The sequence below is a fragment of the Solea senegalensis genome, linkage group LG14, assembly GCF_019176455.1.
Source record: "Solea senegalensis isolate Sse05_10M linkage group LG14, IFAPA_SoseM_1, whole genome shotgun sequence".
In the NCBI taxonomy this organism is placed as follows: domain Eukaryota; kingdom Metazoa; phylum Chordata; class Actinopteri; order Pleuronectiformes; family Soleidae; genus Solea; species Solea senegalensis.
Window position 1 is genome coordinate 25031189 of NC_058034.1, and position 72089 is coordinate 25103277.

The 72089-nt window shown below is 41.7% G+C and overlaps 2 protein-coding genes across 2 annotated transcripts; one reads left to right on the top strand and one right to left on the bottom strand.

Moving 5' to 3' along the window:
- Nucleotides 1–17553: 17553 nt before the first annotated feature.
- Nucleotides 17554–37201, bottom strand: LOC122780502 (sialoadhesin-like). The gene is made up of 11 exons (XM_044043491.1): nt 37033–37201; nt 31429–31785; nt 31086–31316; nt 27888–28244; nt 27590–27808; nt 20905–21162; nt 20593–20814; nt 20401–20491; nt 20249–20309; nt 18616–18776; nt 17554–17979 (listed from the first exon to the last, which is right to left on the bottom strand). Exons 1-11 carry the CDS (start codon nt 37085–37087, stop codon nt 17910–17912), a joined length of 2082 nt encoding a protein of 693 aa, XP_043899426.1. The 5' UTR covers nt 37088–37201; the 3' UTR covers nt 17554–17909.
- Nucleotides 37202–59780: 22579 nt separating this feature from the next.
- On the top strand, nt 59781–61492 carry LOC122781148 (microfibril-associated glycoprotein 4-like). The gene is made up of 5 exons (XM_044044680.1): nt 59781–59879; nt 60015–60197; nt 60470–60566; nt 60668–60847; nt 61106–61492. The coding sequence occupies exons 1-5, from the start codon at nt 59874–59876 to the stop codon at nt 61357–61359; spliced, it is 720 nt and encodes a 239-aa protein (XP_043900615.1). The 5' UTR covers nt 59781–59873; the 3' UTR covers nt 61360–61492.
- The last annotated feature ends 10597 nt before the right edge of the window (nt 61493–72089 follow it).

Consider the following 72089-nt stretch of genomic DNA (forward strand, 5'->3'; position numbering starts at 1 on the left):
ACACCTGACTGCACCACTGTTTAATGGGATTGTGATGATGATGATGTTCTCAGATGTACAGCAGCATGACTCAGGTCCAGCACTGACACTGCTGCTGCTGCTGCTGCTGCTGCTGCTGCTGGGTGATAAAACCAATAACCCAGTCTCTCCCAAAGGTGCTGCATGTAGGTGACATCACTGGCCTGTGCAGAGTAAATGGTTTGTATTTATATAGCGCTGTTCTAGTCTTGATGCCCACTCAAAGCTGTTGTATGCTACAGTTTTGCCATTCACCCATTCACACCAATTCACTCACATGTTCATACAGCTCGTCTATGTGTCGGAGCCAGGAATCAAGCAGTAGAAAGACAACTCGCTCTACTTCCTCTGCTAATATATTTCCTCACTTGTATCATGGAGATTGACTCTTATTGACAGTCTGTCTTAACTGAACATATGACAATAAATATCTTAAATATCTTGAATAAATCTATGAGTAGACATTTGATATAGGAACAAATCCAAATACAGTGTCAAGTAAATGCTCCATGTGACATTAGTTATGATTTCTGCCCTCTCTGTTTATGCATCTATCCAAAACTATTGAGAGCAAAATAAATGATTGGATGACTACAAGGTCATGAAGGAGAGGAGCTCTTTTGATCCCCATTCTAATTCTGACTGAACGTCATTCATCCATCTATAAAGTGCAGGAACGTCTGTCTGTCTGTCTGTGTGTGTGTCTTGCTACATGCACGAGTAAGTGCAGTTTGACGTTGTTTGGATAACTAATGCAAAAGATATCGTTAAATAGATCGGTAAAAGAAGCACACATTTGCTGTCACCACTCTACTGTAGCCCCTCCCCCTCTCACTCACACAGCACTGTGGGCTACCTGAGAGGATAATAATTTAAAAAGGTAAAAAGTTAAGTGAGTGCAAGATGTGTGGGTGATTATTATGTCTGACTTCAACAATAAAGAGTCCCTGAACGCGATGTGTTTGCATTAAAATGAGTCCACGGATTTTGCAACAACACGCCAACAAACGCAGGTGTGCAACAAACTGACACTTAAAATAGCCCAGCCTACTTTGAATAAACAAACGACAATTCCGACTGCAAGGTCCCACATTTACTGTAAACAAGCGATGAAGGCGGCAGACACAACAGCATCATGCCACTCTAGAACGTAACAATGAGCACTCAAACACACCAAACCAACAATTACTACAAACACACACAAATGCTTTTTGCACAGGCACTGGATGGACGGACAGACAGACAGACAGACAGATAGATAGATAGATAATCACAGGGACTCTTCCTAAGCTGGGTCACAACATTGTCTCCAAAGACACTGTTACTATGTTCCACATGTGCTGAAGCAAATTTAAATATATGTCCTTTAAATGGAGGATGTAAAGCGAACAAAAGATTTAAATCAAACCAATTTGATTCTGAATTCTTTGCACAGCAGATTGTAAGAGCAATTTGTCCCCATTATTTCTGAAAAGCAGCATCTTTCATAAAGATCTGTGTGGCTCTTAATTTGATCAAACACTGCCCTCCTATGGCTTAATTGGGTAATCTGCATTTTAATGCCCCGAATGCCAACAAACCCTGCTGGTAATTGAATATGTACTTGTTCTCCGTCTCACCGAGTGACATTGATGAAGCACAGAGGGTGAGAGTTCGTCGCCACGACACGAGGAATCAGCGAGGTAACGATCGGACTGCCAGCTCAGCTGCAGAGACAAAAACAAAGACGCTGAGCTGCTGCTGCTGCTGCTGCTGCTGATGCTGCTGCTGCTGCTGCTGCTGCTGCTGCTGCTGCTGTGTTTCTCATGAGACTGATCACGATGAGAGGGAAAGAAGAGGCTGAATAAAGAAATGGAGAGGGAAACAAAAACACAGAGAGACACAAGTGTTCAGCTGGAGGGAGAAGCTGGGATTGAAACACAAAAAGCAGAATTCCTTATTTTTATCGATAGATGAAACATAAGACTGAATACTGCTTCTTTCTTCAAACTTTTCAACCAAAGTAAAACTGAAAACATCTAAACAAAGACAACAATTCCACTTACATCAAGAAAGAAATGCCTCATTTAACCCGCAGTACTTCTTATCAGATAGAGAACACAAGATAATGGGACCATGTGTGCGCAGTCAAAGACGACCTGTTGTTATACCACGTGTCATTCTTTTCTTCTTTTTCAAAAAACCCACAGATGTATGCTGTATATTGAGAGAAGAGTTCAAATCAATAAAGGGTGGAGGTGGTGTAGGGTCCAGGTCTGAGTCTGGGTCTGCAGGTCCAACAAGCAAGGCAGTCTAAACTCTCCCACACACACACACACACACACACACACACACACACACACACACAGGTAGAAGATAAACAGAATGATAAAGTGGTCTCTAGAATCTGTGGCCTTGCCTGAAAAGTCAGAGATGAAACAAAGAGAGAAACTCCAGCAGCAGCAGCAGCAGCAGCGGCAGCAGCAGACCCTGTAGGGCAAACACAGAAGTGTGTGTGTGTGTGTGTGTGTGTTCCAGGTATTACTCATGTTGTGGGGACCTAAATCTGTAAACATGGTCACATTATGGGGACAAGATGCAAGTCTTATGAACTGGTAAGGTTAAAAAATAAATATAAAATCTGAAAATGGGGATTGAAGCTTTAAAACTCTCTAAGAAGTGTAAAACCTAAACTGTGATTGATCAAAAACCTTAATATGTATCACAAATGTCAGTTAGGTGAAAAAAGACCCAAGTCTTGTGATCCGTTTAAAGTTTGAAAGTATGACGAGACTGTGACTGTTTCTCATTCATGTGTATGTGGAAATTATTCACAGTTTTGTGCAAGTTTTGTTGCCATGGTTGCTGGAAATGCTTAGAAAAGGAATAGCACACCATTCCCATCAAACTGCACATTCTGATATAGGATGTGTGGGGGGTTCTCAAAACTGTGGGAGGAGTTATGCACCAAATTTGGGGTGGAAGAATAACAATTCAATACAGAGAGACTCACAAGCCCCTCCCTACGAACTCCCAATATACACAACTATGACATTTTTGTCAAATTTGTGTTTATGTTCTTTAGTATGTTCTCCAAAATTTGACAAAAAATGTAATGTATATATTTTCATATTTCATTTTCTAACAAATGTTTGGCTTGTGGAGAAGCAATAATTCAATGACATCATCATCATCATCATCATCATCATCATCAATTAACACTTTTTACCATTTTCTGACATTTTATGGATCAAACCAATAATTATGAGAACATAATTGGCAGATTAGTCATTATTGGAAATAAATAAGAGTTGCAGCCTTACATGCATGTTCACAGCATCAAGGTTTCACAAGAGTTTAATCACAACCAAGGCAGCAGCAGACACATCTGTATTCAGTTCAGGTATCCAAGTGTGTGTGTGTGTGTGTGTGTTAGCATGTGTCTCTCTCTCTCTCTCTGTCTCTCTCTCTGTGTCTGTCTCTCTCTCTCCTTGGGGTGTTGCACGACCATGCTGTGGGGACGGAATCTTTTATCTTGGTTGACGACCCAATCAATCAGCCAGACGCTGATGGAGACGCTGGTGCCTCCACACACACACACACATTTGCACAGCTATTCATCTTAGGACTCTGCACTGTTTCAGTTCATTAGCACAGCCACATCAAAGTCTTATACTTAACCTTAACCATAACCAGTGAAAACTTGACCTCACCACAATTACAATGTAAACACTACATTTAACCAGTGCCGGCCTCATTAGGACTGCTGGTCCTGACAAGGTCAGTGTCACACACACACACACACACACGGACATTACACTGACTTACATTCATTTCCTGGAGATTTCCTCTAACCTTAACCATAACTATTACTGTTATGGGCTAACTCCAAGCTTAACCTCATCCTAACCACACAACAAGTCCCCACAACATGAATAATCCCGGAACACACACACACACACTGAAGCTTTTATTCCAGTGTCATGCTGAACAGCAGCCTCTTTGTTCCTGTGCTGAGGATGAAGGTCTTTGTCAGGACTTGATTGTGTGTGGACAGTGTTACTCTGAGTCAAACTATTATTGCATGTTTACCATTAATAGCACTTCTGCTGCATTTGTTTGACAGTAAATGAGTGGTACACATACTACTGTTAATATTTAACTGTAGACATGTTGCTGCACTGTTTGTGTGCGCAAAATAACACGTCGAGCGTTGTGACATCACCACCAGAGTTGTGAGTCCAGATGTAATCTCAGAGAACACACTTGTGTGGTCCAGTAGAAAAGGCAAAGCATCAGTATACAGAAACAAACACACTGTGTGATGATATCACAATCATTGGTGGTTCTCTTTGTGAACTCTTCTGTGTGAAAAGAGAAAAAAATATCAGCCCAACATGATAACACCACATGGACAATAAACACCAGATTAAATGACAATGATCATCTGTCTCAATCTGCAGGACCAGAAACCAAAAATACTCACAGAAAAGCCTCATATTACCATTGATGGCCACTAAATGGGGGTGTATTATTAATCACTAATTTTACGTGTAGTTATAGGAATCACTTAACTCACATTATATCTAAACCTGCTGCTTTATCCTGCCATTAGACGGCTTATTTCTTTTTCCGTTTTTAAGATATTTATGAGGCATTATTTGGCTTTTATTCCTTGATGCATGAAAAAGGTAGACACACAGAAAAGGTGTAACGAGATGTAAAACTGGAGTTTAAAAAAACAGCAAACAGTAATAAATTAAACATACAAAAAGGCAAAAAGGTACAACTCAAACCCAAGAAAAACAACATGGAGAAAATGTGGCATGAAACTAACACTCAAACAAAAATGAACCAACACAGACACTGGGACGCACAGAGACCAAATACACTCGGGAGACAGTGACGGTCAAACACTGGTGAGACAGACACACAAGGAAACACTTCAAAATAAAACAGGAAGCAAAGAAGACAAAAAATCCAAACTGAACAACTGTTCAATGGAAAGTACCTGGATAATCCAGGGGTCGTTGCACCACTTTTACAAGCAATCTAAGTTGTTAGTTGTCTGACTATTTACAGTCTAGCATAACCTAGCATAACCTAGCTAGTCCAGCCCTTAGATGAATAAGATGACATGTATGTATTCCCCGGGTCTAAATGATCAACATCATGGATTTTCTAATTCCAGCAACTGAGCTCCACTAAAAGCTGACCGGGGCTCCGCCTCCATCTCTTCCAGTTTGTGTTTCATTGAGTTTCTCCAGTTCTCCATTTAAGACTGTGCTTATGAAGGTAATGTTTTTTTCAAGGGCGACTGGGTTGGGATACGTACAATATGTTCTTACTGGTAGAGTGTCTTGTGGTTGGTGTTGTGCCATAGTCAATGTGAACAATTCAATTCAATTTAATTCAATTCAATTTTATTTGTATAGCGCCAAATCATAACATACATTATCTCAAGGCACTGTACATAGACAACATCAAGGAGAGCAGAGAACCCCAACAGTTCACACAATGGGCAAGCACTGAACAAGACTGCATTGGAAATGTTCTGTAACCTATGAAGGATTTTCCTTTATTAAGAATCAAATTTTGATATAAAAGAGCAAAGAGAGATCATTTGAGCAGACTTTGCCTTGATTTTTACAAAAACTGTGCTGTAAAAATGGCTAAAACTCAGCATGATATGAGCCATAGTCAATAGCTGTGTCCCAATTATGGGTCTGGATCCTCTGATGTGTGCATTCACTGTCCGGATGTTGTCAAAATGCATCAAAGCACTGCACAGGCCGACAAATACTGCCAATGTTTTCTTTGTTTTTGAAAGATACATTTGTGTATCCTTCACAGCCGAGGAAGTTCTCAGAAGAAGCCATCCAGGTGGCTGTAATGAACGTCAAAGAAGAAGAGCATCATCTTCATCTTCATGCCTGACACCTGTGTTTGTCCCATGTCACAGCATAACCACATTTCTTTTACCTGGTCATGGTTTTCTCTCAGCCCCAGATAGATCACATGCTGGCACCTCTCAGTGTGCAGCCTGCCGGAATTTATTAAGAGAGGAAGAATGGAAACCCGGAGCTGTGTGGGCTGGACCGTCTCATTTCACACAGCGCATCCGTCGGCTGTGCACCAGGGATACAGCTAAAGTGAACAAGACTGGATTGAAAATGTTATGTTCTCAGAAGGAGAAAGTAGATCTCGGCTCCTCAAACATCAACACTAAAGGAATCTTAACCAGATGATAAAGGCAACAACTCCCTTGATCCCACACATTCTCATGCAAACAGTTTCTGCTGCTTTGTGTTAATAAAAGATTGTGCACTTCTGTATTTCTACGTGGACCAGTGGCACTCCAGTGTAAACACATGGTTTATGTCATCATATAATGTATGAATATGCATATATGCAGTAATAAAGAAGACAAAAGTAAAACCCTGATGAAGGCCATCTGCTGAGTTGTTCATTCTTTTATTATTTGATCTTCAACACTCACTGTGAATACGTGAGTAATGTCTTAGATCCGGTACTTTTGATAACATTTGAATAATACCGTTACAATATTAAAACATGTTTGACTTTAAATGAACTTTAAATTGACAGTGACAGTGGTCAACTGTTCAGTTTAAGTTTCAAATAATATCATGATTCATTACATCATGATAAAGCAATACATCATTTACAACATATCAAAATTAAAGTGTTTGCTTTGAAACATAATGATAAAAACATATTTATGACACAATATAAATATGTAAATATAATACAAACAAACATTTAATTGGCGGGTGGCATGAAATTGATCTGCTGTAAATATTTTAGCCCAGATAAGGAACAGAGGATCTTTGTCATCACTTCATTTACATTATGCTGAGAGGTTACATTATAAATATTCATCAATGAGGTCAAAAAACAGAGGGTTACAGGGCGGAGCAGGCAGAGGTCAGGGTGCAGGGGCGGGGGTTGAGTCCAGGCCCTGGTATACGTCCAAGCAGATTTTGGAACCGCACACAAACAGTGTGTTGGTTGCATGTGGACAGTGCATGCACAAAATGAAATACTGCCCCACCGGTAGGTGGAGTATAAGCCCCACTCAACAAGAGATGTAGAGATAAAGTACTAGAGACCAAGACTTGAGTAAAAGTACCAAAAAGTGACTTCAGTAGAAGTTGATGTGTTCTTTAAGCACCACACTGGAAGTGGAAGTACTAAAGTATTCAACATTTTTTGTACTTTTATTTTATTGCAAGTAGTTTACATTAAAATGTACTACTCCAGTACTGAAAGTAAAAGTATTGTGTTATGTAGTTATTAAATCATATGATATGATGATTTATATTTCACTAATGTCATCAAATAAAAGATAGTTGACATTAGTGATGGGTCAAAACACCATCCATGTGATAAATTGGGTTTGGAGTGATTTGAAATGATTTTGTGATTGTAACGAGTAACGATGCAGCGCATGAACAATGTATCGCAGTAAAAGTGTCAACTCATTGAGTATATGTAGTGAAGTACAAGTGAAAGCAGGAGAAAAATAAATACTCCAGTAAAGTACAGATACAGCATTTTAGTACTTAAGTAGTGAAGTAGTTCTACTTCATAACTCTACATTTCTGCTCACCAAACAGAAAAAACATTTTGACAAGAGAAGAAGTCACCCGAGCCTCGACCTGGTGACCCTTGAACCGACTGACTCCCTGACTCCCCTGCCCAGCAGACTTTTCAGCTGATGAGCCACTCGAACCAGACGGCGTCCTGGTGTCCAGACTTGTACCGCCACCCAATGGTGAAGTCAGATACTACAGGACTCTGAAACGCAAGTGTAGGAGCGGCATGTGCGTGTAAGTATACCAGAGGGTCAAGGCTGAACAATGCTGTGGTTTAGTCTTGAGAAGCAGCAGCAGCAGCAGCAGCAGCAGCTCTGTCTCTCTGCGTCTCCACCACTCTCTACCATTTCACTAAAGATCTGAACACTAAAACATCTCTTTGTCTCCCACTCTATGAACACAGGCAGCAGTTTGTTCATGTCCACAGCTTATCTGCCTTTCTGCTCCTCACCGTGGCAGCTATTTCATGCACTATTACTCTCAGAGGCGTCATCTTCTCAGTGGTGCCTGCGTGGGCGCTACAGTGCCATACATCAGCCACAACAGGCCTCATTAAGTGCCTGGCACCTGCTTCCTACAGAGACCAGTTAAAATGCAGGGGCTAATGGGAGGTCCTCTCTCTCTGCCAGGCCTCAGCCAATCACCAGCCAGGTTTAATCAAACCAGCCTGCTCATTAATGATGAGGAGGAAATTGGACACCGAGTTGTTTAATTTTAAATGTAGCTGACTGAAGCATGGATGCAGCTTCCAAAACTGAAAAACAACATTGTCCTCAAATGTCTACATATTAAAACTAAACGATTGATAATCAAAATTGGGGATTTAGTCATCATAAATTTAAATAGAAATATCACTTATTATAATGTATTGACAAACTAAAGTTTTGACCATGGGACTGCCATGTCCCAACCCAACATTACTTGAGGAGAAACACTGTTTTCCTCGTGTCCTCTGCTGCTGACAGCCATGTTTCAACTGAGAGCCAGTGTCTGTCGTAGGGTGGTTCCTGGTGCAGGAGGTGAGCTGAGTGCAATAGTTTCAAATCTCTAAATGATCACTTAAAGATTAAAGCTTTGAAACAGTGGAACAATCTAATCAGCAAAAAGCAAAGACAAAAGAACCCTACTCTTCTCTAAGGTTTTCAAGTGAACCTGCACGCTATAGTGAGCCTCTTCAGTCCAGTGAGTCTGATGGCTTCAGTTTTCTTGTTTGACTGACAGTACCTGGTGAAGTCCCACTCCTGTCCTCTCCTCTCCTCTGTTTCCGGTGACTGTGAGCGTGAGTGGTGGTGGTAGAAGTGCGAGTAGCGCAAGTTTTTGAAGGGTTTTCTGTCCCTAGTTTTGGAATCACTGGTGTATTTTTTCATCTATTTAACTGTGCATGATCAGGTAAGTCCACTTATTTATTCACGAGGAATTGGGTGTTAATCAGGGGACCGGGGTTTGTCCCCGTGTCGGTTCTTTGGAGGAATGGTGTCCGCCGAGATACCGCCTCCGTCGATCCGGCAGGGAGTGAAGATCGTCCCGCCGGATAACGACAGTACAGTGGAGACGGTTCTGTTGGCTGTCGGAGAACAGGTAGGACACGACCAGTTATGTTTTGTGTCACGTATGAATAAAGCAGTCGTGGTGTTTTTAAAGAGCGAACAGAACATCTATGAGCTGATTGAACGCGGTGTGACCATTAAAGAAACGTTTGTGCAAGTTTCCCCGCTGTCAGTTCCCTCGACACGGATAACTGTGTCCGGTGTTCCGCCGTTTATACGACCTATTGGAAAACAAGCTCTGAAGGTTCGGGAAATTCGTCATTGGGTTTAAAATCTTGAGCTTAGGCTGCAAAGACCCGAAGCTGAAGCATGTCCAGTCTCTGCGCCGACAGGATTCTATGTTCCTAACTTCACCGACACAAAATCTGGAAGTGACGGTGGCGGGCATTATATGGTTTACGGGAGTTCAGGGAGCACGTGTTTCGAGTGTGGAGATGTGGGGCACAAGCGGTGACTCCGCTGGTCCAGAGACTACAGCGGACACCGTGCATTCAGAGGGGGCAGTTGGTTCTGCTGATGCGGAGACTGTGGCAAGTGGCTCGGCTAGCGGCGGAGCGACTAAGCACTCCGCAAGCACTGACGCGATGAATCGCTCTGCAGATACTGGGAGTGTAATGGTCAGTACTGAAGACTCAGTCAGTAAAAAGTAATTTAGAGGGAGAGAGTCAGGCCAAGAATCCACATGTATCTGAGACTGGAAATAACGTAACCATCTCTCAGCCTGTAAATAATGAACAGAATAATCAGACCACTGTAAATGAGGAAGTCGTTTCCTGTGATGCAGACCCTGAAACCTCCAGTGAGGGACTGGGTCTGGAGTGTGACTCAGAGTTAGACAGTGTGTCCACTGCTGGATCAGTATCCAGAGACAACACTTACTACTCTCTGGAGGAAATAAATAACTTCTTAGATGAGACATTTGGAAAATCAGTCGGTAAGCAACTATTTTGACAGCGTCAGTAAATTCATTAGATCTGTGGCCGTTTTGCCTGTTGAAGATGAGTACAGGTCGACCTATACAGGTAAAGCGAGGTCTAAGGCAGGGATGTCCTCTCTCAGCTGTACAGCCTCGAGAGAGCGTCTCAGTGGGCTCTCGGTACCTGGGGCTTTTGGACTTGACCAGGGTTTTCCTGCCATCACTGCCATATAAACATTCTTGGGGCCAACCAGAAAGACGTTCAGAATGTACAAGATCTCCTCACTGTCTATGAGCAAGCAAAGTGCAGAAGGCTTTTGTTGCGTCACCACTGACGGGCTTACTCCACGTCTTTTTAACTTACTATAATTTGTTGTAGCTGCACAGTCTCTTCTTTTTTGCAGGTTTATCCTTTGTAGTTTAATTTAGGTGAAGTTTACTTACTGTATACTGATCATGTGCGACTGATGCGGGAATCATAGTCCCACCTCGTCTCCCGACACGAGGTGGGACGGCACCTGTCATCATCACACTGTGATTGGACGATGAGAGGTGTCGTCGATGATTCTCAAGTGTCGTGATCAGCACTGCTGTTGTCGTTGTATCATTCAGTGGTTAGTTCAGCGTAGCAGTTACTAAACGGAACAAGAGAGGACACTTACGGGACAAATACATTAGGTCCAATATACGGGACGTCCCGGCTAATACGGGACAGTTGGCAAACCTACCTCTCAGCACCACACAGACACAGACTGAGAAGCCAACTCTGATAATTGGTGACTCTATCCTGAGGAACGTGAAAATAGCGACGCCAGCGACCACAGTCAGGTGTTTTCCCGGGGCCAGAGCAGGTGACAGAGAGTCTTTTCTGAAACTGCTGGCTACAGATAGTACATTTAGTAAAGGTATTGACTTTGATAACTTAAACATATTTTCCCCAAAACCCTCTCCTAATTGATCATTATTTACTCACATTTAATTGTACAATAATGAATTACAATAACATAAATAAAAAATACTGTCTGATAATAATATTAATACATTCAAAGACATGTGCAACCTTTCATTTGACACCGTTGATCATGATATTCTACTGCACTTACCTAAACAACCTTAAACAAACCAAATAACAGGAACTTACCTCCCTAACTAAATAAACAGGAGAAAACGCTGTAACAAAAATGGCAGTCCACCCCTACTATTTACACAACAACTAAACTATACAAAAACACTAAACTACTGTCAAAGTGTGGCCAGTTGGGAGAAGAAGAGGAGGAAGTGAGTGTCGCCATCTGCCATGCTCTCTTTTAAGAGGGAGTTTTTTCTCTCCACTGATGCCTAGTGTTTGCTCATTGTGTGAACTATTGTGTTTCTCTGCTCTCCTTGATGTTGTCTATGTACAGACCTGAGATCATGTATGTTAGGATTTGGCGCTATACTAATAAAATTGAATTGAATTGAATAGTAGTAGCAGTAGTAGTTATTGTTGTAGTCAAGACCACCTAAACCGAGACCAAGTTGAGACCAAGACCACAGTGTATCGAGACCAAGACAAGACCAAGACTTTGAGGGGTCGAGACCGAGACAAGTCCAAGACTCTTTTGTGAGGGGCGTGTGAAAGGGGACGGGAGGGGTGACAGCCGTTAACGGTGACAAAAATTTCAAATGATAAAGTAATTGGTTGTACCCGAAGCAATATGATTTACGCAAAATCACAGTAATGATATTAACAAGTTAATCCAAAAATGCACAGGCAATTTATTGATATCCCCACAGTTGTGGTCTTGACCGGTCTTGAAATAAAATCCAGAGTCCGCTTTGTCCGAGACCGAGACCTTCAAAAAGTGGTCTCCAGACCAAGACCGCTCTCGAGTACTACAACACTAGTAGTAGTAGTAGTAATAGTAGTAGAATTAATGTAACTGTATACATATAATAATACAATAATATCCATGGTATAAATGTTATGACAATAATTTATAGTTATTAAATGCTCACATCACCACATGTGGGACCATAGGCGTCAAATACAATAGGCGTTACAATTTATGATCAACAACTTTGTCCCCACCATTTCTAAAAAAAATTTATCAATTTATCACTCGAACTAGCGGCAATAATACCATAGTGGTCATTTTGACCGTTCATAATTCATTTGCATTTAATTTCAATAATCAAAGTACAACGTGAAAATAAATAGATGTGTAATGTGAATACAGGTGAAATTGAATCCGCTCTTGAAATTACAGATAAAAGCCCCTTTTATTTGTTTTTCAATTATAACGCAATAGAAATTAATTGTTTCTTAAAACTTAAAACTGTGTAATTCATTAACACATTAACATATGTATATCAAATTATTTCACTTCTCTCTTGCCAAGTTTCTTCGTAACATCGACACATTTTTTTTCATAAAGAACTGAGGCATTGATAGCATCCAGGTCGAGGATATTACAAAACACTGCCACTGGTCATCTGCATGTGCTTTTTTAAGAGATCTGTGCCTTGTGGGGGGGCACAAGCTCTTCAGGGGCGGGGCCAGCCCCCTATGGCCCGCCCATAGCAACGAGTGTGCAGTACTTTCTTACCAAGGATCGACTTTAAAAGAGTTGAATTTGATAAACTCAAAAGTGCCATGTTCTTTCCCGGTACTAAAATATCATTGTTGTGTAATTAACATGTACTAGGACTGTAAAATAAAGTCATGCATATTTTTCCTACAAATACAGGACTTTCTGACCAAATAAACATAGTCAACCTTTAGGTGGATATGTATTTGTAAAGTACCCATACTAATAGGATAGGAAGTTCAAAGCTATTATCTATTAGGTACATGGAAACATACTAGGAAGCTATGGTACCCAAATAAATGTTTAGGAAGTACTAAGTTATTGCCTCACATGTACATGATACTTACTAATAAACACCACAATACGTACATGTAGATACCATAGAAATGGCTACCTTAATGAAAATGAAGTACTAACTGAGATTAAAAACAACTCAAAACACACATAATACCAAATAAAACATATACAGACCTTGTGTCCTGTCAGCCAGATGCTAAAATAAACCACCATAAGTGCTTGAGACGCCGTTTGCAGCCTTAATTGGCAACACGTTTCTCTTGTTATTTTCTTTTCTTTCTTAATTTCTCTTGATGACCTACCACAATAAAAGTAAGACAAAATGTTTGTCATTTACATACATTAACTTTGAGTTTTAGTTAACTTGTTCTCCAACTAAAGTAACGCAAACTACTAGTGATGGTGAGATGAAGCCTCATGAGGCATTGAACCACTTGAGCCAATTGGTTCGAGAAAGGGTTCATTTATCGAAGCTTCATGTGCACACAAAACCACCTACTGGCCAAGTGTATAATCACAGGCAGCTGTATCTGAACCACATAATGTGTGATGCATAGAATTTTTGTGTCTGTTAGAAATGACTATGAATTACAAAAAATGTATGACCAAATACTGTATCTTCTGTACATATGTGTTTAATACCTTTTTTGAATGTATTCTGTGTGTGTAAATCTTCCCAAAATGGTAATATCATATGTTTTTCATGGGCGAAAATGGCATGGGCGTAATCAGGCAGAGGACAGTGAAAGTGCTTGTGGAACTAGGAAAAGGGCACAGATTATGCTTGTGTAACTTGGACAATGATGAGCCTCGCTGGCTCCATCCTATATCACCTATCCTACTCTCCTCACTAAATCGCTCTCTCTCCCTAAACTCTCCAAACTATACAAACTATCTCCAAACTCTAGTATCCAAACTCTATCCAAACTCTCAACTGACCGCAACTCTCCTTCAAAAACCCACATTTTGAATGGCGCCTGAGGGGTCTATATAGCTGTAAAACCTTGCAGCAAAATCTGAACCACTTCACGAAGCAATCACGCGGTACAGCCGGGCAGCGAGGCTTTGGACGTCATCATTTTTGGCTCCTCCCCTAAATGAAGCAAGCCTCGATACTCGGCCTCGGTTACCAAACTTCCCATGGCAGAGCTCTTGAGTTGGTCACCAGTTATAAGTATCATTAAAGATGGGGAGCTATGATTCAAAGTGCATGTAAGAAATGTGGTTTCTAAATTAAAGGTGGAGCTTGGTTTCTTTTACAGAAACAAATCATGTTTCTCCCTCAGAACTAGGAAGCTTCTGATATCAGCGACCTTCTTACCTCTACTGGATTATGGCGATGTTGTGTGTGTGTGTGTGTGTGTGCTCCTAACAGCTGCCTACAGTCTAACCCTGTGCTCTGAGGTTTATCACAGACTGTAGCCGCCTCACCCACCACTGTGACCTGTAGACTAAATCTTCCATGCGACACACACTGGATGACTCTAGTCTCTGAGGCTCTTCTTGGCTTGGTTCCTGCTTATTTAAGCACTTTTCTGCAGAGAACAAAAAGCCTTACGTTCCAATGACCTTTTGCACTTGTCTGTTCCCCGTGTGTTCGGACTGAAAGTTTCTCTGCCCCCTCTGTTTGGAAGGCCAGTCAGACTCGTCACCATGCAGTCAACCATGTCACATGTCCAAGGTCAGTTATCATTTTCAGATAAATAATAATCAGCTGTTTAAATAAACAAACCACATGATATTAAAAACCAGTCTGCTGATTCCGTGTGTCATTAATTATCAAGTATTATTATATCTTACTGCATATCTTATAGTATCTATCAGAGGTGGGACCAAGTCATTGTTTTGCAAGTCACAAGTTAGTCTCAAGTCTTTGCCTTCAAGTCCTGAGTCAAGTCCCGAGTCAAGTCACAAGTCAAGACCGACAAGTCTCAAGTCGAGTCCAAAGTCCTACCGTTTGAGTTTCGAGTCCTTTCGAGTCCTTTTAACAACAGAGAAATAATATTTACACAGATCATGTATGCGTTTAAGATTTGTATATATTTATTAAACCTTTTTTTGGAAGAACATTGTTCAAACACTCTTTTTAACTCATTTCAAAACCTAAGTGTAACCTTAACCTTTTCAACCATGTCACCACTTTATAAAAGATATCCTCACTCCCAAAAATTTAATAAAATTAAATAATCTACATGTAATACATTCATGCCTCAATCAGTTTATGTTGCTCCCTTGAAAACAATTGGCATGCATCCATAGAGAGACTGGTGTGTGTGTGTGAGAGAGAGAGATGGAAGGGGACTGGATTGGAACTGTCATGAACATGACAATGAACAGAGTTGTGCTTTTCTATGTCAGGGCCCTATGCTGTATTGCATTTGCAAAAGATCAAATTGGCCAAAAGTCTGTCAGTCATTTGTGCACGATGGGGACGTAGTATGATGCCACCATGGCTGAAAACTCACTCCACTGGAGCACTAGAGGCAGGCACTGCCAACACTCTGATGGCCACTTGGAAGAGTGAAGGAAGAGTCTTCATGTTCAGTGCCCAGAACAAAAGGGCGTTCTGTCCTTCGGCTATGTCTAGGTAGTGACTTAGCTGTAGTGCTGAGTGGTCCCAACATCCTTCTTCTGCCTCTTCTGGTATGCAGCAAACAGCCCTTCTCCTTCTCCAAGGTCCTCTTGCTCTTCTGCTCTTCTTCATCAACCAGAAGCACAGGTTGCTCAGTCTCTGCAGCATCTTGCAGGATCAATTCTGGAAAAACATTTAACAACAGCAGCAGAAACAAAATAGCACTTATTACCACTGTAATGGTGATACAGTGTTAGACTGAAAAATGCAATTATTGATGTAATTAATGTAATTAATTAATGTAATAATTAATGTAGTCCAATTTATCTTTGATGCTGTATTCATCACATACTGCCTCAAATTAGTCACAGATTCGTTCAGCTGTGTGTGAGCCTTTGAAGCGATTGCAGGCCAAGAGATTAGTCTTTAGCTGTATCCTCTCTGTCTCTCTCTCTATCCAGTGGACAGTGATACCAAGGAATCCCCTCATCTTTCGGTCAGACCAAATGTCCACAGTGACTGAAACATGCTCAGTGTTGTTCAATTGAGTTTTTAATCTTGAACGTCTCTCCCCAGCGAGTCAACGTTCTGCGACACACTGGGCTGTACTTACTGTCAACTACTGTCAGGAAGTGCCGAAAACTCTTGTTTTCCACAATAGACAGGGGAAGGTTGCGATCAATAATCAAGTCGGACAGTATTGCATTAGTGATAGCTTTCTGCTGTGGATGACTCACACTGTAATGCCTACACGACTGTCCAAGAATTGTGAGATTGAAGGCTGTCGTGGTTCATCTATGATGCTTTTATTCATCTGGTATTCTTCAAATCTGTAACAGGTAAGCATATAAAACAGATGTCAGAAAATGCTAACATTGTGTTCATTTTATTTTTTTGGTTAATAGTAATTGTATTGTATACTGTAAGAGTGTGTGTGTTTTAACATTACATTGATAAAATCAATTTCATTTTCAAAATTGCTATTTTTCTCAATGGAATCTGGTGTGCTGGAGAGAGTAAGATATACTTAGTTTTGGTCTCGCAGCAATCGTCTGGCAGCAAGCTAAAATGGTACACATATTCCTAATATAAAGTACATTAAACTGACCATGATTTGATTAGGCTTGCTTAAGTTTTACTGTGTATGAGCCACTGACTAGCTGCTAAGCACATACAATCTCGCTTCAAAAAAAAATCCTAAACTATCCAGTCTCAAGCTTTTGGTTCATTTAGAATCACCCCCATTCATAAAGCGGTCCTTAAATCAACCTTAAACGTTCGTTTTTAAAGATGTGCAACTTACCTTGTGGTTGTGTTCGTTGATGTTCCAAAAGGAGTGTATTATACATACGTGAACCCACAGGAGATACCGTTTACCGTGTTTGTAAAGTCAAGGTGACGTTAACAGTGAGTTTACAGTCTCATTGATATGTAGATAGCTAAGTTTCTTAGCCAAGAAGCTAGTGTTGGCTTTCATTCAAAACTTACCGTTTTTTGTGTAACTTCAAATGTCGAACGAAGTTTGAAGTTGTCTGTAATTTTCGACCCGCATGTTTTACATTGTGCAATTCTTTTTTTGTTGATCACCTCATAATTTTTGTACCCAAATGAAATTACCTTCGGTATCATTTTTGCCTACTGGCCGCTGGCGAGCGCGTTTGTTGTTCCTCTTCATTGGTTGTCTCATACTTTCATTGGTTGGGTGCTGTCAGATCAAAACCACGTGGATCTAATTTGATTGGATGTCGTGCGCGATAGCGCATCAGTGTCGTGTCAACATACTTTTTAATCTTTGGGTTTGAGGAAAGTAGCAAGTTTTTCAAGTCAAAAGGGTCAAGTCCAAGTGAAGTCACGTGTCAATGATGTTAAAGTCCAAGTTGAGTCGCAAGTCTTTTTAGATTTTGTCAAGTCGAGTCTAAAGTCATCAAATTCACTCTAGTCCAAGTCATGTGACTCGAGTCCACAACTCTGGTATCTATAGTCTTAAATTACACACACGTGTTCACATCAACATTTCTTTTTATTTGTTTTACACGATAGTTTATCACTAAAAAAACGGAGAAGGCAATTCAGAAAAGGTGTGTCTTGAGTTTGGCTGTCATGTCATCTTTACATACTGTACATGGTTTTTATCCAAATGTTATAACACGCTGATAACTACCACTGTGCATGATGCTGCTGGTTATACAATGTTTGATACATATTTAAGTTGTTCGGCTTAATGAGAAAGCGATAGTGCAGGGAATCCACAAAGTGATCAGGGAATCCACAAAGTGATCAGGGATCACACAGATCAGAGAACTTCATCCTGTAGGGACCATGAAGGTCTGCAACGCTGTAGCTTTGGAGTATTTACACCTGGACTTAAATGCTTCACAAGCACTGGTTTGTGTGTCAGTGAGCGGGTGTTTTGACCACATTGTACGACGCAGTTGGATCCTCCACAGTTTCCTGTCCCCTGGATCTGAGAAGAAATAAAATGATTCATAGATTTTGGAGACGTAGTGCTAAAGTGATAATGAACTAATAATGATCATGATGAACTCTCAGCCAGGCATGGTCACTTTCAGTGAAATGTGAAATGTGAAAAATTGAAATGCATTTTTAACTAATTTGTCTAAAGAATGATCATGACTGCTCAAGTCAATGATGTTTAAGAGTAAATTTACCACTTTATTTCACACCATCACAGTCATTTACAGTCAGTAAATGACACACACACACACACACACACTCCCCTGCACCAAAGTCAATGGAAAAAAATGACATTTTTAGCTCACAGGGACACAGGAGCTGCTGGTCTACCATTGCCTTGTTTAGCAGCTTATGTCACAGGTAAATCTGAATAAAGGATTTCAAACACTGAAGTCATAAAATAAGACATTAGAACTTAGTGATGGAGGCAGCAGTGGATCAACAACTCCTGTGTGTGTGATGCTAAAATCACTGATTGTCTCTATGGACTTTGGTGTGGGAGAGTGAGTGATTTACAAACATCAGTTAATAGCTGAGAGCACTGACCATGTGTCAGTACCTCATACAACCACACATCAACAGAAGTGAATACAATACTTAGATGGTTGTTATTGTTACTGCTCACCTGAACCTGACAGCAGAATACTCAACAATACTCCACTCCTCGTTCTCCCTTTGCTTCATCATGTTTCTGTGAGGACCGGACTGGATGTTGGAATAGATTCCATCTGTCTGCTTCTTCACGAACTGGAAGCTGCCACGGTGAGGCTCAACCAGTTCCTCCAACTGAGTGGACAGACACATACAATCACATTTCCATTTAAATTCTAATATACATGTGGAGCTTAATAAACCTTCAGTGCTACATCTCATTTCTTGTCATAGTAGAGACTCCATCTTTGGTGCTTTGGTCATTTCTCAGACTTCTTCATGGGGCAAAAGAAATTCCACAACTGGAGCACTGACTTTTTAATACGTGTCCAATCTTTTACAACATTAAAAAAATACCCTGAAAACCATGTTCTCTCCTCTCAGACTCTTTCCATCAAAAAAATAAAATAAGTGCATCTAGACTTCCAGTTTGGTTGATGGCGTCGTAAGACGTACTGTGGAGTCGAGAAAAATTACTTGTCATGCAACTCGAAAACTTCATATTTATTTATTTATGCAAGGGCCTGACGAGACGAGTGGGGGGAGAATCACCAACGACGACACCACCGTCATTGGTCTGATCCAGAACGATGTCATCATTTATTTCAAATATACTCATACCATCAACTGAGAGGGTTAACTTTGTGTCACTGTCACAGTCCTCCATTCTAGGGGCCCCCTCTTGCAAGATGGGTTAGTGCCAAGTGTAAGCACAGATTGAATGACCTGGGGGCGAGCTGTCATTATGAAGCCCTCGAGAAGAGAAGACCCCGCCCCTATTATGTTAGACTCATTCAATTGGACTCTTAAAAAAGCTGTGGCACCGTCATGGAGAGAGACAGTGATATCAGTCATTCCAAAAGAAGGGAAGAATAAAGACAATTGTGAATCATATTGTCCAGTCTCTGAATGTAGACTACCAGTTGTTTACATCTATTATCTCAAACAGAATTGAACAGCTCCTACCCGACCAAATGAATGAGGATCGGACAGGGTTCATAAAAGGACGACAAACTCAAGACAGCATCAGGCCAACTGTACATATAATAGAACAGATTGAGAAAAAAAACATCAAAGTGTGGTTCTGGCCAGTTTAGACACTGGGCTTCAATAGTCCATTTGTCTGCTGCATACAAGAACTTTACAGAGACCCAACTGTTGTTGGTAAGATTTAAAACGCTCCAAGTTGACAAAGACCAAGGAAGCCTTGCAGTGCCAAATCTAAGGGAATACTGTTCTGCCGCCCAGGTGAAATACTTTGTCTACTGGTGTTCTCCGGAGTATCAAGCTACGTGGAAGCACATTGAGGTGGGAAAGAACACACAGACCAAAAAGGACAAAGTTTAATCTTGGAGGTTGCATTTAAAAATTGGTACGAGATAGTTTAATAAAACATACAAACTAGAGGGAGACAGTAAACTTCTAATTTGGCCTTCTCAAACGTCTCAGTTTAGTCCTGGAGAAACTTGGTGGAGAGAAAAGGGGATTACAGCGATGCATACGCTCTCAAAGTTTCAAAACGTTTGAGAAACTCAAAAGAGAATTTGAATTTGATTTGACGAATGCATATGAACATACACCTGTAAGAGCAGCTGATCCTGCCATACCTGTTCACTGTGGTTTGCTCTATCTCCAGGCTCAGATGGCTGCTCAGAGGTCCTCTTTTTTCTAGCCAAGATAATTCATTAATTATTATAATATTTAATAATATAACAAAAAACATTTAAAGGTAACTGATGGATAATAATGCTCTCCATACCTCATCAGAAAGATGATGGTGAGAAGTACCATGACAAACAAAACAGCAGCGGTTGTTCCAGTCATTGCTGTTTTTAATACTTCAGTGGAAACTGATTTTTGAAAACAAAAATATAACATTAAACAGTAAATGATGACATTTGAAGCAAATATTAAACTTATAATTAAATTATAATTAAACTGAAATATTTACCTGTCACATTCAACCTGAACATGGCGCTCTGGCTCCCTCTGGTGTTCTTGACTTGACAGTAATAATGTCCTCCATGTTCAGGTCTGATGTCAGTAATGGTGAAGATGTGTCCTGTTGCTTTTACTGAGTCTTCATTGTCCTTGTACCAGGTGTAATTAGCTGCTGGGTTAGCATCAGTGCTGCAGGTCAGAGTCACTGACACAGAGGGAAACTTTGGAGCATCTGGTAAACACATATGTTTACACTATTATTAGCATGTATGATCTAGAACAGTCCGAAACTGAAATGTTTTTAACTGAGAAAGTGTCTTACACTGGACATGTAGATATTTAGATGTTGTTGTTGTTGTTCCGTAGACATTCTGACAGCTGCACTCGTAAAGTCCTCTGTCCTCAGAGCTGATGGGACTGAGGCGATAAATTCTCTCTGCTCCTTTAATCAATGTTTGATTCTTGTACCAGATACAAGTAGCTTCTGGGTTAGCATCAGAGCTGCAGGTCAGAGTCACTGAGCTGCCCTCCACTATCTGACCAGAGGGACTCACTGACACAGAGGGAAGCTTTGGAGCATCTAAAGGAGAAGTTACATTAACATGTACACACAAAATGAGAATAATGCATCATTTTTCTTTTGATTATGTCATGACGGGATTATGTGCTCATCACGTTTGTTTAATGTTTTTGATGATTGTTCGACGGTGGACTGAGATGCACTAAGTGACGAAAGTGAAACCACAATCAATCCATCGGTGACAGAAGAACTACAGTGTCGTCTATTTAGTCGAGGGAGTAATACTAAATAAGAACGATGTTAAAAAGTTCAAATCATGTCAATATTTACAACATCCTCTGTGTTCTCTGTGATCAGATCATTCTGAACAGTCATCTCTGCTAGCTAACAAACTAAAGACAGTGGTGTAGGAGTGACAGACGAGTGAACAGGTGATAGAGGAGGAGTTATGCTAACTATGGCTCCTGTGTGTTTCATTGAGACATACTTTATACAGAAGACCGTTTTAGTCAAACTCTACATTTGTGTTACTCACACTTTAATCATAATCTTGATTTTGGCTTCTCGGAATTAAAGGAACAATCTGTACTGTCAGAGTCAGAGTATGGTTCAGGAAGTCAAACGTATTCCTCGTTTCCTGGGTTTGACTCTGTTCAGGGATGCTAGATGGATGACGATGCTGATTTTTATGTTTGTCCTGCGGTAGGTACCGTAGAAGGTAACGCAAGGCTTCATGGGAAGCACGGTTTGTTATGCTAATGCTGGTTATGAGGTAAAGCATCGGTTAACTTAGTAAGTAAGTAACTAAGTAATTAAGATAACGTATAAGAAGTTTTCCAGGATATAACAAGACAACGATGGGATGATTCTACGAGGCGAGTTGATGTATTGATGTGAGTTTCCGTTTCCAGCTGGTCCTCACAAGCATGCAGCGCTCGTCCATTTTGTTCCCCAGAGATCTCACATATTGCAGGTACGTCTGGTTTGTACCTCCTCGCTTTGGCTCTCACTTTGGCTCCGGCTCTGCAGACCCGACGCTTCCGCTTCAGTTCCTTCGGAAGTTCGGGCCGTGTTGTGATCAGGAGTGCCGGCTCCCTCAGCGCGATCAGTTGGTCACGTGTGTGAACAATGTCCCCGCTGCGCTGTGCGTCCGTCTCGCCACCAAACAGTAAAAAAAAGTAACAGAAGAGACACAGAAACCGCACAAAAGTAGCGGAGTACATGGCGCAACTGTTCCAGAAAGTGTCACTCCAGATGCGAAAATAATAAGTTAGAAAAAAGTACTTAAATTAAAAGAAAATGCTAATACACTAAGGGAGCTGCTGTGTCAAGCTGCCGCTGGCACGGCGTCTAGGACATTGACAACATAGTAGTAGAACAAAGTAGTGCCAACTTTCCTGTCAGTAATGGAGCTGAAAACAAATAGTTCAGGTCTTGTCTCAACATTATTCACCAAAACCATTGTTAATTGCTGAAAGATTCAGATTTCACAAGCGTGACCAAGAAGAAGGGGAATCAGCTACCGTGTTTGTTGCAGCATTAAGAAAGCTGGAGGAACATTGTGAATTCGGAGCATCAGTGTTTCTATAGAAATGGCATCACAGGACTTTGCTACATGCAACTAGCAAAGTGCACACAGTAGTTGTGGAGAAACAAAGTGGACAGGGCCCGTGTTATCGCTGTGGCAGAATGGGACATCTGGTCACGACATGTAGATGTAAGGATATGGACTGCCACAATTGCGGCAAAAAGGGCCACATTGAGGTTGCTTGTCAAAGCAAAAAGAACGCTGAAAATAAACTATAAGACTATAGGAAGGTAAAGAAAAAAAGGCCCATTGAGACAACGGACAATGAGACAACAAGAGGAACTGTCTAGTGAGTCCACTGAAGACAAACTGGAAATGAGTGTTCATACATTGAAAATTAATAAGGTCAATGCAAATGATGAGGGTTATTGGGCAAAATCCCTGTTAGAGGGACACCCAGTACATATGCAAATTGACACTGGATCTAAAGCATCCATTCTCTCAGAAAAAGAGTACACCACTTACGACCAAGTGAGGAAGCTTCCTATCTATATTGTGAAAGGTAATTATCCTGCCATCCTAGGCAGAGTCTGGTTAGAGAAACTGAGACTGGATTGGGAAAGTGTGAAAATGCTGTCACCCACTGCCACTGAATTAGCTACCATTTTGAGGAAACATGACAAAGTTTTGAGCTAGGCAGTATAAAAGATATCACAGTTAAGCTTAGTATTAAGCCCAATGCATCCCCAAAGTTCTTGAAAGCAAAACCAGTTCCATACGCAATATGTGCAAAAGTCAACAGGGAACTTGATGCGCTGGTCAACAGCAGTGTTCTGGAGCCTCTAGCTATCAGTGAGTGGGCTATTGTTCCCTTGCCAATGAAGAATGGAGAAATTCGGATCTGTGGAGATTTTTAAAGTAACTCTGAATCCGGTATTGGCAGCTGAACAATATCCTCTTTCCCATATTGATGATCTGTTTGCAGGGCTCAGCAAGGGGCTAAAGTTTAGCAAAATAGATCTCAGTCAGGCATACTTACAGATGCATGTCCGGGAAGAGTCGCAAGAGTTGCTGACAATAACTACACAAAAAGGGCTGTTCCAATACTGTCGGCTCCCATTCGGAATCACATTGGCCCTCACTTTCAGCGCCATGGATCAGATTCTCTGTGGTCTTCCGGGCATACAGTGTTACCTGGATGACATTCTTTGCATGGGAGATAGCAATGAGACACATTTGTGCAATTTGGATGAAGTTCTTGAGAGGCTGCAAAACTACGGTCTACGGGTACGGAAAGACAAATGCAAGTTTTTCCAGCCATCTGGGGCATGTGATCGACGCAAGCTGTTTGCACACCGCCCCATCCAAGAGCCGCACCATTGTGGATGCTCCACCACCACAGAATGTAAGCCAGTTGTGTACTTAACTATTATGGGCGGTTTATACCAAAGTTAGCATCCATGTTGAAACCGTTACACAGCCTTCTTTGTAAAGGGAAAGTATGGAGTTGGAGCGAAGCCTGTCAGGAGGATTTTCAGAAAGCTAAGAACACCCTGGTGGCATCAGGGGTGCTGACCCATTTTGACCCCTCTCTTCCTATCAAGTTAGCCTGCGATGCATCTCCCTACAGAGTTGGGGCAATCACTGAACAAGGCAGAGTCTGATTATTCGCAGACAGAAAGAGAAGTGTTGAGTATTATTTATGGAGTTCTTCGTTTTCACCAGTACTTGTAATGAAGACGATTCACACTTTTTACTGATCACTGACCCCTAACTACAATCCTGGGTCCACACGCTGGTATACCATCACTGGCAGCGAGTCGCATGCAAAGATGGGCTCTGCTGCTATTAGGTCACTCATACGACATCAAATACCGCAAGGCAGATCACCATTGCAATGCAGATGGTTTGTCCAGGTTACCCCTACCATTTACCAAACCAGAGCCGTGTAATGCAGACATTTGCTATTTCAGTCAGATATATCACCTATATCTGCTGCACAAGTGAAGAAGGCGACGCGTACCGATTCCGATCATACATCCCGTCACTTGATTGATATACAGGGCAGCCAGTCAGATGACATCTGCCTTTTTCTGACACTTAGGTCACTGCGCATGCGCAAACAACGGCGCTAAGTGCAGCAGCAAAACTAACAAGATAACTAGCGAGTTACCTCCAATTTTTAGCCCTCGGTTTTTTTCTCTTAAACTTAATTAAGGGTATAAAATGAGTGGGGGAGCTGGACCAAGTAAAAAGCCAAAAACGTATCACTTGTATACGGAATGGGAGGAGGACTTTTTTTTTTATGATGACATTTTCCGTGCGTTTGATGATCATTTGAAAGTGTGCTTGAGGCTGGCTGTCAGCAGCTACTGTCCGGAATGTGCATCCCTGGCTGATTCCATTCAGTGCAAGTCATCAGAGTAAAGTCAGGTAATGACAAAAAATTTACATAGTTAATTGTGTTGGGTTGTGCAATATGGGCTCATGTGGTTATGAGCCCATCAACATACATCAACATAAATTGTACATATCAATATATTTATAAATAAATATGTTTTGCATTTTTGTAGTAGGTAGATTATTTTGACTTGGTTATTTTATAAGTAGCTCGCATGCTGAAAAAGTGTGAGCACCCCTGCTGTAGACGCCCACAGCAAATGGCCCGAAGTAGCCATCATGAAGTCCACCACCACTGCCAAAACTATTAAAAAAATAGGGGAAATGTTCAGTCGTTTTGGTATCCCCCTACATTTGGTATCTGACAATGGACCCGAGCTGGTGTCACAAGAGATGGCCACGTTTCTGCAAGCAAACGGGCAACAACACATAAAATCAGCACCATTCCACCTGGCTGCTAATGGTTTGTCCAAACCCCGATAACATGTGTTAAAGGCCTCGAAAGGCCAAGAAATGTTTCATCAACGTTTGCACAGATCCTGTTGAACTATCACAACATACCCCATGGCACTACAAAGGTATCTCCTGTAATTCTGATGTTCAAAAGAGACCTACGAACCAACTTTGACCTGCTGAAACCAGCAGCAGTGAAGGACACTGTTCAACATCAGCAGGAAAAGCAGGTCCAGCGAAGAAATCAACGAGCAATACTAGACTAGCAATACTAGTCTCCTATACTGTCCAGACAACTCAAGGCCTCACCTGGAGGAGGCAGCAACATCAGAGCTGCCTTTGGAGTGCACTGAGGAGCCCCTGGGGGACTACATCAGTGACTCAATATCACCACCTACTCCTAAGGTGCCAGTCCTTGACCCTCCGCCAGAGATGGTGGAGCCTGTGCCTCCGTCCCTGGCAGTTGTACCTTCACCTTCCACAGACAGTAAGACTGCTCTTTCCAGCGAGAGGCGGTACCCGGTAAGAGTGCGTCAACCTCCCAGACGGATGGACTTTTTGATTGAAGATTGGAGCAGAATAATCCCCATGAGTGTCGTCGCGGGACGAGGTAGTCTACCCTCATGTTTGTTGTGAATGTAAAAAAGGTATGAATGGAAAAAAATGTAAAAAAAAAAATCTGTGTGTGAATGGTGGGGTAGTAATCCTTATGTTAAATTGTGAAATGTTCTTTTCAGGCAGCTAATCTATGCACACAAACTAGCTGCATTGACTATACATAACATATTGTGGCCGGTGAAAGTTTATTTAAGATTTGTGGGTACATTTGTTTCAAGGGGGGAGGAAATGTTATGTTTGTACTGCGGAGCGTACCGCAGAACAGGGGCGGCTAGCCCATAGTGGGCGACAGTGCACCGCCCTCCTCAAGCCACACAATAAAAAGAGAGAAAAAACTGTTTATTTTGCCGGTCTAAGTCTTAATAATATTGTCCAATCAGCAGCCTGAATATCGCTGTGACTGATGCATCACTGAGACCTCCCACGGCCCAGAATGCGGGCCTCCGTTCGCTTCTCTGTAAGTTGTGCTAACTTGACCAGCGCTTAATTGCCGATTTCATCATGGGAAAAAATGTACAAAAAAAAGCTGTTTCATAGAAGAAAAGCTTCAGTTTATATAACTCAGACCTGAGCAGCCGAACGTTGCCATAAAACAGCAAACGAAAGACAGGAGCTGGTATGAGAAGAAGGACTGGCTAACTGGTTGCACTCAGACCAGTGCCATGTTTAGTTTTCCCTGCCTCGTCTTTCAGATACTGACACTGAACAAGCCTGTGTCTGAACAATAATAACAACAATAATAATAATAATAATAATAATAAACACTAACAGACAAGGATACATATGGAAAATGCTATGCTAACAAAGGAGTGATAGAGAAGGCAAAATTCAAATGCCTGAAAATACAGACAAAAACTTTTTGTTGTGTATTTTTAGTTTAATTTAAGTGAATCTTTTAAAATGACGGTATCAGGCATGACAATGGTGCTTTGGTGTGTTTTAGTGGTGATATGCGGTAACTGCATATCACCACTGGACTATGTTACCACAGTCCATCTGAAAAACTGACTTGCCGATTGCGCCCCCTCAAAATAACACGTCACCAGCCGCCACTGCCGTAGAAGGTAACGCAAGGCTTCATGGGAAGCGAGGTTTGTTATGCTAACCGGTTAACTTCAGCTCCGTCTCCCGTGTCATCTTTATTCAGTAAGATAACATATAAGAAGTTTTCCAGGATCTAACACTGATGAGGAGGGCTAACTGCTAACCGTGACTGCAGCTAACAGAGTTAGCAGAGACACTGATGTGAAGGGTTGTGAGCTGTTGTACAGAAATCAGAGCAAAGCTGCATGAACACGTGGTTTATACCTGTCACTCAGACTCCATACAAACATACACCATGTTATAATAAGGCATAGATATTATTGGTTGAGCTTTTTGTTCAGTAGATAAAACAGAATTTTGCTCACATCCTCGCTGGCAGCCGTGTTGTCAGTGACAACCTGAACTATCACTTTAACTGTTGTATTAAAATCTGAGTAAACTCACAGACTGGAGGAGAACGGATACTCCCATGTTCACAGTGATAGCTGTCTGTTGGAGAGAAGACTTGAACGTGAAGATATTTTGTTTTTCTTCCAACTTCCTGTCCATTGTTGTACCAGACGTAGGAAAGATAATCAGGCAGCTGACAACTGCTGTGACATGTCAGCTCTTTCCAGGGAGAATGGTGAGCAAGTGATCTCACATTAATCTGGAGCTGTGGGTCTGTCAACGACAAACAGGAACATAAGATGAACATACAAATCAACATTTTAACTGATTTATTAACTTCTTTTTTTGTTACCTCTGACAGACAGAGTGACTCCAGGTGAACCAGTAAAACTCCCTCTAGGCTGGTTTGTTATGATCCTGACCTTGTACAGAGCTGCGTCGCTCTCTCTCAGGTCTTTGATTGTCAGAGTGCATCTGTTGTTGTCACACAGATACTCCACACGACCTGAATAATCCGGCTCTGATTTCAGATCAGCATGAATCCCATTGCTTTCTTTGATGAACCAGAATGTTTCCTGAACTGTGGTGTCCTGGTAATCCACTCTGCGTGGGTATGTGTAGGTGCAGCTTATGTCCACTGTTGATCCTCTGAAGCCACAGATCTCAGTAGAAGTGTATTTAACATCATAACCTTTCTGACTCCATATCACTGTAACACAGAGAACATATAAAAGAAAACATGTGATTTATTATTTGTGAAAGCCTCTAAATGCTGGTGACAACGTGCCTCTCGCCCAGTGTCAACAACACAACGACAGCAACAGTGTTTTATTTGCTCAGCAACATAGACCATTTTCATTTGTACATAAAAACATTGTTATAGCATTTCAGTTTTACATTATTTTCACATCTTCATGTTTCTAGTTGTTCATTTGCATGATTTATTTAAGAATTTAAGTATAATATGTATGTGTATGTATATATATATATTATATTGGTCAACTTGGGGCCCTAAATCGCAGCATAACAAACACAGAACACACAGAACATACAATATATGTATATATACATATATATATGTATATATATATGTATATGTATATATATACATATACATATATACATACATAAATATCAAATGAAATGAAAACATTCTTTGGATGTATAGTAGTTCTGTCTAAATACTCTGCTAAGGTTTTGACAAAAACACAGCCAGAACCAGCAAGTGAGAGTCTAATCTTCTTAAGTTTGACATAGATATACACAGATATTGTGTGAATGGGGGAAGAAGATGTTTCCACTTAAACAAAAGAGTTGTAAAGGCCAGTATGCGGCGCTTTGTCATAGGGAGGTCAGGTGTTGTAAGTGTGTGCAAAGACAGTGCAAGCGTCAGGACTGAGATCCATATCAAGCACTATTGCGAATGTGTCAAAAATTTATAAGGGCTAGGGTTTATAAGGGCTAGACAGCTATACAGTAATCTTCGCCAGGTATACAATGTAATGTATCTTCCAGGTAATAATCAGGTCCCTGAGGTTATTATGGCATTGGACGCTCACAAAGCATTCGACAGAATTGAGCATAAATATTTGCCTTCGGCACTCAAGAATTTTGGATTTGGACCTTTGTTTTATTCTTGGGTAAATTTGTTGCACACCTGCCCACAGGCTGCAGTCAGGACTAACAATAATATGTGGAAATATGATTCACATGTTGTTTGTTGTGTGGTGTCAGATTACACCTCTCACAGGCCCGATGCAGAGTTCTCGTTCTGTGCTTAGGGAGGTGTCTGCAGGTTTTCACAGAAGCTTCCATAGCCTGCAAAGTTTGTACAGTATACCACCATGACACACACTCACCACTGCATACTGAATCACAGGGTCAGTCCCTGCCCTGTCACTGCAAGCACCTCATGCTTATACGTCCATTAGTATATTCATGTGGTTCTTTTACTGTCCATATTGTTCATGTGGATTTGTTTTCTTATCATACTGTATGTGTGATACTCACAAAATAAGCTATAATAATTTTGTTGAGATATCATTTATTTAGTTCATGTGAAAGTCACTATTTAATTTATTGTGTTGTTTTTGTATCAGCCCATATGTTAAATAGAAACATAATAACATGCTGTTGCACCGAACAGACAGTAGATGGCAGCACTGACCAGTAGAGTGACTGGAAGTCTCATAGTGCGTCGTGGAGATGGAGCTCATAATCCAGCTGAATGGAGAACGAGCAACATGCACTCTGCGTCGCTGATTTGTGTTTAACTTTCAGGTCAGTTATATGTGACTTAAGATGTTTGACAAGTTCTTAGGAATCCCCGGTGAGGTATAATTTGTGTGACAAGTGTTTTAAGTTTTAAATATGTAAATGTCGTGGTACGTGACCGGCGCGATTGGGAAAATGGCGTCCGCCGCCGTAGTCACTTTACTTGTGTTTGTTTCTGCCGGCTCCTGGGCATTTGTGCATTATTTTTGTATATATGAAAATTAGTTGTGTGCAATATGTTCGGATCTGTGAAAGATAAAGGTAATGTGCAGATTAGCCTTCGGTAAGGATGCACATTCCTAGTTTAAGTTCAGGTAGTATATATCTTTCTGCTGAAAGATGGTGATGGTGTTGGTGATGCTAAGACTGTGTTCTGCGCACAACTGGAGAAGCAGTCGACCGTTGTCATTGCAGTTACCCACCCCATGTCGTCCAATTACCCCCGGCCACACATCGGAGTCTCTGCCCACTCTAGCATTGAAGTCTCCGATGACAAGGACCTTGTCTACCATGTTGACTTTACTAAGGATTATCTCCGAGTTATCTCCCTTCCTCAGCCTGAACATTTGCCCCCAATGTTTGCTGGTCTCTAATACCATTCTTTTGTTTAGACCTTGCTCTTTGGAACTGCTTGTTCAGGAGCTGAACCTCATCCCTCAGACAAAGGATCTCGCTCCCTCTGGTTAGGCTGCTTGACTGGAGGTTCTTTGATGCCTCCACTCTGTTCTATGCCAAAAAGCAATCTTGCCATATTGTAAACTATGGTTGTTAAACTCTCAATCTTGCTCTCTACTGTTCCTGTAAGCATGGTTTCCAAGACTCAGTCCAGGTATTAATCTAGTTGGCTTTTTCTCTTGCAGTTTGTTTGCATTGGGCAGTCACAGCCAGGTCAGTCGTGTGGTTCTGGAGTACACCAGGTCAGTCGTGTGGTTCTGGAGTACACCAAGTGGTGCTGAGAGGTCTCCAGGGCTGTGGGGAGCTTCCTCCACTGTCTCACAAACACACTTGCTCCTCAATTGGTATTTTAGTGTTCTTACAAAGAGCCGTCTCATTGTGGCCGATCTCACAGAAACTCCCATGATTTCACTTCAGAATGTAAACACACATGCAGGTGGACTGACTCATGCAGGACACATTAAACAAACACTCATATTATTTCACACTTCACATAACATAGTAAAACAAGTGAGGTGACCATCGTTTAAGACTTTTAAAGACAAATGCTGCAGTAAGTGCTCTTACTGTATGTTAGTGAAATTTAAAAAATAAAACTCACACACTGATGGAGAGTGAAAACTCTCATGTCCTTTCACGGCACAGGAAATACTGTCTGAAGAGTAAAAACGAGCTGAATAAGTCGCTCCTTCCGTCGCCTTCGATTGACCTTCATACCAGATGAATGACGAATGATCAGGGAGACAACTGCTCTGACATGTGAGCTTTGCATGAATATAGAAGTAATATAAATCATTATGTGTCATTAATGTGTCCACCTGCACCTGTAAATCTGTATGTGTGAAGAAAGAACACAAGTCTTAGTCTAACATACACACAAACACAGAGATTCACTCATAGAAGAAAATGAACATGTGGAGTTAAATGAATGATAAACATGTTACCTGTGACAGACAGAGTGACTCCAGGTGAACCAGTAAAACTCCCTCTAGGCTGGTTTGTTATGAACCTGAACTTGTACAGAGCTGCGTCGCTCTCTCTCAGGTCTTTGATTGTCAGAGTGCATCTGTTGTTGTCACACACATACTCCACACGACCTGAATAATCTGGATCTGATTTCAGATCAGCATGAATCCCATCACTTTCTCTGATGAACCAGAATGATTCCTGAACTGTGGTGTCACGGTCACCCACTCTGCGTGGGTATGTGTAGGTGCAGCTTATGTCCACTGTTGATCCTATGAAGCCACAGATCTCAGTAGAAGTGTATTTAACGTCATAACCTTTCTGACCTTGTATCACTGTAACACAGAGATCACATGATCAGTTTCCAGCAGTAAATATAACATGAACCTTTAAAACACAAGCGAACAAGCAGTCGCTACCTTCATGCACACATTTAAACAGAATTGACGATTAATCTGTGAGACATGTTATATGAATTTGAATTAGTAATTTAATCACAAAGTCAAACTTTGGAACAATTCTTTGTTAGTGCACAAATAAAAAAGTCTGGAAACCCATCTGTAGGTCCCAACCCAGTCTTTAAGAACCCCTGATCTTGTTGGTTGTGTATTTAATGTTTTTTTTTTGTTTGTTTTTGTTTTTTTATAAATCTTTTCATTGGAGGATCAAGGAGGTTACATTTACAGGAGGAATAACAGTTCTCCATTTTCATTTTCAAACAAATAGAACATTATACAACCCCCACCCCAAAATAATAAAAATAAATAAATAAATACATTTTGTTACACAGTTCATGGAAAACAAGCACATAACTGCATGCCCACATTTCTACAACAGTTCGTTGACAGGGCTGTAAACTCACACTTTCACAGGCTACAGTTCCCCCATTAAGGTCCCCCACTAATTTTTAAGTTAAGTTAGTTTTTATTAATCCCCTTAGGGAAAGTATTCCTCTGCATTTTGACCCATCCTAGAATTAGGAGCAGTGGGCTGCCACACTGAGTTGCGCCCGGGGAGCATTGGGGGTTGGGTACCTTGCTCAGGGGTACCCCAGCCCTTTTTGGCCGGGTGGGGATTTGAACCGGCGACCCTCCGGTTACAAGTCAAGTTCCCTTTCCCCTTGGCCATGGGCTGCCCAAAATACACATACACAGAAAAAAAATAAGTAAAAGAGGAAACAGGGAGACGAGGAAGTAGAATATAAAATAAAATGGTGTCTCACACTTCAGGCAATACTTGTCATGTCTCACACTTCAAGCAATACTTGTCATGTCTCACACTTCAAGCAATACTTGTCATGTCTCACACTTCAGGCAATACTTGTCATGTCACAAAGGGTTGCCATTTTAAGTAAAATTTCTGGACTGACCCTTTCAACATGAATTTAACTTTTTCTAGTTTAATAAAAAATAAAATATCCCGTAACCATGCAGCCACCGCTGGTGGAGTAGCAGATGACCAAGCCAGCAAGATTCTACGACGGGCAAGAAGTGAAGTAAAAACAATAAAGTCTGACTGATTTCGGGTTAGATTTAAACTCTCCTTTGAAATACCAAATATTGCAATCAACGGACAGGGCTTAATTTAAATGTTTGTGATTTCGGATAAAGTTTGGAAAACAGATGTCCAATATTGATTTAGACAGGGACACGACCAAAACGAGTGTTTTAAATCAGTTGGAGAGAAGGAGCACCTATTACAACTCCCGTCCATTCCTTATTTAATGTTTAATGATCATTCGATCATGTACCCCGCCTATCGCCCCATGTCAGCACCCTATGTGGAGGAGAAAGTGGTAGAAAATTGATGGATAATTTGATCAGAGGACAAATAAATCTCAGTGATGAATGATGACTATTACAATACCAGCATTTTCATTGTTTTCCCACATTTTCTTTTTCTTCCATACTTGTATATCTTGTATACTATATCTTGTATATTAATCTGTACATTAAAATGGTTTGTATTTATATAGCACTACTCAAAGCTGCTGTAAACTACGATGTTGCCATTCACCCATTCACTCACACTTTCATAAAGCATCTATGTCACTCATCTTTCACACCCACTCACACACTGCCGTCAGGAGCAACGTGGGGTTAAGTGTCCTGCCCAAGGACACAACAGCATGTAGACTAGTGGAGCCGGGAATCGAACCCGCAACTCCTTCAAGTTGAAAGACGACTCGCTCTAATCACCCCGATGCACCGTCTTTTGAAATGAAGCCAATGAGGAAGAACATCTGTAAACATTTTCTGGAAGAGTTTATTTTCAGGTCTCACTTTCTATATTATATCATTTAAGGTGTGTGTGCGCACTGTGTTGTTCCAGGAACTATAGCAGCAGTAACTCAATGGTTCCTTCAGTCCATCATAAAGGTGGATTACCACTGTGGTGAATGCGTACTGCCACAACATGATGTTCCACCCCAGTCCACCAGGTGGTAATGTAGCAAACTATACAACAGCAATGTTCTTTACCACAGAATCAAGTTTTAGAAATGTAATCATTTATAGGTTTTGAGTAAAACTATTCCTTCTGTAGTTGTCAGGGAGGTGATGAAAACACACACACACACACACACACATTGTTGGGGTGCTGCAGCTACTCCACACACACACACAAGAGAGAGAGAGAGAGAGACTTTGCTCCTGCAAACAGAGGAGATTCATCTTGCAGGTTGCAGGATCCAGATCCAGTTTCGAGGCTATTACTAGCATACATATCATCACCATTATTATTATGCTATTGTATTGCTGGCTGGTTCAACCCCTCGACTCTGCGTTGTGTTAAATGATGGCCAGGAGGCTTGTGTTGCAGTTCATAACACTGTTTATTCTGGACAGGAACAGAATATGTACTGGTCACATAAACGGCTCAGCAAGGTAACGTTAGCACAGAGGCTAACTAGTTAACTGAGAAACTGTGTTTACACCATTAAATTAACATTCCAACACTTACGAATGCCACGACTCACTTATAGCTTGCACATTTACATCTTCAATAACCACAGTATGTTTTATAATCATACAAGAGGGAATATTGACATACGTACACAATAATAATTGTCCGCACTGCTGCACTTGCAACTCACCTTGAACGCACCTCTCATTAACTAGCAGCGTTTCTAACGTGCACTGAGCATTCATCAAAGAGGGCGCTGTTGAGCCACTAAACTCCCAAAAATACATTTCCAATACACAGCAAGTGGAATCTCATATATAATTGGTTACACTATAATTATTATAATTTTTATCAACAGTCTCTGCTGCTGCTTATATAAATGACATCATAGTTCTCTAACTGTCCTGTATAAACTTGATACAGTTGTTGTGTATCTGCTGCTGGTCTCTCTCTCTCTTCTGTCTCTACCTCATCTCCCTCTTGTCCTTTCTCTCCCCCCTTTCTGTCCCCCACCTCTCCTCTATCCATTTTTCCTTTCACCCCAACCAGTCGAGGCAGATGACGGCACATCTCTGAGCCTGGTTCTGTCAGAGATTTCTTCTTCTGTTAAGAGGGAGTTTTTTCTCTCCACTGATGCCTAGTGTTTGCTCATTGTGTGAACTGTTGTGTTTCTCTGCTCTCCTTGATGTTGTCTATGTACAGTGCCTTGAGATAATGTATGTTATGATTTGGCGCTATACAAATAAAATGGAGCTGCTGTAAATAAACAAGTTCAAGAAACAAAGTGAAGACAAAACACATGAACTGATCTGCTGAAGTATAACCTGTTACGTTCAGAGCTGCAAAAATTTAACTTTTTGCAGCATCAAGTTCTGTTCAATACTACAATTATTGCTGCAGCCAATCAGAAACGTAGCAACTCAAGCTCCACCCTCAGAAACATCTGAAAGTACCAAGCCTTATGTGGGTCAGTATCATAGGAGGATTTAGGGCAGCGAGTTAGGGGGCTGGACATTAAAGGGGACATATTATGCAAAATCAGTTACTGAACTGCTATGATGCTTCATCCTTATGGTATTTTGACCAAAGCATGTCACAGACATGTTCATTAGGACACCAGGGAACTATTTTAACTTGGAGAAATAATATAATATATAATATGTCCACTTTAAATTAAAAAAATATATAAAAAATTACTTTATTGAAGTTTTAAAACATTTTAATTTTCATACAAAACTGAAGGCATTTTTAGCCTTTTTTTGACTGAGAAGTCAAAGTTAGTTTTATGTCATTGTTGAGACTTTGAAATATAAACAAATGAAGCAAATATGTGTAAATAAGCATGTTACATGCCAAAGAAAGCCAGAGGGCTGGAGGTGTGTGTTTCATTTCTGCCTCCCCCCTTCTTTCTGTTTTCTTCCAGGTGCTAACAACCTGACTGGGAACCACCTGGGAAGCTGGGATCACATAATGAGCTGGCCAATCAGTGATGGACTGGTCCAGGTCTTAAGGGCCGGCTGACAGGATCTCGGCCTCTCCCCGCCATCTTGCCCTCACAATTGCTCTGTCTGTGAGCTTTGGAGTTTTTTGAGTTCTTCTTGTAATTCTGTGGTGGTAAAATTTGGGTACATTTTGCATCACGTAGGTCACAATTTCTGTTAAACACACTAGGTTTATTGGTTGGTGCCACACATGTATTTTTTGTAGATAATTAAGTTCGGCCTTTGTTTTTGATTTTGTGTGTTGTATGTTACGAGTAGTCAGGCCTTGTTTTGTTCTTTTAATTTCAATTATTTGGCACCACCACTTCTGCACATTTCTCCCACCATTTTCTGTTTCACAAACCTTTGTTGAACATTTGTTTGATAACTTGTTAAAAATAAAGCTTCAATTTAATTCCACTCCACGTTAACCTGCATATCTTTAGGTTGTTGTGTTGCTTCCCTGATAATTGACACATCTCGTTGCTCTGATGATGAAAGACAGAGACATAAGCTCAACTGGTTCTTGCGATTGCACTGTGTAATCTGTAGTGTGTGTGTGTGTGATCGTATTTTACTGGTGTCTTGTGTGTTTGGTGTAACCGTTCTGCCAGGTCACTCTTGGAAAAGAGGTTTGAAATCTGACCAGCATATGTTACAATCTGCTGTCTCTGACCTCTCAGTAAACTCCACCCCTCACCGCCTCCCCAGTTTCAACCTCTCCACCCACCATGGTCTCTTCATGTAAAAAAAATAAAATGGCCGACCTTGTACGTACTGAAGACTATTAGTGTCAGACGTCAGAAAATGAACCTTAAATAAAGTTTCACACATTGACGACTATTTTTACACGGAGACAACAAATGTGAACCTGAATGTCCAGAATAAAGTCAACTGGTCCTGACTGTCATGTGACTTTTAACATTCATATAAATGCACTGAGAGATTGAAACAAACATTTGCAGCTCTTCATCTGCACATGATGTTTGGTCGAGGCGTCTAATGAGGTTCGGTGTCTTTATACTGTATCAAGATCAAAGTGTCCACAGAAACCACATTTCAGCTTTGAAATGAGAGGCTATGTCAACACAGCAGTGATCTGACAATTATAAATGATATAAAATGTCATCATCATCAACATAGTGTAGGTGAATCTGAAAAGACAAGAGAGACAACGTAAAAGTCGATGTACAGTACCTGGCACAGTGAGAAGGAAGAGAACAAATCCTCTGGCTGCTGTCGTTACACTCATCGTCGCTGCTGCTCTCGTCTGTGCGTGAACTCAACACATGGAACACAAATCTACAGACAAGTCACTGATACAAGATGTGAGTCAGTCACATCACAAACAATTGTTCATACAGTAGAGAAGAGAGTGAGTCTGTGAGCAGAAGATAGAAGTCAAGCTGTAAAACACACCCAACTTCCTTTCTCTTTACTTCCTTTCCTGGCTCATGTATGTTGAGCCTGATGACAGAAGGTTCAACTCAAAAGAGAGATGTGTAACTTGTAGTTTGTGAACATTTGTACATAAGAAACTACGACAAACTACTTCTGAGGCCTTTTAGGACCACACCAGCTCTACATCCCAGGGACCAAAGACATGTGAAGACACACGAGAGACATTTTTATTCTAATTAGACCAGTGGCCCAAAAAATATGAAATTAAAAACATACGAGTAAATAGATATGAAGTTTGTTTATTTAGTTTATCTTTTTAAAGAAAAGAGAGATCAAGAATAAATGAAATAAAATGAACATACAGTCCACACTTAGCACAGACAAAGATAATACAAATATAATACAAGTACGCACATACAATCACACAGTTAGAAATGAGGAAGTCATAAATGAGATGTGTGTATATATATAAACATGGGTTTAGGTATAACTGAAAGAGAAACAGAGAAACAGGCCTACCGTTTGTGATTCAATTCAATTTGTAGGGGAGGAAATATCTACCACCAAGCAACAATCTCTCCCCAAGAAGTATTCTGTCTTTCCGGCGTTAGCAAGAGGTTTTCCAAAGTAAAGTATAGTAAATATTTATTTAATCTGACTCCATTTAAACAACAATTAACTTTACTTTTAAATATTGTTGGGAATTAAAGTTAACCAATCATTTAAAATGTAAACCCTTTAAGAATTCAATCCTATTGTCAAGAAATCTGACACTAGTCTAGTTCAGGGATGGTTTATATTCTAAAAACCACTCCGTGACCTTTTTCCACATAGAAGATTAGCCCTAATGCCTAAGTTGAAGTATTCAGAGGTCAGAAATGTAACACAACAGTTTACAGGACATGATACTCAATCTTTTCTATTCAACTCAGAGGTGAAGGTTATGAGTGTTAAATCTCACCATATAACTAGACTAAATAAATCTTCAATAACAGATTCTTAACTATTTAGAACAAAATCTCAACAAGGCAATATTAGAAATGAAGGGTTAACATACCAGTTTATTGAAATGTCCAGTAGTAGAAAATACAGCCAGTAAGTTGTGTGACACACAGTTGATGTGTGGGAGCTTCTGTTAAGCAGACCAAACTCAACAGTGAATGGGAGCTCTGTCCCTTATATCCAAGATATCCCACCAGAACACAGACACTTTAAATTTACATATCATTGTGATTTACTCAGGAAGGCTATTTCCATCTGAGGACCTTTTAATCACCATGGGGTATTTTCACATGACAGTTGAGCCACCTTGACTTGTCTACTTCCTGCACTGAGAACATCAGACCTACACACTTCAAATGAGACAGTGTTTACACTTCAGAGTGGTGGGACTGTCCCCAACTGATGAGGTTTGAACCTAGTTGATTAATTCATTTACCGATAATCAAAGAGCAGAATATACAGAGTGATGACGTTTCGTCTATTGTCTCCAGGGTGTGGTCTCACTGTCTTACAACACTATCTCGCAAGGAAACTTAAAAAAGATGCCACTTATGCAGAGGAGTGCAAATGTTTTATGGAAGATGTGATCTTTAAGGGCTACGCAGAGAAAGTGCTCTTAACAGACCTTCGTCAAAAGGATGGGAAAGTGTGGTACATACCCCACCACGGGGTGTACCACAAATGGAAAAAGACACTCTGTACATCCTCATATAACGGAGCAACACTCAATAATAAACTCCTACAAGGGCCCGACCAACTCACTGATTGGTGTTCTGCTGAGATTCCCCCAGGGGGAGGTTGCTATAATGGCAGACATAGAGGGGATGTTTCACCATGTCCGGGTAAATGAAGAAGACTCAAACATACTTAGACTTCTGTGGTGGCCAGACGCCGATACAAGCCAACATTTAGAGCAATACCGAATGAAAGTTCACCTGTTCAGGCCTGTTTCCTCACCAAGCTGCGCCAATTATGCTCTACAAAGAACAGCTGAAGACAACAAAGGACAGTTTTAAAGCCTTAAATCCCTAAATCAAAATTTTCATCAGAAATGTCAGGAAACGCTAAAGGAGGGTTTAAACTAACCAAATGTATAAAGCTTAGCTCTCTTAGTTATGCTGCTATAGACCTAGACTGCTGGGGGATTTTCCTGTGGTGCACGCACATTCACTCTCTCACATTCAGGAAATGAATATGACTTTTGATATGTCATTAACCTTGTCTCTTTCTCTCCCTAGTTTGTGTCTTTCCTTCCTTCCCTCTCTCTCTCGCTGTATTCTCATCATGCAGGTTGCAGGATCCAGATCTAGTTTTCGAGGCTATCCATATCATACATATCATCACCATTATTATTGTGCTATAATTAAAAGTCGATATCATTGACTGTATAAACTTAAACTTGATACAGTTGTTGTGTATCTGCTCCTGGTCTCTCTCTCTCTTGTCTCTACCTCATCTCCCTCTTGTCCTTTCTGTCCCCCACCTCTCCGCTGTCCCCCATTTTCCTTTCACCCCAACTGGTCGAGGCAGATGACCGCACATCTCTGAGCCTGGTTCTGTCAGAGATTTCTTAAGAGGGAGTTTTTTCTCTCCACTGATGCCTAGTGTTTGCTCATTGTGTGAACTGTTGTGTTCTCTGCTCTCCTTGATGTTGTCTATGTACAGAGCCTTGAGATAATGTATCTTATGATTTGGCGCTATACAAATTGAATTGAATTGAATTAAATTAATTTCCTTGAAACAGTTGATGAGTGATTGTGGAGGGAGCTGAGTGGATGGAGATGTGCTGAGGTTGAGTTGAGTATCATCGACATAGCAATGGAAGTTAATCATAAGCCATCATAAGATCATTAATGATCTTAACCAGGGCAACTTTTAGAGCCCGCCTCCAGCACCCTAAACAGGCCATCGTAAGGAGGCTGGAGGGGTGACCGGTGAGCGTCATGCCGCACAAAAACAAAACGGGCCGTCCCGAGCTCAGCAGGCACAAATGACTGAGGAGAAAAGTGGTGAACCGGCACTGGAGCAAAAGCGGCATCAGACGGAGGACACAGGAAAGGAACGGGGTCCGAGCTCGCAGGCAAAAACTCCCCTGGAACACGGAGCGGCTGTCGGAGGACCAACTCTGCGGGTGAAGCATCCAGGTCCTCCTTAGGAGCTGAGCGCAACCCAAGCATCACCCAAGGCAAACGATCCACCCAGTTAGGATCAGAGAGTGCAGCACGCAACGACGCCTTAAGCGACCGGTGAAAACGTTCACACAAGCCGTTAGCCGGAGGATGGTACGCGGTAGTACGGTGAACCTGCGTCCCCAGAGACATTGCCAGTGCAGACCAGAGGTCCGAAACTAACTGAGAGCCCCATCAGAGGTGATGTCCGACGGGGAACTGAAACGTGCAACCCAAGCAGAAAGAAATGCACATGCCACGTCCGCGGATGTCGTGGAGGACAGAGGAACCACCTCTGGCCACCTGGTGGTCCGATCCACCATTGTGAGCAGGTGCGTGAAACCCTGGGAGGGAGGTAGAGGTCCCACCAGGTCAACATGCACATGGTCAAAACGCCTGGCTGGAATCGAAAACGGCTCGAGGGTCGCCCTAGTGTGTTGGTGAACTTTAGCGCGCTGACAAGCCACACACGCGGCTGCCCACTCCTTGACCTCTTTGCGCAGGCCAGGCCAGACAAACCTAGACGCCACCAACCTCACCGACGCCCGGACTCCTGGATGAGAGAGTGAATTAACCATATCGAAAACTCGATGGCGCCAAATGACTGGCACGACCAGGCGGGGGCAGCCAGTTGAATCCGCCACCACTTGCACCTTAGAAGGCAAAGGAACCGCACCCTGCGACGAAATGCAATGGCCCAAGAAATCAATCACCGGCAGTCCAAACTGACATTTTGCTGTGTTGACAATCAAGCCATGTTCATCAAGGCACTTAAGGTGCGACAGGTGCTCATCAGCCAACGGGCTGGCCACCAAAATGTCGTCCAGATAGACGAAAATGAACGCGAGGTCACGCAACACCGAGTCCATCAGCCTCTGAAATGTTTGTGCCGCGCCCTTGAGGCCAAACGGCATGCGCAGGAACTCGAAAAGCCCAAATGGCGTAATCACAGCGGTTTTGGCCACGTCCTCTGCGCGTACGGGAACCTGATGATAACCACAAACCAGATCCACCTTAGAGAAAATCGTCATTCCCGCCAGGCGGACTGAAAAATCCTGAATGTGCGGAATGGGATAACGGCCATGTGTAGTAATGTTATTTAGGCATCGAAAGTCACCGCACGGCCGCCAAGACCATCCGCCTTGGGCACCATATGGAGCGGCGAGGCCCACGGGCTATTCAAATGCCTCACGATCCCTAAACGCTCCATGGTAGCGAACTCCTCCTTAACTGTAGCTAATTTAACATTGTCGAGGCGCCGCGCACGCGCGAAAACCGGCAAACCTGTAGTCGGAATGAAGTGTTCTACGCCGTGCTTAGTAACCACTGTAGAAAATGCGGGGGTCGTTAAAATCTGCCAATAAACGCTGAAAAAACATCACCCAATGTCGAAAAGTTAGCGTGTGTTAACGGCCCCGAGCCCCCTGTCTGACATGGAAAGGTAGCAAAAGACACAGCATCAATTAAACGGCGATTAGCGACATCCGCTAGCAAACCATTAGCACAGAGAAAATCTGCCCTGATAATGAGGACTGTAATGGAGACTAACACAAAGTCAAACTGAAATTTTGCGTCCAAATTGTTTCTCCAGAGAACACACCCCTGAGTGCCCGCCACAATATATATATATATATATATATATATATATATATATATATATATATACATACACACACATATATATATATATATAGACATATATATACCTACATATAGGGAGAGAGGGAGGATTGGTTCACTGTTCACCCACAAACAACCTGCTTCTTGTCTTACAAGACGGAACAGCGAGGACTCAGACACAGAGGCCTTGTCTTTATTGGCACTCTTAACAAACACAAGGCAGATCCTCTTACTGAGGGAAAACAAAGCGTGGCTATGAAAAACTATAACCAATGGGAAGCGCAACGCTCTTCAAAAGTAACGCTGTGGAACTATAAACGCGGAAACAAAAAATCACTCCGAAGAGGAAACAAACTCAGACTATGGTTATCATGAAAAACTTAAACAGAAAACTCTCCAAACGGAGGAAAAACAAGACTCTAAGCACTTCAAAAGAAAACAAACCCAAAGCACAATCCTACTGATTGGCGATCTATAACTAACTAAGAACGAGGTCAAACACAAAACTAAATCTAAATGATTGGATCTACTCAGTCTAACTAATAAAACGTAAGTCACAATCCTAGTGATTGGAGTTTCCTAAAAAGCTGTGAAAATGAACAAACAGAAAATCTCTCCCAAGGAGGAAAACAAAAGGGGCTATAAATCTTAACTAAGGTATTAACTTACAGACTATGCTAAGAAAACTTACAAAGGAAAAGCGTCGCTCACAAAGAGGATCAAAAACTTGTGGCATCTGTGGCTGTGACGAGGAGCTCGGGTGATCAGGCATGGGCGAAAACACACTGGTGCTGACACAGGGGAACAAAGAGTTTTAAAGTCCACATGGCTTAATTGTCAGCAGGTGTGTGTAATAAGGGCCGGCAGGCCGGCAGAGGAGGGGGCGGGGCAAACTGCCGGAGTGACATTGTCTGCATTGCTTTTGGCATGGTAATATCTGAATAGTAAATAGTGATTTTATTTTTGCTTAAGCTCTTTTTGTGTTTGTTTCAGATCAATGGACAGCTTTGTCATCAATACTTTGACATAGTGGCAACTGACAGACCTTATAGAAAGATTTCAAGGTAAGACATTTTTTTCCCATCCACAGCATATCAATGTCTGCATTGCATCTTATGAAATATAATTTCCTCTTTTTTTCATCAGCTTCCATGTAATGTGTCAACTCATTGTTTAAGTGTTTATTGCATAATATATGCTTTGCATGACCAAATCTAGCATGTATTTTGTTATAGTTTTGTAGTTTAACAATTTTATAGATATCGGTATTGCAATTTATTTTCTTATAGGTTGTACTGTAATGTGTTAGAATTAATCTGGTTTAGTTGATCGAGCATTTGGATATAATATATAACAAGTATATGTAGTTGAAACAACCCATAATTGTAGTTAACTTGACACTGCATTTGGGTAGAGTATATAACTAATATATGTAGTTGAAACAACCCATAACTGTATTTAGTTTGACCCTGCATTTGGGTAGAGTATTTAACTCATCTGGTGGGTTAAAATGGACCAACCCATCTTGCTGGGTCAAAATAACTACTGATGGGCTGGTGCAATAGTGACCCACCACTTGGGTTAAAAAAACAACCCAAATTGGGTTATTTTTAACCCATCATTTTTTAGTGTGTGGGTAAACAACGATGAAATCAGTGTGTAAGTTGAACTGCTTCGTATTGACCTTGGTTTATTACTGGCTTCTTACTTGTGGTATCGCAGCTAATCACTTGTATATGTGTAAGGAAATATGTGTGTGATTTGTGTTCAGGGTTCATCGAAAGGCTGATTGTTGTTGGGTATGTTGTGCTACAGTGCCTGTGGGTCCAGCAGAGGACGTGTTTGGGACAGTTGTACAGGTTGGGGGTTTGTGTTGCGTAGAAGAAGTGGTTCACTGGTAGTAAGAAAAAAAAAATAGCTTTACCTGTATCATGCTGCATGTGTTCAGTAAAGAAGAAATAATTGATTACCAGTGTGGATCTCACTTCCTTTGAATGAAGATACTACATCTTTTTGGCGACGAGGACTTTTTTGGGGGAAGGAAGACTTTGAACGAGAGTCGGCTACAGGTGGGTTAGCCGTCAGTGTATGCTAATTAGCACCCGGCTGGGAAAAAACGGACACCTGGCAAGAGCTTATAGAAGCAAAGCTAAACTAAACCAGCGAAATTATGGATCTGCAAATGTAAGGAATGACCGTCAGACTATCATTCTCACAAATTATGCAAGCAAAAAAGTAAAAGTGATAGCTCTGAAGAGGACTCTTTCACATTGAACTGTGTAAAGTGCAGCCAAGATCAAAAAAGCAAACTGTACAGCTTGGGGCATCGGAGTGTAGTGCACATGAGAAAAGTAGATCCCTATACTGTAGATATGAAACTTGACACTGTAGAAATAGACATAGGATGTTGCCTAACAATCATGAATGAAGAGACATTCAGGGCAACATGGAGGGATACAAATCTCCCTAGTCTGCGGCCCAGCAAAGTCAAGCTGGAAATGTATACAGGGGATCCTGTTAGGGTGATTGGTGCAATGCTTGTCATTGTCAGTTACAAGCAGCAGGACCGAAATCTACCCCTGGTGGTGGTCGAAGGAGACAGCCCCAGCTTGCTAGGGCGAGGCAGATTAGAGGAGATAAACTTGGACTGGAGAGAAATCCACAACAGGCGTAAGGACAGGAAAATGCACCATGTCAAGACAACAGGAAGAACGCTACAGCAAATGCTAAGCAAACATGAGAATGTATTCAAGGATGAATTGGGCACCCTGAAAGGCATGAAAGCTACGATTCATGTAAATGGCGATGCCACCCCTCGCTTCTTCTGTCCACGGTCTGTTCCCTTTGCCATGTGAGCAAAAAGTCGATGAGGAAAAAGACCAACTGTTGCAAGAAGACATCATCTCGCCAGTGAAATATGCTGAATGGGCAGCACCTGTTGTGCCCATCCTGAAGCCTTCTGGGGCTATAAGACTGTGTGGAGATTACAAGCTTACCGTAAATATGCTGGAACAATATCTGCTACCAAAAATGGAGGACCTGTTTGCAGCTCTTTCAGGAGGAAAGCAATTCTCCCATATGTGCAGTGTGCATTTGGACTATCTGGATATCTCATAGGACTACTGGAATTAAGCTAAGTATCACTTCTGTAGGTCTTTCTTATTTGGTTGCTATTTCATTAATTGCTATTTTATCTAACTGTGTTGCTTGACTTTAGTGACTTTTGACTTGTCTGTTTAGTTAAGGTGAAAGTTGTTTAAGATATTTTGTCTGCTAGGTCAAAGACAAAGTTGTTATTGTTGCTGTTTTGACCTAGTTTCTATTGAGCCATCACCATCACCAGGTGAGAAGTTTCACTGGCTACAGGGGAGTGGCCAACACAGCTGTAACCAATCATCCTCTAATCAGCTTCACTGAAGTGTCATTGGCTAGAGGGAGTGGCCACTCAGCTGCAATCAGTCAGCACCTAATCAGGTGTCTTTTAAAAAGTAGCACTCACTTTGAAGCGGCAGCTTCAGCGGCAGACTCCTCAGACGAAGACTCAGGAAGACAAAGACAAAAGAGTCTAAACCGGCTAAGTACCTGTACCTACAAGTGTTTTTCTACTTTTCACATATGTGTGTTTTTTCCATTCCTGTTCATGTCTCTTCTCATAGATATTACAAACCTCACAATCACTCACAGCATCACCGGAACCTTTCCTCACTTATCTATCCCACCCGCTCCACACACATCCAACACCTTGTTGCAGGGGGCCTATGGAACTGCCAGTCAGCTACCCGCAAGACTGAGTTCATCTCTGGCTTTGCTACTGAGCAATGTCTGGACTTCCTTGCTCTCACAGAGACTTGGATAACACCCTCCAAAACAGCCACCCCTGCGGCTCTCTCCTCTGCCCACTCCTTCTCCCACACACCCAGATCCACTGGAAGAGGTGGCGGGACTGGTCTGCTTATCAACCCCAACTGGACTTTCACTCTTTTCCCACTGCCTCACTTCTCTTCACAGTCGTTTGAATTTCATGCTGTAACTATAACTCACCCAGTAAAACTCATCATTGTTGTCATCTACCGTCCACCAGGCCCATTGGGACACTTCTTGGAGGAACTAGATGTCCTCCTCTCAAACATCCCAGAAAATGGTCCACCACTTGTTCTTCTTGGTGACTTCAACATCCAGTCAGAGAAGTCATCTGATCTACTTCTCCTTCTTTCATCTCTTTCTCTCTCACTTGCTCCTTCTCCACCAACTCACAGAGCTGGCAACCACCTTGACCTCATCTTCACCAGAAACTGCTCCACCTCCGAACTCAAGGTAACCCCACTTCATGTTTCTGATCATTTCTTCATTTCCTACTCTCTCAATCTGATGATCTCATCTCATCAGATATTGCACTTGTCCGTCGCAACATTCGCTCTCTCTCTCCCTCCTCTCTCTCCTCAACTGTTCTATCAGCACTTCCTTCAGCTGACTCCTTCTCCCTCATGCATCCCAACTCTGCCACAGACACCTTCCTCTCTACTCTGTCCTCCTCTCTTGACTCTCTCTGTCCTCTTACTTCCCGGCGGGTTCGTAAGTCCTCCCCAGCCCCGTGGTTGTCGGACTCAGTGCGTGCTGAGAGAGCCACGATACGGGCAGCAGAAAGGAAATGGAGGAAATCAAAACACCCTGATGACCTGCTTTCCTATCACTCTCTTCTCTCCACCTTCACTGCCTCTATCTCTGCAGCCAAACAATCTTTCTATCAGACTAAAATTCAGTCCCCAAAAAACTTTTCTCTATCTTCTCTAACCTCCTTGATCCCCCCACCCCCCCTCCTCCTTCCTCCCTTCTACCAATTCACTTTGTCAACTACTTCACAAAAAAGGTAGATGACATTCGGTCTTCTTTCTCAACCCCACCTCCTGATCTCACCACTCTACCAACCACACATTCAGCTCCTTCTCTATCCTCTTTCTCCCCTCTATCTCAGGATCAAGTTCTTTCCCTAATAACCTCTGCCCGCCCCACCTCCTGCCCCCTTGACCCTATCCCCTCTCACCTTCTTCAGTCAATTGCTTCTGATCTTCTTCCTTTCCTCACCCACCTCATTAACACATCTCTATCATCTGGTTGCTTTCCGGACTCTCTTAAAGAGGCCAGAGTGACCCCCCTCCTTAAAAAACCCACCCTTGACCCGTCTGAAGTAAATAAGTACAGACCTGTCTCTCTTCTTCCTTTTCTCTCCAAAACTCGTTATCTTTAATCAACTCTCCTCCTACCTTCACCGGAACAACCTTCTTGATCCTCTTCAGTCTGGTTTTAAAGCAGGTCACTCGACCGAAACTGCACTTCTTGCTGTCACTGAGCAACTCCACACTGCCAGGGCTGCCTCTCTCTCCTCTGTGCTCATCCTCTTGGACCTTTCTGCAGCATTTGACAGTTAACCACCAGATCCTTACTTTCTCCCTTCAAGAACTAGGTGTCTCAGGCTCTGCACTTACCCTTCTCTCGTCCTATCTTCAAAACAGAACATACAGAGTAACATGGAGAGGATCCGTGTCGGAACCCTGTCCTCTAGCTACTGGGGTCCCTCAGGGTTCTGTCTTGGGCCCTCTCCTCTTCTCTCTATACACAAACTCTCTTGGTTCGGTTATTCGCTCTCATGGTTTTTCCTATCACAGCTACGCCGATGACACCCAACTCATTCTCTCTTTTCCCAGCTCCGACACACAGGTAGCAGAACGGATCACCGCTTGTCTGACTGACATCTCTCAGTGGATGTCCGACCATCACCTGAAACTCAATCTCGACAAGACTGAATTTCTTTTTCTCCCAGGAAAGGGCTCTCCCACCACAGATCTAACCATCACCCTCGACAACTCTGTGGTAACTCCTTCTCACACCGCAAGGAACCTGGGTGTGACACTTGACGACCATCTCTCCCTCACTGCCAACATTGCTGCAACAGCTAGATCTTGCAGATACATGTTGCACAACATCCGAAGGATTCGGCCTCTTCTAACCCAGAAGGCGGCCCAGGTTCTGGTCCAGGCTCTTGTCATCTCATGCTTGGATTACTGCAACTCCCTCCTGGCTGGTCTTCCTGCATGCGCCATACGACCTCTGCAACTCATCCAGAATGCGGCAGCTCGACTGGTCTTCAACTTACCAAAATTCTCCCACACTACACCCCTCCTCCGCTCCCTTCACTGGCTTCCTGTAGCTGCTCGCATCCGCTTCAAGACTCTAGTGCTTGCGTTCCATGCTACAAACGTCTACGGTCCAGCCTACATCCAGGACATGATCAAAACCTACACCCCAGCCCGCCCACTCCGCTCTGCATCGACAAACCGGCTCGCTGCCCCCTCACTGAGAGGATCGCAGAGGCACTCGCAGAACTCGAGACTGTTCACTGTCCTCGCTCCCAAATGGTGGAACGATCTCCCCATCGACATCCGGACAGCTGAAAGCCTCCACATCTTCCGACGCCGACTAAAAACACATTTCTTCCGACTCTACCTCTAAAAAAAACTTGAACATCGCACTTGCACTTAATAGTTTGTTCTACTTGAAGCTCTTACTTACTTCTAGCTCTTACTTGTACCCAAATGTTTAAATGCACTTTTGTAAGTCGCTTTGGATAAAAGCGTCTGCTAAATGACATGTAATGTAATGTAATGGATATGAGCCACGCTTATCAGCAAATACTCCTCAATGACAAATCCAAAAAGTATGTGACAGTGAACACACAAAGGGCTGTTCACATATAACAGACTACCTTTTGGAGTGGCGTCTGCACCCGCCATATTCCATAGGACCATGGAAGGCCTCTTGAAGGGAATACCACATGTAGCAGTGTGTTTAGGCGACATCTTGGTGAGTGGTGTGGATGACGAAAATCACCTGCAGAACTTGGAAGAGGTGTTGACCAGGTTGGAGGAGGCTGGGCTACGGCTCAAAAGAAGCAGATGTACATTCATGCAAGAAAAAGTGGAGTACTTGGGACACATAGTGCATGCACAGGGTCATTGATAAATATAGCTGTGTGGCGGGGGTGGGGTGAGTTGTGTAGAGGTCTGCGGGTCTGCAGCTGGACCTACTTGCACTCGTTTGGGCTTGCGAGCCAGCCAGAGAGTAGTAAGCTAATGTTCCGTCTCCAAGCAGGCTCTCCGTATCCAATGCAGCCTGGATAATTTCTCCACGCACTCCCCACATCCAAGTCATGATGTCTGCATTGTTACCAACCAAGCTGGCAGACCCCCGAACCGTAGTAAGGAGACCACCGAAGAACGCTAGCTCCTTTAGCTTGGATTAGCTCGTTACAGCAACAACACATTAAACCACGGCACTTTATTCACACACTGCAGGCTGAACTATGACATTAATGCAAGTAATCACGATTAAATATTTGAATCGTTTGACAGCACTACTTAATTCAGATTCACTCTACCACTGAGCTACCAAATTATGATTTTTCATTATCTTAATTCAGACTCGCTCGACCGAGCGAGTCGTCTTTCAACTTGGAGGTTGTGGTTTAGATTCAGGCTCCGCTAGTCTACATACTGACGTGTCCTTGGCCAAGACACCATGTTGCTCGTGACGGCTGTGTCGACGGCGTGTGAATGGGTGTGAAAGACGAGTGAGCGAAACATGCGCTGCACATAGATGCGCTGTATGAATGTGTGAGTGAATGGGTAAAAGGTAAAATTTACCATTTAGAGCTGCGGGTCCCAACCTTTTTTCCTTGCTGGTGTCCAGGACAAACCAGACCCCCCCGACCGGAACCCCTGTCCAGGACACGCACACAAAAAAGAATAAACAACAGTTGTAACAGTTTTTGTTCCTATTCTCACAGTGTGTGTAGATAAAAACACTCCTGTGCTTCCATTAAATCATCGTGGTGAGTCTCTAGTACTTTTACGTTTCTCACAGGAACAGGAACGTGATCAGCTGTTGCTGATCAATAGCTTAATAAATTAAAAGAATAAATGATATTTTATTTGGGTGATGCTGACTTCTAATTATCCAGTTGAGTGTGTGATTGGGACACACAAATATAATTCTATTACGCAATCAAATTCAGAGCACTCAAAGCTCTGCGCCCCCCCATATGATCTCTGGTGCCCCCCTACAGGGGGCTTGGACCCCAGGTTGGGAACCATGGATTTAGAGGACAATAAAGTTTGGGCTGCAACTAATGTCTTTTTTCATAAACAATTTATCTTTTAATCAAACCATAATTACAATTAACCTCAAATCTTTTATTTAATATATTCTGAAAGTTTTAATTTACTGCTGTCCCCACCACAGATCTATCCCATAATCGTTCTCACTTCAGTATGTTTGTGTTGGTTTCTGTCATTTCAGTTATTACCACTGTGTGGTGCCATAGTCATCGTTAGTTAGATAGTTAGAAAAAACATTTGAACAAATTATGAAATTGACTTTGAATTTAAGAAAGGAGAAATGAGAGCTGTTCACAAAGGTGTAGTTAAGATTAAGATTAAGATCAAGATTAACTTTATTGTCCCACAAGTGGGAAATTTGTCTTGGGCCCTATACCCATGCTGCAGTCAAGAAAACATATACAACATGATACAAATACAACAAATTTGCTGAGTAATACACAACGTGATGCCCAACAGTGCGATCTCAACACATTTCTGCTGAATGAACAAATAAATAAATAAATAAAATAAAAAATAAAAGTAGCCGCGAAGAACCCAACCCTGAGCCTATTGTGGCTTTATCTGCCACTATTTAAAAGCCTAATAGACACAGGAATAAATGAGTCTTAATCCAACATAGTGTCTTGTCACTGTTGACTAACTTGATGGAATTTTACTGAACATACATATTCTGTTGCCTCCAGGTCTCTGCTAGAAGGAGATGAGTTCTTCCAAGTCCCCCATGTGATTGATGAGCTGTCAGGAATTAGCTTTTGCGCAAGACGGCGCCGCCATGTGTTGCTGGCTGCCGTCTGCTCCTACAATGGCTGATATTTCTGTTGTTTATAACACTAAGCACTAATCAGATCGAGTCTCTGCTGGTGTATGATCGCCAAGCTCTTTTGGATCTTCGACATAATGTCAGACAACTATGTGCATTTAAGCATAGTGGGCAGAAAATTGTGCCCCCGCTACTAGCGGGGATCCCGACTCACCTGTGCCGGGCTCCCGCTCCACTTCCTTGGCGGAAGCGGAGCTGGTGAAACTGAAAATCTGGCTGGTACAATCTTCAATGGACATATTCATCCCTTCGCCTTGCCTCTGCGTTTCCTGGATGTACTCTCGTTGTAGCTGCTGAGATGCAGAGCATCCACCGTGCCAGAGGGGGAGCTGTGTATCTGAGAGCTGGCCTAACTATTACGTCACTTCCAGGTACCTGGCCAATCACAGGACAGTGGGAAAGCTCTCGTTGGCTGGCCAATCACAACACAGTCCACATTCTAGGGGTGTGGTTTTGGTCTGAAACAGCGGGGCTGACGAGAGCGTCAGTGAGGAGATACTTTGATCAGCTCGTTTGCAGCAATTAGGAGGTTTTTAATCATGAAAACAAGTTAATATATGTAAGTAGACCTCCATAACTAACATATATGTGACCGAGAAAACAAGTTAATATATGTAAGTAGACCTCCATAACTAACATATATATGTGACCATGAAAACAAGTTAATATATGTAAGTAGACCTCCATAACTAACATATATGTGATCATGAAAACAAGTTAATATATGTAAGTAGACCTCCATAACAAGTTAATATATGTAAGTAGACATCCATAACTAACATATATATGTGACCATGAAAACAAGTTAATATATGTAAGTAGACCTCCATAACTAACATATATATGTGACCATGAAAACAAGTTAATATATGTAAGTAGACCTCCATAACTAACATATATATGTGACCATGAAAACAAGTTAATATATGTAAGTAGACCTCCATAACTAACATATATGTGTGACCATGAAAACAAGTTAATATATGTAAGTAGACCTCCATAACTAACATATATGTGTGACCGTGAAAACAAGTTAATATATGTAAGTAGACCTCCATAACTAACATATATGTGACCGTGAAAACAAGTTAATATATGTAAGTAGACCTCCATAACTAACATATATCCAATCCAACTTTATTTGTTAAGCACTTTAAACAAACCACAATGGACCAAAGTGCTGTACAGAATAAATAAAAGGCAGAATAAATAAAAGGTTCAAAATTAGATAAAACAGCTTAAATAAATTAGAATCATAAAATACAATAAGAATTAGCAGCCATACAATAAAAAAACAATGAATTCTATTCAAATTAAAATATGTAAAATAAATATAAACCAAACGTCTCATGAAGTGTCAAAGGCCAAAGAGAAAAGGTGGGTTTTAAGAAGGGATTTAAAAACAGACAAGGACGAGGCCTGTCTTATGTGCAGAGGCAGAGCATTCCAAAGTTTTGGAGCTGCGACAGCGAAGGCACGATCCCCTCTGAGCTTCCGCTTGGTTTTAGGCACACTCAGGAGCAGCTGATCAGCTGACCTGAGAGAGCGAGCGGGTGAGTATGGATGTAGAAGCTCAGAGAGGTAGGGCGGGGCAAGACCATTCAGGGATTTAAAAACAAATAAAATCATTTTAAAATCGATCCTGAAGTGTATGGGCAGCCAGTGGAGTGAAGCTAAAATGGGGGAAAGGTGCTCAAATTTACACGTGCCAGTTAAAAGACGTGCGGCAGCGTTTTGTACCATCTGAAGACGAGCAATGGAGGACGCACTAACCCCCACATAAAGAGAATTGCAGTAGTCCAGCCGAGTAGTGACAAAGGCGTGAATGACTATTTCAAAATGTTGCCTAGAGAGAATTGGCTTTATTTTGGCCAGCTGCCTCAATTGAAAAAAGCTCGATTTAACAACGGACCTGATCTGGTTGTCAAGCTTCAGATCAGAGTCGATTTTAACCCCCAGGTTTGTGGTAGTGTGTTTTAAAAACGGTGCCAAGCAGCCCAGATCTACTTGGGGGGTCCCGGTGGTGCCACCAAACACCATCACTTCTGTCTTTTTGTCATTAAAATTCAAAGTTCAGAGCCATCCAGGCCTTTATGTCATCAAGTCACTGAAGTAAAATTTTATTCATCGTTCTTTTTAATAGGCATGTAGATTTGACTGTCATCTGCATAGCAATGGAACGAGATGCCATACTTTCTAAAAATGGAGCCAAGTGGAAGCAGATATAGAGAGAAAAGAAGGGGGCCCAGAACTGAGCCTTGTGGGACCCCGCATGTGAGAGGAGCTGAGGAGGATGTCGAGTCACCGAGGCTGACACAGAAAGTTCGATCAGCCAAGTATGACCTGAACCACTCCAAAGCTGTGCCCCTGATGCCGACCTGCTCCTCCCGACGTGAGATCAGGATCTCGTGAACCTTCGCAAACACGGAGGTGCTCAGTTCCTGGTTTCACTCCTCCTGCCAAACCATACTGGACTCTGTGGCTCCATTTAAAACTGTGCAGCCCAGAGCTAAACCTGAACCATGGTTCAATGCGAGAACTCGTGCAGCCAGGCAGGATTGCCGCAAAGCTGAACGCAGGTGGAAAAAGGACAAGCTGCAGGTTTCTCGCCAAATCCTAAAAGACTGCTGGCGCTGCTATCAGAACACTGTAAAAGAGGCCAGAAGAGCGCACCTGTCAGACATTATTGAATCCAATTCTCAAAACCCATGTGTGTTATTTAAAACCATTGAATCTGTTCTTGGCTCACCTCAGCCTGCCTGCCCAGAGGAGTCCCCTGAAATGTGTAATAGCTTCCTGAATTTCTTTATTGATAAAGTTGTTACTGCAAGGGCTCTCATCACCACACTGGCATCTGACCCCTCTGACCATGTTCTTTGCTCAGCTGTGCTTGATTCCTTTGAGCATGTGTATTTGATTGCGTTAGAAAAATTGGTTGGCCAGATTAAGCCATCAGGTTCTCCCTGTGACACTGTCCCACCTCACTTTTTTAAAGAGGTTTTCCCTTGTATAGGGCAGTCAGTTCTGGCCATTATTAACAGCAGTCTTCTGGTGTTGTCCCCCAAAGTTTTAAACATGCTGTGGTGCAACCCCTGCTTAAGAAACCTGGCCTTGATTGTGGTATGCTAGCCAATTATAGACCTATCTCCAAGCTGCCTTTCATTTCTAAAATCCTGGAAAAAGTTGTCTACGCTCAGTTGAAGTCGTTCCTGGATGAGCACGATATCCTGGAGGTTTTCCAGTCTGGTTTTAAAACAATGCATAGTACGGAGTCAGCTTTACTAAGAGTATTTAATGACATCCTTGTGGTGGTTGACTCTGGTCACCACGTGGTCCTTGTCCTGCTGGACCTAACTGCAGCGTTTGACACTGTAGACCACAACATTCTACTGTCTCGCATTCTACTGTCCCACCTTGTGGGCATTAGTGGTAGTGCCCTAAATTGGTTCAGATCATATCTTGAGTGAAGATCTATGTGTGTACGCCTTGGTGGCTCGGAGTCCTGCTCTGCTCTGCTGTCATATGGGGTTCCACAGGGTTCAATTTTAGGGCCCCTGCTTTTCTTTCTGTATCTACTTTCCCTGGGTTCCATCCTGAGAAATCACAGCATTTCCTTTCATTTTTACGCCAACGACAGTCAGATCTGTGTGCCGCTGAAAAAGACAAATGCCTGTCTGAAGTCACTTCTGCTATGTCTTGAAGACATAAAAGACTGGATGTCTCTGAACTTTTTAAAATTCAATGAAAAGAAGACCAAACTGATGGTGTTTGGTCCGAGCAGCTCTAGTAATCCCCCCCCTGCTGATTACCTTTGGCACAATATATCAAGCCAGTAGTCTCAAACTTGGGTTTTAAGATAGACAGTGATTTTAAATCACTGTCTATCTGCAAAATTGGTGGAACAGTTAAGTCCAGCTTCTTTCACCTGAGGCAGCTGGCAAAGGTGAAGCCTTTTCTTGCACACAAGCACTTTGAAGCAGTAATCCACGCCTTCATTACATCTCGGCTGGATTACTGCAATGCACTCTACCTTGGAGTCAGCCAGTCCTCCCTCATACGTCTCCAGTTGGTCCAGAACGCTGCTGCTCGCCTTTTAACTGGAGCACGTAAGAGTCAGCACATTACCCCTATTCTGGCCTCCCTCCACTGGCTGCCTGTGCATTTGAGAGTCCATTTTAAGATTCTTTTATTTATTTTTAAATCTTTAAATGATCTCGCCCCGCTTGTTTTTATTCTCTTAATATCTTTATTGTTTTTTATTGTTTTAACATTCTTGTTGTTTTATTGTTTTTATTGTTTTAGTATTTTTATTGCTTTACTTTTTGTTTTTTTTCTTTTCATGTACAGCACTTTGTCTCAGCTACGGCTGCTTAAAGCGCTTTATAAATAAAGTTGAGTTGAGTTGAGGAAAGAGGGTTCTGTATGGGGTTAAATTTGTTCCAGTAATATTTGTATATGTGCAGAGGGTGATGGATTTGAATGCGTGGTTTGAGATCCACAAATAAAAATATCCCATTTGTAACTTCTATATTGACTTTTACAAATATAGGTGTGTATTTGTAAATAATATGACATTTGTGAAACTGAAAATTGCATTTGTGAATTGCGCTTCCACATTTGAGGATCGCCACCACACGCATTCCTCTCTTTCCACATATTGTCTCAGTAATGCCTCCCTGCATCAGCAGGTGGCAGTGTTTTACAAGTACAATACATCCATGCCATGGAGTGCATTGTCACTTTAGCTAGATTGTACTTGTAAAACACTGCCACCTGCTAATGGAATTCCTCATTGTCTCTTTAACACCAGCCATACACTGACTTTTCTAATGACCTCTGCCTAGGAGGGCTATGTTTTTGTGTCTCTAGGCAGCATAACTCTAAAAGTAAAGTAAGGTAAAAGTACTTGCTGGTAAATCCTGTGTTTGTCCTACCATTTCATTTCAAGAAATATCTGCTGTAAAAAACGTCTATTATGCCAGGTTTATTCAAGACATGCTTGAGCATGACATACACATGTTGCATGAGTTCAACTCATTGACAGCTATAAGTTGATATAGCTGATATAAGAGCAGCTTATATATTATAGATTTTGAGGTTTTTCAGGGTACAAAAGCTAATCAAAACATGGCAAAGCCAAGCTGGCAATTTATGTAACCAAGAGAAATGGAAAACAGTGCAGGTCAAGATGCAGCCTCAGTGTGGTGCTGTTTTATAAAATGGCTGGAGATGATGCTACAAAACATCCTGTGCACTGTCTTTAAAGAAAAACTTCAATTTGTTGCACTTTCTGAGCACTTTAGCACCATGTTTCCTGTAAACATGTAAATAAAGTTTTAAGTACAAAATTTGTCAAAATGTCATAAGAAAAGAATAATTATGTATTGTATGCACTTTTGTAAGTCGCTTTGGATAAAAGCGTCTGTTAAATGACATGTAATGTAATGTAATGTATGATGAAAATATGTATTCTGTGGATAATGGGGGGCGGGACTAGATAATCTGTGATCTAGATCTGTGTCGGAACCCTGTCCTCTAACTACTGGGGTCCCTCAGGGTTCTGTCTTGGGCCCTCTCCTCTTCTCTCTGTACACCAACTCTCTTGGTTCTGTTATTCTCTCTCATGGTTTTTCCTATCACAGCTACGCCGATGACACCCAACTCATTCTCCCTTTTCCCAGCTCCGACACACATGTAGCAGAACAAATCTCTGCTTGTCTGACCGACGTCTCTCTGTGGATGTCTGACCATCACCTGAAACTCAATCTCGCCAAGACCGACCAAAAAAAAACAACACTTGCTTATACATCACACTTATGACTAGCACTTCATAGTTTGGCTTACTTACTTCTAGCTCTTGTTTGTACCCAAATGTTTAAATGCACTTATTGTAAGTCACTTTGGATAAAAGCATCTGCCAAGAACTGCTGTATATTTGAATAAACATTCAACAGAAATGAATTTGTATTTAATAAAAACAGAAATGACTCATTTTCATCATGTTTAAACAGCCTCTGTCTATAAAACGAATCATTTATTTAGATAAAGACACCGTCCACATGTGTTCTGTGTTTGAATGTACAGTACATGTGGAAACAGGTGGATCTATAGCTTCATGTGATTCTTTCTAACCTCTCAGCCTCTTCTGCTTCTTTGTTTCTCTGAGGATCTCATAGTGGACCAGACCATAGAGGAGGTTTCATTCTGTGCCCCTGAGTCTAACTACGACAAGGCCTTCTCCTACATCTGCAGAGATGGGACCACCAGACGCTGGATGTGCCACTGTTTCTATCAAAGACACGGTGTGTGTGTGTGTGTGAGAGAGAGAGATGACAATAATATTATATAATATAATAATAAACTATTTATATAAAAATAAATGATATATATGTATATATAATATAATAAATGATTCTCTGTTTCTAGAAACACATAATACATTATACATATTGGTGTGGTTTATATCATGTTTATGTGTTTATATCAAATATAAATGTATTTATTTAACTATTTAACTTATCTAACCCTTTAAAACTCAGTCTCTAAAGACCCTTTATCTGTCCAGCACTGTGGATTATTATTGTTCAAATGTATTTATATAGAATCTGGATGAAGGATATTTGATTTTATTGTATTTGGGGGGTGCCATCCACTGCTCCAGGCTGGATTTGGACACTGAAGAAAACATTGTTACTAAAAGCACATGATGTGTTCACATTTCTGACTGCCTAGAACTGGCCACTCCATATAAACAGTGGAAACCAGAAGTTTACATACACTATATAAAAAGACACATATGTTTTTTTTCTCACTGTCTAACATGAAATCAGACAATCACTTTTCCTGTTTTAGGTCTGTTAGGATTACCAAAATTATTTCTATTTGCTAAATGTCAGAAATAATGAGAGAAGGATTTTTTTAGACATATTTTTATTACTTTCTTCAAAGTCAGAAGTGTACATACACTAAGATTATTATGCCTTTAAATAATTTGGGAAAGCCCAAATGAAGATGTCATGTCTTTGAAAGCTTTCGATAGGTTTAATGACAACATTTGAGTTAATTAGAGACACACCTGTGCATGTATTTTAAGACACACCTGAAACACACTGCTTCTTTGTGTAACATCATGGGAAAGTCAAAAGAAATCAGCCAAGATATCAGGAAGAGGATTGTGGACTTGCACAAGTCTGGTTCATCCTTGGGTGCAATGATTCAGAGGGGAATCAGAAAAAATGTCAACTTCTCCTCAGTGACAAAAGCATTATGTAATCCTTCTGTGTTATGTATTCCTTAAACATCTTAAATAAGTCAAAATCACTGTCTCCATGGAAAGCTGGTCTCAAACTCTTCACAAAAAAGAGAGAATTATAATCTTCCATGTTTTACAATTGACCTTCAGTTTGTACATCTTGATGCTTTTCTTGATGCTTTTCAGGTTGCATAAAATAACTGAACCAGTAAACATTGCTATGAACAGTCATTTACCATGCTGATGTGGTATGAAGTACATTTTCATTTTAACCTCGGGTCTCACAGGCTGTGAGTCTGAGATCAAATAAGCCACTGATAGCCACAAGCTCACAACAGCACCATACTTCACTATTACCAGAATAATCCTTTTCCCAACAGCTCTCTCTTGCTGGGCACACAGGCTTTATTTGAATGAAAGTCACTGAAACAAATGTAAACCCAATACTTCAGTAGAACTATTAGAATAATATTTAACTAACTTTAAATATATAGAAAATTCATTGTATATCTAGTCCAGGCACGTTGTGTGGGCAGAACAGGGAACTTCAACTTGTCAAGTCAATGTTGAGAATAATTAAGTTATTAAACTAAGTTTTTTAATGACTTGAATTTTTTCAAGGTTTTAAACCCACCAACAATGAAATTTGAGTATAAATTATATACAAAATTAATTTGATCTAATTACCAACATTATTATTTGATCACAACTTAAAAAATAAAGTTTGCAACTTAGAAGGTTTATCTAAATGAACTAATTACAATTTTTAACTTCCGTCCCAAAGTTACTTTTTAACAGGAATGATGTTTTTAATACTAAAATATGATTATTATTGTTATCCGTGAACTTTCAAATGTACCCTGAAGCAAGAGTGAACCACATTATGATTTCTTGATGAAGAAGTCAAACTATCATGATTTACTTCTAGTAAAAATGTAGTTTTAATGGTTGAATGTTATGCTTGATTCATTTCTAACTCAGTTGAGTCACCACCAGTGACAGATGTGGGTGTAAAAAGGTGATGTAAGGTGCAAAACAAACAATAAAAGTACATATTTGTATATATGTGTATGTATATATATATATGCATACATATATATATATAAACTCAAGCTAAAAGCTGCTTTGTGTGCATTCATGAACACAACCTTGGACTTGAGTCACTGAGACGAAAGACATGGGTGTCTTATCTGAAAAAATACTTCATGTCTTCACAGCATCACCGTTCAAAATAACAGTTCATAAAGTAAAGATACAAGACGAGAAACTTGGTAACATCGTGCAACACTCAGCTACAAAGAGAGAACTCACCTCCCCTGACATTGACGCAGGCTCTGAATGTGGTGGCAAAGGGCCAGAGATTGTTCTAACCAGAGGAACAGGGGCGGTGCGAGAGGGGGCGGGGACAAAGATAACAATAATATTAATAATGACTATCATTGTGAGTCAGTTGTGAGCCACTGATGACTGACTGACTCCAGAGAGGGAGAAGATCACAGCATCGCGACAGCAGATACATCGAGGACAGGAGTCAAGTGCAGCACCAGGCGGCTCGGAGATAATCCTGATCCTGATCACCCCTGAATGACCACTTCAGAGCAATGATGGTGAGTTTGGAGTCTGTAGAGGTTTTTCTGTATGCTGTGTGTTTGAATAGTCTATGACTTTAATGTTCTGATGCCTGCCTGAGTCAAGACACTCGTACAAAGAGTTTCATTCCTGTTTTTTTTTGTCTTTTTCAGGGTTTTATTCTTTTACTTGCTCTGATCCCAGCAGCCATCTGTGCACCGGTGTCGTCTCCAGGCGACTGCACTGACGTGTACAATGTAGACCCTGTACACAGTGGTGTGTACTCCATCCACACAGCAGGACGTGTCCAGGTCTACTGTGACATGGGCTCCGAAGAGCAAAGTGTGAGATGGACTGTACGTATATGTCCATCGTCATTTGCATATTGACATTGTTGTTCTGTTCTTCTATCACTGAAGTGCTGCTCGTCTAATGTCATGCTTCTCTGTTCCACACACTTTTTACCATCTGCTCCATTCTTGTGAATGTGGTGGATATGTCCACAAATCCATCAAGCACTTTCTCCAAATGTGGTTGGTTGGTAGACAGACAGGTAGACAGACAGGTAGACAGATGGTAGGTCAGACGAGATTGGAGAACTTCCACCTCACACTGAAATCTATTGCAGGTGATTCAGAGAAGAATAATTGGCACCGTGGACTTTTATCGTGGATGGGACCAGTACAGAGCTGGATTTGGAAAACCATCAGGAGGATTCTGGCTGGGTAAGAGTTGAGACTTAATCGCTTCATCACAGCTCTCATCAAATGACCCGAGTCAATCTCTCTGTCTTTGACTGTCCCTGCGTATCAACCTTGTCCTCCAGGGCTGGAGAACATCCATGTCCTGACTCAGAGGAAGAGCTATGAACTGAAGGTAGTCATGGAGGACTTTGAGGGCAACAAGACCCACGTCTATTATTCCACCTTCTCTGTGGGTCCAGAGGAAGATGGCTACAAGCTTCAAGTCGGTGGATTCAGAAGTGGAACACGTGGACCTGCTGCTGGTGAGTCTTAGTCCTAGTATATCTTGTTGTTGCCCAGATCAGATCACCAAAGATCCTGTGAGACAACAGATGTGGATCACTGCCATAAAATGTCCTCATGTCAAAATGTGAATCCAATGTGTGGGTAGAAATATCTGGACTGGAAGACTGTCTGCTCCGGCTGGTTTCATTCTCATGAAAAGCACCAGGGGCAGTATTATAAGTATAAGTGTGACAACTTCTGTGGTATGAAGTCATTATTTTTTCTTTTTTATTCAGGAGACTCATTTGCTGACCATGATGGTATGAAGTTTTCCACATTTGACAAGGACCAGGACCGCGATGTAGGACTAAACTGTGCTGAGGTCTACCATGGAGGATGGTGGTACAACGGCTGTCACGCTGCTAATCCTAACGGTGGCTACTATCCAGGCGGCACCTCACCCTACGGGATCGGAATCAACTGGAAGACTTGGAGAGGATTTCAATATTCTCTGAAGTCAATCGAAATGAAGATACGACCCAAAGAGTGATGTCAGATGTCACATGATCACGCTCAGCACATGCGCTGCCCGGCCAATAAACAGCCACACACACTGTAGGACAGTCTTTTGTAGGGTTGACCAACATGGGTTAGTTGATTGTTTTTGTTTTTTTCTGTGACCAATGATGATGATGATGATACTATGGGAGTTGTTGTTTGTTTGAAACAAAAACATTAGTTTTTAGTGATTTTCTTCATTTCTTTTTTCTTTTTGGGGAAAAACGTCTTTGTTAGTAACTTTCACCAGAAATCCTTGATGATGATGTAACATCTTACACCGGCTGGTGTGATGTTTTTGTTGTTATGCTGTTCAGATTCTTTACTTTGATGACTGATTTAGTTGATTTGATGTTTTTACTTAGAATAGAATAGCAAGTATAATCATTCTGATATCATTCTTAGTTTGATCAGTTTGATATGTTACTTTACAAGTATGTGTTACCTTGAACTGTTTGATTCATTTTATGGTTTGATGGTGTTAATGATGTTTAGTAACTGTGTGTGGTTTGTTGTTTATTGTGTAACTCCTTGTTGTAACCACTGGAGGGCAGTGAGCACTTTCTTTCTTAAATGTCATGTGATGAATAAAGATTTCATAGATGGAACAGCTTTTGCAGTATTGTGTTCACAGAGAACAAACCAAGCAGCACTTTTATTCATTTATGGATCTATTGACATAATTATTACCTAAATAGGAGTGTTATTTCTAACAATTTCATAAGTCATGAACTTCTGTCAAATAAAAGTTACAACTGTGTTGAGACTGGAGAAAAAACTAGGGTCAGAAATATGAAGTTTAATAATACACATCTGTTTTTGACTTGTCTTCAGTTTAGCTCACTTACCATCAAGATTATGGAGTAAAGATTATTAAACAACCATCATTTTGTGCTTTAGGTGTTTTCCATAAACACGCACACACACGGCGCCTCCAAACAGCAAAACAACCAAGACATGTGGGACTAAAGAAAGAAAAGAGAAGTGAACATGAACCAAACACAGCTTGCATTCCACTGGTGGTACATGTACCACAGTTTGAGAACCATAACGCTGCTGTATACCCTTTCCGTCTGGAAAGTCGGGACTGTTACGCAGATGTTTAGTGGCAACAGTCCAATTTTGTTCATGAAAGACATTGATCTAACAACTGAATAATATATGCTATACCGTATATGTATGCTTTACATATGTTTGTCCTTTCAACAGTTTCACATTATATACAATAGTTACAATAATATGCAGATATATTTGAATAGGTACATTATGTTGAGCGGTACTGTCTGTTCTAAAAGTCTTTGTCCATTTTTCAGATCATTGTTGTTTTCCATAGCCAACATTGTGATTGCATGCAGACTCATTTTTTACATGTAATCTTGTTCCAACTTAACCTTTTCCACACGACTCCTCTACTTTTCACGTGCAGATTAGTGACAGGCAGCAGGCAGCTGTGTGATAATGAGTGATAAACACTCTCCAATATTAAATCCTTTATCCAGGGTCCTTCTTAAGAGCAACGCACTGTATATTTATCATTTATTTATTCAAGGCTCCAGAATATAAAGGATATTGCTCAGTGTTACAGGCTAAGCCTGACGTGACCTGTGTGTGTGTGAGTGTGACGTGAAGGGTTTTACCTCATCAGCAGCCATTCTGAGCAGAGAGGCATACGTGTCATACGTGTCATAGATGTGTCATTTTACATGAAGCAACTATAGGACAGTGCTTCATGTGAATTTGGGAGCATTGGTTTGTGTCTTCAGTAGTTTTTACTACCCTCATCCTAACCCTTCAATAAAGGTTCAATTAAAAAAACAACAAAAACAAACGACCATCTAATTCTTGAAAGACCGCACTAACTCTCCAATCAGCACAACAATATCTTTCCAAAACTGGAAAGCTGTCTTTCTTTCTTTCTTTCTTCTGTCCTTCTCTGCCTCTCACTCAAAGCACAAAGGTGGAGCTTCCCTCGCTCAGCACATCTTCACTGTAATGTCAAGGTCAGAGGTGGAAATATTTTGATCAAAATTAGTAAAAGTACTAGTCTAAAGATGTACTCAGGTTAAAGTTAAAAAAAGTGTCTTGTTTCAAATTTAATTTGTCCACTCATTTTTGGGGTTTCAGTAAATCCTGCTTTAATTCTACTGTGTGTGTGTGTGCGGGTATTACTAATGTTGTGGGGACCTAAAACTGTTTACACGGTCACATTATGGGGACAAAAATCAAGTCCCCACAACGTAAATGACTACATTTTAAGGTGAAGATATGTTTTAAGGTTAGGTTGAGGTTAGGGTCAGGATTAGGCCAGTAGTAAATGTGGTTAAGGGTTAGGGTAAGTCTCCAGGAAATGAATGTAAGTCATTGCAATGTCCCCTCAAGTCATGAATGTCCAACATATGTGTGTATTTCTGCATCATTTCTTCACTTTCTATTTACTATTTTTATTTTATTTTTCTCTTTATCTACACCACAAATGTTTGGATGCTTACGATGAACTGAGTTCCTTGAGATTCAGTGGTGATGATCAGAGACACCATATCAGTCCTCACATCTCTACACAAATGGAGGGCGGAGAGTGATTTTGTGTCCAGGTTGGTCATTCGCTGTCCATGGAGCCTCAGACCACCACTCAACTGTCGTGGCAAATTCTTAAGAGAGGACAGACCACGATCACAATTGTTTTTATCAATTTCAATCTTTAGCTTTTGTCTTGACGTCAGTCTTTTTTCAATGACAGTTTTTTACAATGTCACTGGCTTCTACTTTCAACTTGCTGTCACTCTTTTGACGTGTAGAGGAGGGGCTTGAGGGGAGGGACAAGGAGGGCGTGTCATTTGCAAATGTAGAAAGAACAATTCAAAAACATTTCACCAATATTTATTGTCACTTTTATACAATTATACAGATATCTAATTTCTCGCTTTTTTTGTTTTTCATTTATTTTAGTGTTTATTTTCTGTGACCTCAGTTCAGACTTGAGTGGATGTGTTTGGTCAAAAACTTTGTGCTTTGTCTCATAGTTGTGTTTCACGGTGCCACGGTTTCTGAGCATATCAGACATTACATTACACATCATTTGGCAGACGCTTTTATCCAAGGGGAGGGAGGAAGTAAGGTTAGGTTAGGTTCAGGTTAGGTCAGGTCAGGTCAGGTCAGGTCAGGTCAGGTCAGGTGAGTTGGGTCAGGTCAGGTCAGGTCAGGTCCAGGTCAGGTGGTCAGGTCAGGTCAGGTCAGGTTAGGTTCAGCTTAGGTCAGGTTAGGTTGGGGTTAGGTTAGGTTAGGATAGGTTCAGGTTAGGTTAGGGATAGGTTCAGGTTAGGTTCAGGTTCAGGTTAGGTCAAGGTCAGGTTAGGTTAGGTTAGGATCAGATCAGGTTAGGTTCAGGTTAGGTCAGGGTCAGGTTAGGTTAGGTTAGGTTCAGGTCAGATCAGGTTAGGTTCAGGTTCAGGTTCAGGTTAGGTTGGGTTAGGTTAGGTTAGGTTAGGATAGGTTAGGTTAGGTTCAGGTAAGGTTAGGATAGGTTCAGGTTAGGTTAGGTTAGGTTCAGGTTAGGTTGTTAGGATAGGTTCAGGTTAGGTTAGGGTCAGATCAGATCGGTTAGGTTCAGGTTAGGTCAGGTTAGGTCGGGTCAGGTTAGGTTCAGGTTAGGTTAGGATAGGTTAGGTTAGGATAGGTTCAGGTTGAGGTTTTGGCTCAGGTTAGGTCAGGTTGGTCAGGTTAGGTTAGGTTCAGGTTAGGTTAGGATAGGTTCAGGTTAGGTTGGAGTTCAGGTTAGGTTTGGTTCAGGTTAGGTCAGGTTAGGTTAGGTTCAGGTTAGGTTGGGTTCAGGTTAGGTCAGGTCAGGTTCAGGTTAGGTTAGGTTAGGTTAGGTTAGGTTCAGGTTAGGTTAGGTTCAGGTTAGGTTTGGATAGGTTTAGGTTAGGATAGGTTCAGGTTAGGTTAGGTTTGGATAGGTTGGTTAGGGATGAGTTCAGGTTAGGTTAGGTTAGGTTCAGGTTAGGTTAGGTTAGGTTCAGGTCAGATCAGGTTAGGTTCAGGAGGGTCAGGTTAGTCAGGTTAGGTTCAGGTTAGGTTCAGGTTAGGTTAGGATGAGTTCAGGTTAGGTTAGGTTAGGTCAGGTTCAGGTTAGGATAGGTTCAGATTAGGTTGGGTTAGGTTCGTGTTAGGTTAGGTTAGGTTAGGTTAGGTTAGGATAGGATAGGTTAGGTCGGTCAGGTCAGGTCAGGTTAGGTTAGGTTCAGGTTAGGTTAGGTTAGGTTAGGTTAGGTCAGGTTCGGGTTAGGTTGGGGTTAGGTTAGGTTAGGTCTGGGTTAGGTTAGGGTTAGGGGTGGAGTGGCTCAGTGGTTAAGACCCTACCTTGTGTACTAAAGACATCATGGTCGCAAGTTCGATTCCACCCCTGGCTAATTGTACTTGATTCCATTGTAAGTCGCTTTGGATAAAAGCGTTAGGTTAGGTTCAGGTTAGGCTCTGTAATGTTTATTGCAGGTTTTGCAATGGATATGCTGTATTGCTGTGTGGATTGTGGATGAATTTCCTGTGTTTGTAGTGGGTGGAGTGCTAGGAAGGTCATCCGGTGTGAAACTTGTGCCAAAACCAACCAAACTTGTGCTGTATGACAAAGTCTGGAGTGGCAGAGAAGTATGTTAGACTGGTGCAGGACATGTATGCCAACTGTGAGACAGTGGTGAGGTGTGCTGTAGGTGTGACAGAGAAGTTCAAGGTGGAGGTGGGACTACATCAGGGTTCGGCTCTGAGTCCCTTCTTGTTTGCGGAGGTGATGGACAGACTGACAGATGAGGTTAGACAGGAATCTCCATGGACTATGATGTTTGCAGATGACATTGTGATCTGTGGTGAGAGCAGAGACCAGGTGGAGGAAAAGCTCCAGAGGTGGAGATATGCTCTAGAAAGGAGAGGAATGAAGGTTAGTCGCAGCAAGACAGAATGCTGTTTTGAAAGGCCATACCTTTACACTGAGCACAAGTTCCCAATGCTTTTATCACTTAGATACAAACATTTAAACATTTCCAGTGATTTACACATAACTATACAAACCTGTTTTTATATAATGTATGTGTGGATGTATATGTGTTTCCTCCAACTACACGGGTTGTTTACATTTTCAGATTGTGCATTTGTTGGCCTGTCTTTACAAATGGTGTGGACTTTATTTTTTGGTATCTTATTGTTTAATCAAAATTCAAATCTTTTATAGCGTCATTTGGAAGTTTGATGGCCATGGATAAACAATTTTAAGACGCCATACTTTTGCACACATCTTGCACAGATTTATGCACACACATACAGATGTTCGTATGCTTACAGTTCTGTTGCTGTGTCCAAAGTGAATAAATTGTTATTTACAGTATTCTGTACTGTAAATTCCAAAAATAGTAGTTTATGAGCTGTGTAAAATTATCTTTTTGGTTACTAACCAGTATATTTTTTGAGTTTAAAGATGTTGATCAATTAAGTACCATAGCATCAGAACAAGTAATTACAAAGAAATTAAAAAATATATACAAATTAAAACAAACGTTTTAAGTACAGTACACTCACAAATTAAAAAAAAACAAGTACTATTTGAGTGTAAATTATTTAAAAAATGTAAGTACTCCAAACTTAAATATTCTAACTTACTTACTCAAAAACTTTGAGGTAATCGGTTTCCACAAAAGTTTTGAGTATTTTGAACTTTACAGTGTAGTGGGTGGTGGCTCAGGTAAAATAAACTTTAATATTTAATCTATTGTGTTTTGTGAAATTGGGACCTTTAAATGTTGTCGTATCTAAGAAGTTAATGGAATTATGATCAATGTGAATTTTAATTTAATAGAGGGATTATGGCTGTTGTAGCCCGGTGGAAATTAAATAAAATGATATAAGTCGGAATAAATAATTGAATTGCCTAATAAGCATAATTTTAGCTTAAAAAGAGTTTAAGTTCATCATCAATACATGTTAAAAATGAAGTTAAAATAACTGTCTAGCAATGGTCATTACAAAGGTTTAACTATGTGAGAAGCGGAAGAAACAGCCACAGGTTGTGATTTGGTTTTAATTTGACAGCGAGAGCGAGAGAGAGATAACGAGGGAGACCATGGGAGAAGCTGCGTGTACACTGTCAGGTGAAACCAGCTGTTTAACAACGTCGGTCATCAGTTTCGTTGGAGTGTTCGACCAGAACTCTCCTGACTCTCCTTACTCAAGCCAAGAAGAAGAACAAAGTTATGCTAACTGCTAACCTAGTAGCTAGTGATGCTGTGCAAGGCCTTGCTAATGCGCTAACGACCAGTGAACTCTATGGTGAAGTCTGTGTGGAGTTGCCATCGACGGAGCCAAAGTGTGGATTTAGCCGGGACACAGTATTAAAAAAGGTTTTGAATTCCTGCTCCGAATAGGTCCAAATGCCCCAGATGTCAACTAAATACCTGTAATAATGAAGTGGTTTTTACTACATTTTTCCAGTGCAGCTGTCTCCCACTCAGCCATGAAAATGTCTGCATACGCAGGGGCAAACTTCTTACCTTCTTGTTAGTTTCATTTCTAACAATTGAAGCAGCTCCTTATCTGGTCGTTTTTGTAATGAAATTTATGGAAAATGTTCCTCACAGCTTGAATGCTTTCCTGGAGGTCAATGTATGGATAAAGGCGGTCTACGTCGATCGTGAATAAAAGTGAATTTGCAGGGATGTCAAATTTTTTTATTTTTTCGACAAATTGGTAATTGTCCTTGATATAGCTTAAATGTTTTGTGGCCAGTGGGTTCAAATAGAAATCAATAAATTCTGCCGACCTGTACGTTTCGCCACTGCTACCGTCCGACACTATGGGAAGACCCGGTGGGATTTCAGACGGCTTACTCCAGGTGGCTGCGTCTTTGTGGATTTTAGGCACAAGATAAAACTGTCTGGGCCTGGAGTGGCCAATTAAATCATTTATTTGTTTTGCATTAATGAATTTCTTTTCATACAATTTGTGAAAGATTTTTATAACAAGAGAGATTGTTTCTAAATACAAAGGTTTTTTTAGGGAAGAATAATATTTACTGTCTCGTAGCTGTCTACTGCCTTCCCACAGGGACTGCTCCCTGTCCATCACCACCACCACACTCCCCTTGTCAGCCAGCTTGATGACAATATCGTCCCTATTAATAAGCTCCTTAAGAGCTAGACCTTCGTCAGGCGACAAATTCGGTTCAATGTTGAGTTTTTTAAGTGAATTTTCAAAAACCTGTGTATCCAATTTAATTACCTCAGAGATGTGGGGGAGGGGAGTCCAAACTATTTAGAAATGAAGGGCAGTGGCTCAGAATTTAAATTTCTGTCCCCGTAAAAAGCATTTAGTTTGAGTCTCCTGTGGTGCTGCTGTAAGTCATATCTGGCCTGTGTTTTGTCAGAATAAAATTTAAGCCTCTAAAGTGAAAGTTGAGGATTAGTAAACTGTGGTTTTTTTTCACATAAAACCAGAACATTTTTAAACCCCTCCGGCTGTAACCGGCTTGTGGGAACCACTAGTTTACCTTTGTAATTACAGACCAGTGGCTCAACATGTGAAAGGCTGTGTCATGAGACCAGTGGACCTTGTCATGTGTCACTTTGAAGGCTGAGGTGGGCGGCTGGGGGATGGAGTCGCATTTGTTGCGGATGTACAGTAGCTGTTGATGAGCCGCAAGTTGAACTGTTCCCTTTGTGGGAGAGACTGAGAAAAGTTCATTTCAGGGGTTAATAGGTGAGTCTGTGGCAGTCAATCTCTGGCCACTTTAAGAGTCGCCTCCAGTTGCTTGATGGCTGTCGTGGGGTTCATCTGGCCCCAGTTCTTGAGCCCAAAGGACAGAATCACAATCTCCGGCATGGTGGCGAAAACAGCTTTGCTTAAGATGGCCTCAGTGTGCCGGAATGTGGCACCAGGGAAGCTGTGGATCTAGAGATCAGGGTGCTGAAAAGGGGGAAACCTGGAGATGTTGGAGTCTCCCATGATGAGGAACTTCTTTCGAACACATAGACCCCAATCATCCAGCTTGTTCCTCAGGGTGTAGTTGAGTTGGTGGTTGTTGTCCACGTCGTGTGGAGATGGGGTAGAGAAATGGTGCGGGGGATATGTCGGGGGTAGAGAAGCCAAGGAAGGTGCTCCCCAGGTCGGACACAGAGGCAGAACTTTGCAGGGCTGGTGATTGGCTCCGAATAGGTGTGAGCCTGGGAAAGAAGGCCTCTGACCTCTCACTTTGTCTCGGTCTGCTGACCCCTGTGACCTCTGTCGTCATTTCCTGAAAGGTGGGGTCCTCGTGGACAACACAAGGGTTGTGTGGAGAAGGAGGATGAGAGGTAGATGATGAGGCTGGTCCAGCTGGTTTTGTCGCTGTTGTGGCGCTCTCCGTGGTGCTGGTTTCTTGCCGTCTTCTCCTTTTGGTTAGAGGGAGACTGGAAGGGGGAGGAGGGGGGTTGTCCTCATCTCTGGCAGTTGTTGTGTTCCAATCCACGTCACTCATTGTGGCAACTGTGTGGATGGAGCTGAAGATGAGAGCTGTGCCACATTGGCTGTGAGATATATTTCACAATATTCCAAAGTCTTGTTCTGTAACCTTCGACCCAGGTTTCTGCAAGCCCAAACCTTGGCCACTTCAAAAGGCCTCTCCCATGCAACATCAGATAATCGATAAAGCGATAATGCGTCCACTGGTTGGATGAGCAGGCCGAGTCGTCACGGTAACTCACCCTAGCGCCTCTGGTTGCGGAGGCATAGGTGCATCTCACCTGGCGACGGCTGCGGCGGTAGTGAACTCGGGTCCAGCCGTCATCATCGTCTTCAGATAAATGTTCCATGGCAGTGAAAAAATCCCGTCACAAAATCGTTTTCTAGTATTGAAAGTATCGAGTATTTTTACGAAATGTGGCTTATGATAAAAGATGTGACTCAAGCGTAATAGATGAGGAAACAATTCTTCTTAATTTACACTTGGTAGTTTTATTAAAAACTTGTTTCAAAGTGAAAAAATAAAATAAACAAGCAAATAGCGCAACGTTTCGGTCCTGAATGGACCTTCTTCAGGCTAGCTTGTTTTAATTAGCAAGTGACACGAGTGTAGATGTTCTCCCGTAAGAGTCCAGGTGGAAAAAGGGTTAGCCTAACCCGAATACCCTCTGGTTATTGTGAACCTTTAAACGAGCTGATGTAATCTTGTATCAGGATGAAGACAAAGTCATGCTAAAATAGCATTTGAAGGCATAAATAGGACTGAAAACAACCATAAAATTCAGGATGTAAACAAAACCCTGTTAAATTAGCATCGCTTTAAACATAAAAAGTGTACCTGTCCCGGTTAGGATGTCTGCCCAGATGGAAGGCCCGGGTGGGACGGGTTAAGTTTAGAGCCAGTGTTCCTGGGTCAGGCTAGGGTTAAGGTTAAGATTAGGGCTCACACAGGGTGAGAATTTTTTAATTAACTTAACAACTTGTGGGGGTAGTTATGTGTGCCATCTTTGGACCAGTGGATGTTATCTGGTCCCGTGCTGAACTCATCCCTCTGCAGAGGCATCTGGGAAGCGCAGCCTCGTGGCCCGTTGTTATGTCCAAGACCTGTTGTGCCATGTTTTACAGTGTACCTGGAGTTTCTCCACCCCTCCTTCTACTCGTCTACCCTGCTGCTGGACTTAAAAGCCTTCTGACTCCACCAACTCCTCCCTCTCGCAGCCAGGACACCTTCTTATTTTCCCTTTGTAAACTTAGTTTTCCTTACATCTAACCTTTTTTCATAACAAATGTTGTTTCCCTCGAGCCGGGGTCATAACATATTGGGGCCTCATCCGGGATTTCCTTTTCTCCCCTCGACTGTGTGATTGTGTAGTTTTGGTGGTGTTGGCAGTGTGGCTGTGAGCAGCTGTGGTGAGTATGGTGAGTAAGGTGAGTATGGTGAGTATGGTGAGTATAGTATCTGAGTGTTGTTAATATTTTCCATTGTTTACAATGACAGCAACAAACAAAGAGAACAGGTAAGGTGCATGGTAGCGGCAAAACATCTTCCAACACATTTCATGTGACAGGACAATACATTAAGTCACGTTTCATGGTCTGGAGTAAACATCAGCATGTTTCCAAATGCAAATAAACAAACAATGTAAGAAAAAATAATACATGTCAAATGAGATACTATTGTTATGGCAAGAAGGCTTCAATAGCTTTCTCCCTTCCAGAAATGATAGAAAACGACTCCAAATCCTCCAAAGGGTGAGAGAGTTTGACAATCCAGCAAGCCACACTTTTAAACTTGGTTTGTTAACAGAGAGTGTTTAGCTTGTAATAGGCAATATACAGTCATTTTCCTACCGTCAGTTTGCGGGGAAAGCCCCGAGGATACAAAGCTTAGGGCAGAAAGGTAACCTCACACCTGTGACATATGAAAGGGTCTTTAACACTTCTAACCAGAAAGTCTGAATACTTCGGCCGTCCCACAGGCATTGAATTAAAGTACCTCTCATTTCACATTTGACACACACATCAGGGGTATTGGGGTCAAATTTATTTAGAAGAATTTTACAGTGAACCCCCGCCCAGACCTTGCATCTTCCTGGGGCCGCGGACATGTGCACTCGCTGCAGCTTTTCCCGTCGGAGCAGACTGTCCTCAGTGTGCCCCGACTGCGTCACATTATCAGGGCAAGGAGCGTAAATCGTCTTGAAACACGGACCAAGTCATTTTTAGGTTTTGATTGTCAGATTACAC

Excerpts from the sequence above, each read along its gene's own strand:
- LOC122781148 (XM_044044680.1), top strand. Across the intron at positions 60,198-60,469 it reads AGCAAAGTGTGAGATGGACT|GTGATTCAGAGAAGAATAAT; the intron begins GTACGTATATGT and ends AATCTATTGCAG. Across the intron at positions 60,848-61,105 it reads AACACGTGGACCTGCTGCTG|GAGACTCATTTGCTGACCAT; the intron begins GTGAGTCTTAGT and ends TTTTTTATTCAG.
- LOC122780502 (XM_044043491.1), bottom strand. The coding sequence starts at position 37,087 with ATGAGTGTAACGACAGCAGCCAGAGGATTTGTTCTCTTCCTTCTCACT. Across the intron at positions 21,163-27,589 it reads TATCCGTTCTCCTCCAGTCT|ATGCTCCAAAGCTTCCCTCT; the intron begins GTGAGTTTACTC and ends CTTCTCCTTTAG. Across the intron at positions 20,310-20,400 it reads ACCATCATCTTTCTGATGAG|AAAAAAGAGGACCTCTGAGC; the intron begins GTATGGAGAGCA and ends TATCTTGGCTAG.